The sequence below is a fragment of the Mesocricetus auratus genome, unplaced genomic scaffold (genome assembly GCF_017639785.1).
Source record: "Mesocricetus auratus isolate SY011 unplaced genomic scaffold, BCM_Maur_2.0 Super-Scaffold_100008, whole genome shotgun sequence".
NCBI lineage: Eukaryota > Metazoa > Chordata > Mammalia > Rodentia > Cricetidae > Mesocricetus > Mesocricetus auratus.
In genome coordinates, this window is record NW_024429192.1 from 21,693,688 (window position 1) to 21,765,776 (window position 72,089).

At 37.5% G+C, this 72,089-nt stretch overlaps 1 long non-coding RNA gene across 1 annotated transcript; it reads right to left on the bottom strand.

Moving 5' to 3' along the window:
- Positions 1-6,097: 6,097 nt before the first annotated feature.
- On the bottom strand, positions 6,098-23,521 carry LOC121141765. The gene is made up of 3 exons (XR_005878705.1): positions 22,602-23,521; positions 13,706-13,783; positions 6,098-6,247 (listed from the first exon to the last, which is right to left on the bottom strand). It is a non-coding gene; the product is annotated as an uncharacterized LOC121141765 (long non-coding RNA).
- Between the last annotated feature and the right edge of the window lie 48,568 nt (positions 23,522-72,089).

The window sequence follows — 72,089 nt, forward strand, 5'->3', positions numbered from 1 at the left end:
GTGCTACTGCCTGGCTTCTTTACAAGACGAGCGTGTGTTTTAAACCATGGTATACAAGATAAATATCGGGAAATTTCACTGTCCTAGCAAAGCCCTGAGCAAATGGCAAAAATGGGTTATTTCTATTGGGTGCTCTCTGCCCAGCCTCCTGCTAGGTCTGGAAGGAATGCGTTTAGAAATTGCAAACTCTTTATTCCCCTTTCTACGACTTTTGCCATTATTTTCTCTGAAGATCCAACATTTCTCTCTCAAAAACAAAAGTACTTATCAGCCCCCTTGTTTCTACAATTGATATCCTGCAAGAAGAAAATAATCTGAATTCATTCACATTGAAGAATGACTGACTGATAGACTCAAATACCCCTATAATTATTTTTATCTTAAAACAAGGAGCTTATTAACCTAAATTGCACCCATTAGCGATGCAGCTGGCATATACGATGAAGTTGTCTACGTTATATCTGTGTGTGAGAAACTGACCCTGCCACCCGTCCTAATCCAAACTCACTTTTAGGTTATTAAAAAAGGCCCGCTGAAATTAGAAAGGTTAAGTTACAACTTCTAAAAACCACTCCAATATATGATGACTGTCTCCATAGGAAATGAATGGCTGAGTTAGGATACCGCCCAATTACACCTTGTTGAGAACACACGCACAAATAATAAGGGAAGCTGATCCTGCTAATATCCTTTGAACAAAACGATGGCAAGACTAAACAAAAATTAATCAGAGTTTTAATAATACTTCCTCCAGCCTTCTTTTTAATGGCTCCCACCACCCTGGTAATTGACTTTCCCAAAGAATTTTTCCAATATGCTATGTTGAAAATGAGCAAAGAGATTTATGAGGAGGGTGACATTTGATCGCTATGCACATTTATTTTGTATGGACAAATTCTAGCACAGCCACAGCCTACAGGTATACAAGACCAGGGAGCAACAGAAACACATTCTTGTGCAAGGAGTAAGCCTCACATCTGCAAGTAAAAGGCATTGGTCCACACAGGAAGTTTGGGTCTGGCACCTAATCTGTGGTTTGCCTTTGAAATTGTACTTGCCACTGTGTCCTAAGTAAAATCAGACAGTAATTAAGTCAAACACCACCTACAAGAAAAGTAAGTTTCCGTTACTAAAAGCCAGAACAATTTCTCCATTTTAATTGGTGACATTAGCTATCCATCTACCATACGTGATGAAAGGCTACCAAACGAGGAAAAGCTGCTGCGGCAACTTCTGCTTATGGCTCAGGAAATTGTTGTTGCACTTACTCGAAATACAATTTCCAACAGAGAGTGATTAATAAAAGGATTGTGGCATGAAAGGTTATTTCAGAATGGTACAATGAAATTTGGGGTGGAACTGGAATTTCTGAGGGGGATGTTGGACTCTACAGATCTGGAAATGGCCCGCATTAGAGGAAACTTGACCCAAATTCAACTCAATGAGTGGCTATAACCAGGAAACTGGCCTTTTCCCCATGTATTATTTCTTCTTAAGGACTCAATGAGAAGAAGTGATAAGGCAGGAAAGGGACGATGATGAAGGGGTAGGAGTTTAAAATGACTAAATTTCATTGTATAGTGGTATGAAACGAACAGTAACTTTTTAAAAAGATGTTTACTACTAAATAAATGGGAGAAGAGTCTTAAGACACCGCTGATAGACAACTTAAAGTTACACCAGATAATCTGAAAAGTGCAACTGTTAGAATTTTTATATTAAACTGATTACATTGTTATAGAATAGTTCAAAAACTCTGGGACTATACTGTCTTTACCTGAAATAAAACAATGGACCACTAACTTTGCAAAGGTTTTCAGAATGGGTTTCAGGTTCTTCAATCTACCTTTGGACATACCCATGGTAACACTTCATGCAATTTCTTCCAATGGTACAAATTAAAAGCAATTTCCTAAGTTGCTGCTTACATGAAGGAAACATTCAGATAGCCAAAAACTCAGTCCAATATCCCAATTTAGTCCTCTGTGCAGTAAGATGAGATGATACGGACATAAATGAATGATATTTGATACACTGTCTGGAAAAAAAAGTAAAAAAATAAAATAAAAAACAGAAGCACTCTAACTTTACATAAAGGTTTCATGGGTTTGGACCTACTACTTTCTTTGAGACAGGCTGATTTTGTCATGCCATAGGATAGTGCACAGGAAATTAGGTGGACTAAGATGCAAAGAGTCTTCCAGTTTGATCTTAATAGAAAACAGCATGTACACTTCAAATCTGCAATGGATGTTTTGGTTGCTCTGGGTATGTAGGTAGACACTGCTTTCTTGGTGACAGGAAGACTCTTTTTCACTAGCTTCCTGGGAGACACCTTTAGATGTTGCCACATTATTGCTCTCCTGGGCTTCAGAATGTCTTCCAACATTCTGATGACTCAAGACTCTAAGCATACTCAGTGGATCTAGTCCAGGGAAGTCTTAGCTTTCTCTTCCTTGCTAGCCATGATCTGGATGTTTTAGCATTTCAACTGCAACTGGTTTGATAATAATAGAGCACTTGAAGGAAATAAAAATCATTTACTTTTGAGACTGCAAGCAACTACTGCTCTAAGTTCCAAATACAGACCACTCACTTGGGCTATTATTTTAAATCTATTGTTGGTAGAGTGAAGACTGTGCCCTCGATGTGCCTTCCTGCAGGTAGATGTGCTACTAGCTTGAACTTTCTTTGTTACCCAGCAAGTCACAGAGAGATTTTTGTTTAAAGAGCAAGATTCCATAGAAAGTTTCATCTCTACTAATTACCTTGGAGACATGTAAGCTTTACTGCCAAATGGGGGAGCAGTTTATAGTAAGTCATTCTTTCAAAGTTTTTCAAAGCATGTTCAATACTCCCAAGTCATTTGATCTTCAAAGCAACTCTGTTCTATCCCCACTTCATAGGTGAAGAGTGAATTCAGTGAAGAAATAAGACTTGCCTAGAGTTGCAAAGTTAGAAAGAGCCAGTCAGTAGGCTAGCACAGGGCTCCGACATAGTACAAAGCTTTGCTCATTCTTTCTTCCCCCTCTTTTTCTGAAACATGTGACTCTGCTCATCTTCAGAGGAAGTTAAATTTATCTGACCCTGCACATTAGCATTTAATTTTATGCACATCTTCCTCAGTTCCCTCTAGGGTTTCTTGCCAGCATGTAGTGGTTGGTTGCACACAGGCTTCTGAACACATGATCACTGCTTAGTAACTCAGGAGTTTCCAAGACCTAGAATTCCTTCCTTAAATGAGTTCCCCAGATGCCTTCTACACAGGGAATGAATGAAGTGGAAATAGATCTTCATTTTTTCTCTTCTGGTTTAGATTCAGACCGGACCTGTCAGTAACTCCTGGCTGCCTAACATGGTCTACAAATTAGGTTATATGTCCTATTGCACAGATGAAATGCTTAATCCACAATACCTTTGGCTGGACTCAATTCTTCTCTGACACAGCCTCAGAGTTTTGCTTACTTTTTCAGAAAGGGAAATTTCCCAAAAGCTCAAATTGACCGATGCCAGCATTTATAAATCCAATAAATACAGTTCAGATGCTTTGGTGTTCATCTTTTTATCCTGCTCTCATCTGCCAGTTTCAGGAATCACAAGCACCATGGCCTGTCAGGGCACCATGGTTGATGAAGCAGCCGTGGCCCAAAGAAAAAGCCTCTTCTATTCCCAACACAGACAAAAGAGTTTTATGTAGAAGAGTTCAGTGCTTTTACATTTGTCTTGCAAATACTTATCAAATAAATGAGTGAGTACATGTGTGAGTGTTAAAGGAAACATATTAAGTCTGAGTAGTCATTGAGGTATTATTATTATAGATTACTTTTGTTAATCTCTCAGATGTATATAAACTATGAACAGCAAAGGCCCACAGATACATTTCTTCTTGGATTCATCCATAGTATGTCCCTGGCAGCTAGTAGTCTTTGTGTGTTGACCCTGGATAAGAAGGTCTCAAGAGTAGCAAAGGCCCCCGTGGGCTCTAATTGTCAATCAACCCAGGTCCCCACCCAGTTTGTTGTCTAGACCATTGGCCAGAATGTAGCTGTACTTCCAAACATCTATATCCTCCTCTCTGTTCAACAACGAACCTGGCATCTTGTATTATAGTGACATATGTGCTTTTCCCCATTTCCAAAACAAAAAAAGAATTGATTTTTAAAAAAAATTATTTTCCTATTTAATTATATTTATCTCCATATCAAATTGGGATTACATCTTTATCATCCAAGAAGTACAAACTTTATAGGGACCTAAGATTTGCAGTTCTGTGAATTAAGCTTTCTAAGACTTCTCTCTACCCTCTAGTTGTTTGTAAGTTCATTGTGACAGAAATGGTAACTCTGAAATGAAAATCTTGTCAGTAAAAATAGTTCAGGCCCCTTGTGTTGTAGTCTTTACTTTCCTGATGCTATGTTTAAAATTCTAACAAAATGCAACTTAAGGGAGAAGTAAATATGGATTAGGCTTCCAAATGATAAGAATCCAGTATGAGGACTTGACCAGAGAGGGCAGGATGCTGCCCAAGGTCCCAGTGAGGGAGTGTCTAACCTGGGTCAGACTCCAGGCTACGGACCCTGCCTGCCCACCCTTCTATGCTGTTTCCTCACAGACAGCCTTCCTCAGAGCCTCCTTCATCTGCCTTATCCTGGACAATTTTCTCTGGGGGACAAGAGATTCAGAAGAGAAGGGGAGAACTCAAGCTTGACACCCATCTGTGTATCTGTTGGAGGGTTCTGTCCAATGTTTGATTAGCAATAAACCACAGCAGATGCCAAAAAAAAAAGTGTGCTGGGAGTCATGACAGCAGGAGCAGGAGGTGAGAGCTCACACCTTAAACACATGCAGGACGCAGAGAAAGAAAATGAGGCAGGTAAGGCAAAATTATAAACTATCAGAGCTCATCCTCAGTATGTACTTATTCTAGCAAGTCTTTGTCTCCGAGACATTCTACAACCTCCCCAAACAGAACAAACAAAATAGATACTCAAATATGGGAGCCTGTGGGGGCTATTTAAACCTCCATAGGTGTATGTGTTCTTTCTTCCTATGAATAATGGTTTAAGGCCTTTTTGTTTCTCACAAAATAGTGTATCACTTCTCTTCTGCAGGAGCTATTCTATTAACCAGTAGTGCCCCAAAGACATAGTATCTGTATGATAGCTCACTTTATAGACTAGACGAAGGTGCTCCCATAAGAAAGGAGATTCTAATAACACCATCTCAGCGTGCTTAAAAAATCCTGTTCCACATTATCTCAGTACTTAGATTTCTGATCATGTGTTCAGTCTTTTTAAAAGTAGCTCTAACTCTTGTTTTCAGCAATGTTCAAATTATTTTAGCTAATAGCTCATGATTTCTGCCTCTTTGTCTCCAGAGAACTATAGGAAGTGCTATTATTAACTCCACTAAGATAATGGCCGTAATCATTTAAAGAGATTTCTGTAGAGAAATTCTGGCAAAAAATTTCCCTAAATATAAAGTAACTACTAAGAATTGTCTTTGCTTACTTGCATTTAGACATATTAAAATCATTATGGTTAGTGAATTAAAGGTGATTAGTTTGTGACTGACAAAACTTATGGTAAATGGCAAAAACTAATGTCAGAGTCCACTAACATTTTTTCACCAACTACATAAAAATATTCATTTAGTTCCTTTTCTCTTCTAAATATTCCTTCCTTTAGCTCTTTATTTCTTCCGTGTCATTCCAACCAAGTACCCGCATGCATGCACATGCAGGCACCACATACTCACACACAGAGAACACTCTGGTCACAATTAGTACTGCCTGCTAATAGGTAATCAATGAGCTCATTGGGTTTGGAAACTTCCTTTTTCTCTCCAGCTAATTTCTAGGTGTTTAGAATACACAACTTTGTACCCCTGCAGCAAATATCTGAGATAATTAGCTAAAAAAATGTTTATTTGGATGCCTAAATTTGGAGGTTTCAATCCATGACTCATTATGCCTTTTCCTTTTGGGTCTGTGGAGGAGCAGAGCTTACCTTAAGGGTTGTGAACAAAAAGCAACAAATGGGAAGATACCTGGTTTCCAATATCTTCTCCAAGGGTTTACTCTCAGTGACTTACCTCATTAAAGGTTCACCATTCATAACATCATTTTTTTTTAAATAGGAATAGCACACGGATGTTCTCTCAACTCTCAGAAATCTTCATGGTCTCTGAAACCCCATTTAAATTTCAATCGAATCACAGCCTTATCTTCTCCTTGCTTACAAACAACCTATACAGTAAAGCAAGCATACCATGCTGTTAAAAGATCCTGGCCTACTTCTGTAACAAATTTAAGATGTGTGTATGTGTGTGTGCATGTTATATAATATATATTACATAAAATATATGACATATTATGCATATATTCTTTGCCATATTATGCTAACCTACCCTCTGATGCAAAGAATATATTAATTTATAAATGCCAGAAGAGCAGGTCACATGCAGAGAATGAGAAAAGATGGTTGGTAATAAGGGGAAGTTGTGTCTGTGTCTATGTGTGTACATATACACATATTCATGTGTGTATAGGCAAGAGGAGGCTAGAGGTCAACTTAAGGATGCTGTTCATCTCAACTGTCTTTTGTGACAAGAATTTCTCCCTTGTCTGGAATGTGTTAATTAGGGTAGGCTGGTTGGCCAGTGATCCCCAGGAATCCATCTGTCTTTACTTCTCCAGTGCTAGTCTTACAAGAGTATGTCACAATCTCTGGCCTTTTACAGGGGTCCTGTGAAATTGAATTTGAGTTTTCTATTTTTAAAGTAAGCACTGTACTGACTGTACTGACTGTATTGTCTCCGAAGCCCAATATCAGAAACCATTAAAATGGATATTTTTTTCATATTTATGGTGTATCATTTCAAACATCCAATATCCTTATGTTACGTTTAAGCATAAGGAAGTGTTGGGAGTAATACAAATGCTTATAGGTGTAAGTAGAAGAAGGGAGAACTCTTGCAGTCGCCTACAGGAAATTGAACTAGACCAGCCAGTCCTCAAATCTGGATGGAAAGTGATGTTCACTGCAATGACTTGTGAACAGAGAAGCACTTAAAAGAAAATGTTGCTTCTCAAATCCCCTGGCCTTTATCCTCCAATTTAGAGTGACTTGCATGCCAGCATTTATCATCCAGGATCTGTGCTATATCTGCCAGAGCTCTGCTTCTGGAGGTGGGCTGGATCCTGTGAGACTTGAAGATATGCTCACAGAGATCCAACAAAATATAATAAAACGTGTTGCTAAACAACTGCAAAAATATCGATTGTTTTCTTTCCTCTTATACTGATTAGCTTTATATAAATATAATATCCTAAAGCATATGATATTTTACTTTAGGAAACATGAACTGAATTAGTCCCTGCAAACCAATATTTTCCTCCTGTGCCTGATTCTCATGAAGTCCCCAGATGGAATATCTTTGGAATAAACAACATTCTGTTTATTTCCCTAGAAAGGAAACATTAAAAATTTTTCCAACATCCCATAAGATTTTAATGAATACTTGAAGAACAAGGAGTTTTCTCCCTAAGTGAATCAGTAGTCACTGAGTGCATTTCTCCATTTGCCTGTTGGAGTGAGCTACAATTTCACCATGCCCACAGGCTATGGTGGAAAGCAAATAAAAGAATGGGTGAAAAATGAAAAAGTCCTAACAATGAAGATGCTGTACTTTCAGAGATCTGTAAAGCAATTGGAAGGGAGGAGTACATGAACTTCAAGGGCTGAGCTGAGGTTCCCATTACTTGCATCAAAAGAGCAATGGCAGAAACAGCCACCTATCACTGTAACACTTCATGTGAGCTAAGCCTTGGGTTCTGTTTTTATATACTGGTTATTTTTATCTTTACCACAGTCCGTGATTTTCCTCCATTTTAATTTTGATGAAAAGAATACAGAAACATTGGTTATTAGCTGAGAATAAAGTCATCTAAAAATCTCAAACATGAAATTCAGTCAAATAACTCCACAATGTTAACACACACAGCTGTCATGTAAGGTAGGTTCAGGAATACCCTTGAAATTATTTCCTATGCCTTTATATTTGCTGCAAAAACTTTTTTATTATTTCCATGCTCTTTTTAAGAAACTTGCACGAGCTAAATATAGGGTAGGGCTTCATTTATTTATTTATTTTAATTTATATTTGAGACAAGATCTCACCATGTAGCTTTAGCTGGCCTGGAACTTTCCTTGTAGACCAGGCTGGGTCTAACTCATAGAGATCAGCTTGCCTCTGCCTCTATAACACTAGATTAGAAGTGTGAGTTATCATGCTTGGTAAAATTTCATGTAAAGGTCCATTCTATCGTGCTCATTGTAACTGCATGGAATTTCATTGAGTTGCATGAATTTTAGTTCTGGTTAATTTTAATGTGTGATGTTTTTATTTATTTGGAAGGTTTTTTTATTAAAAAGCTTATAAAAATTTAAATGTAGGAATTGTTCATCCTGTATAAAGGCTATATGCTGTTATTAATACTAAGGAGGTCTCTTCTACTAGTGAGTCATATGACTTTTACAAAAAGTGTATCCAGAAGGGCCCATGTGTTTCATACATGTGTGCAGATGTGGTGCTTAAGGGAATCACTTAAGTTTATGTTGCTTCTTATTTCGGTAACCCTGAGAATGCTCTGTCACAGAACCCTGAGAAGTCAAGGAAATTAAACCTGAAAGAGGTGAAGTCACAGTTGGGAGGACTGTGGAGAGTCTTAACTGTGACCCCTTCCTGACTTCACTGTTCTTTCACATTTGCTGGTCACTTGATTCAAGCCCTCAGATCCCAAGTGAGGATTGTTAGAAAAACAGTGTCAGTGGCCACTGCGGTTTACACCTCACAAAGAGGAGGACCATGACTGCATAAATAAAGACTGTAATGTTAGAACTGGGCAGTTTTCTCAGCTTGCAGAGGCCCCTGAGGAAAACTGGTGTGGACCACACAAGACTCCCAAAATTGTAAAACAGTAAACCACGACATGGCGCCCTTTGAAACCACTCACCACAGGGCAATTGACTGACTAACCAAAATACTTCATGTTCAGCCCACTCAGAAAAATCACTCAGAAAAAGCAGAGGCAAACACACAACTAAGCACTGAACTGAACCCAAGGAACCCAGTGACAGAGAGAGAGGAATGATGAGCAAATTGGCAAAGATTGGGCTGGCAAAACCAGCAGAGACAGCTGATCTGAACAGGGGAGTGCTCTTGGACCCCAGACCGACAGTGGGGAGGCCAGAATGGGACTGATCTGGACCCCCCAAATGTGAGTGTCAGTGAGAAGGCCTGGACAACCTATGGGGCTCTGAGCTGTGGATCAGTGTCTATCCCTGGTATACAATCTGTCTTCATGTGCCTATAGCACAAAGAGGGATGCTCTCTCAGCCTGGACTCTTAGGGGAGTGCCTTGACCCTACCCAGAGTAAAATGATAGACTCTAGACATCCCCTATGTGGAAGGATTTGGCAATAGGGTGGGAGGGAGGGTGGAAGGGGAGTGCGGGAGGAGGGGAGGGAGAGGGAACTGGGATTGACATGTAAAACAAGCTATTTAAAATTAAAATAAAATAAAAAAAAGAAAAAAAGAAAAATCATTCAAAAGAAACCTGACTTCCTGCTATGGGGTGGATTCAAGGGCCCCAAAAATACAGCCTATGGGTTGTGTCAACCAGTGTCAAAGTGTTTCCTAATTTAGCTGTGAAGTAGGAAAATACCCAAAGAAGTCCAATAACATGGCTTTTGTAATTAATAGAAATTGACAGAATTAACATACTGTGCTCTCTTTTGTCTTTTTCCTAGTTTTAAATTACAATATGCTTCTTTTTCTGAAATCTTAGTGATAGCTATTCTGTTTTATACCTTGATTGTATGTTTCTGTGTTATTTTACATTTTGCTTTACAAGCCTGCCAAGAGTTCAGAAAACTTTCGGAAACTTTTCTTAGTTATGAAATTGAATACTATGGAAACTATTTTTTTTTAAGAAATGAGAGAGGAAATAAATTTTCCCTATCCTTTGCAACACAAACAAGGAAGTCAATCTTAATCACTCATTGTTGGGCTTGAATAGTTGGACCTACTCTAGGTCTGAATTTTTGGATTTTACTTCTTCACATGTACTCTTCCAACTATGATTTTGTGGGCTTAGGGGAAAAGTCAATTTGTTAACACTAAAAAGAATTTTCAAATACCAAGATTTTGAAACAGTCAGATTCAACCAAGATTTTGAAACAGTCAGATTCAACCTCTAAGTATAAGATAGAGCACTATTATATTTAAACTTTTTCCTATATGAATAATGCCAAATATATGTATATATGTATATATATATAATATAAAACCCAGTTTTGCTGCATTCTAATCCTGTTATAGTTTCAATAGGAAGTCAAAGGATTTTTGTGGATTTCTCCTCAGTCTCACAACTATTTCAATTTGAACAGTAAGAGAATCAGTAATTTCACATAGCAACATAAAATCCTTTGGCATACAGTCAACCTGAATATGAATCCTAATTGTATGGTCTTAGAGATGTATTTGAATTCTTTTCTTTGTTTTAACAGGAAACCAACAGGAATAATTCATGGAATTATGAAAGTACACACTATAACACTTGTGAAGTATTCCATTTAATGCCTGGTATATAGGCAGTTTTCAATAGCTTACTAAACAACTTGATGAAGTTTATGATTCATATAAGTAGCAGAGCTGAGAGCTACAGCCTCTGGTTAACAGTCTGTGGTGCTTGCAATATAAGAAGGCTAAATGGTTCATTGAGCAGTCTCAATTCAGTGAGGCATAAACGTGACATTGGTGTGCTTTTCTATTCATTGCCTTTAAATATTATGTCAAGTCCTTTTTTTTTCACTGCCTTGAAGTTATTCAGGGAAGATATACAGCATTAGACCCACAGACATAAAAATATATGGGCAAATTTAGGGTGGCCTGTTTGAGTTACCAATATATCCCTTTCAACTCTGACCCTGCAGTCTCTCTATGACCATGTCAGCATTCATGAGCCCCACTACATTCAGAGTAGCATGTTGTCCAAGAGTAAAGACATTTACACTGAAGATGGAGAATAATTTAAACAGTTGTACTATATTCCTGTTGCAGCGACACAGATCCTACTTGAGTTCACTGTCATTCTCAGCAAATGCAAAGAAGAGGCCTATGCTAGTTAGCAAGTGCTATATAACCAATTATGACAAATGTGGTGATTGGTATAAAGCATACTTTTATCTGTCCCTGTGGCTCATGGGTGTCAACAGAATATAGACCCACATTCTCGTGAAGTCAAAGCCTCATTCAGAAGGCAGCTAGGTTACAGCACTGCCTAAGACAAAGCTGAAGTTTAGGGGTATCCCTTTATTCACAAAATCCGGAGTCTTGTAGCTGGATGATGGCAGCTTCTGGTCCTTTGTTGTCAGCCTTCACATGGGATTTTACAGCTCACATCTTATCTTTGGGAAGCCAACAAAAGAATGATTCTAGAACCCTGTGTTGAAGATCAAGTGCTGTGAAATTCCACTAACCACAGGGCTTCCACTAATTTTTCTGTAGTTCACTGTTTGCAACTGAATCAAGGAACAGAAAGGAGTCACACTCAATGAATAAACTCAGCAAAGAATAAGACATCAGGATCGGTGCTTATGGCTAATACCTTAGAATCTATTGGTCAAATGATACAGTTCTTTACTAATTATATTATTAATTTCTAATGAATGTTGTGAGCCAAAACAGCAAAGCAGTTTTTCAATATCCTCATTAAAAATTACATATATATATATGCATGCCTTGGGGTGCGGGGACACCAGACCTTGTTCAGAGACCCACTTCCCCATCAGCCTGGGAGTAGGCAGCTGTAAGACAATGTTTACTAAAAACAATACAATGCCCGGGGCAATAAGTTCCTGGAAAAGGCCTGCCCACGGAACCACCCTGACCTCGACCTTGTCCAAAGACTAACCGCCTCTTCTGACACACCCAGATCAGTTTTTGGTGTCAGAGCGGAACGAGCCAGGGGTAGAGACAGAGCAGAAGCTTTTCTGGAGGGAGGCCTTTCTTGGGAAGTTTTCTTGAGCCTTTTTGGGGCCTGCTTAAAGTTTTCTTTACATTGTTGAACAAGCCTCTGTGTTGTCCATCCCCGATATCCTCCGCATGTTCTCTGGCACAGGCTGCGCAGCGGGCGCGGCATTGGGGAATGGGGAACCAAGGAAGAGCAGAGAAACTAGTTTTTGAATAACTAAATTTACAACCTTATTAACACTTAGCCCCCTCCCATGCCTGTTAAAACTTGAACAGGGATGTTTTCCACAAGCTCGTATGTTAAGAGCTTGGTTCCCAGTTTCCATGACTATTTAGTAGCTGGGGCAACTAGACTACCAGAGGTGGATCCTCGGGGAAACGTGGCTCCCCACCCATCTGTCTCCTGCCAACAAAGTGGTGAAGAACTCTCTTCTTCCTCCACATGCTCTGGTTCTGCTAAAAAAATGTTGGGCCAATCAGCTGCGAACTGAATTCTGTTCTCTTGAAGAAGATAAAACCCATCCTGAAAGGCATTTGGAAAACCTGTAAGCCCCTTCACTAGGAGTGATGGCTGGTTCAGCAGGATAAACAATGCTACGTTTGTTTGAGAGGGCCGGTGTAGCACTTCCAATCAATACTGGATACCCACGACTAACTGTGAGCTGCGTTCATAGCATTTTCCAGGGCATACAGTAAGGAATAGAGTCAATTTCAGGTGGAGGTGTTGATTTTTTAACCATATGAATATCATGATGACAAATCAAGAAACAATGTTGGTTACCAGGCATATAAAATGAAATGTAGGAATACTCATTTCTGGAAAAAAATCATCCTCTATGTCAGCAACATCCCCCATTTGGTGTCTATATGTAAATATTTTTTTCATCAGACTTATTACCTACTTTACCTCTTCACACCTCTACATGCCTACTGTGACAAACTTTAGTGAGCTGGTGGCCCCTGCACCATTGCTGCTGCTAAGGCAGTACTCGTGTTCTGAGGACATTGGAATACCCACAGCTTATCTGGCCTTGGGGATAGATGTACACCACTGCCTCAGAGCATTCTGACATGTCCTTTAGACCACTGTTAGTTTGCCAATTATGATAGCTATTTAAATGAAAATGGGAAGATAAATTCTGCTTGCTTGAAACCCTGGTGGACTAGTGTGCCAACATTTGTTTCAGAAAACGAGTGCTCTATATTGTGTGAGGAGCTCCCTTGTCTAATTTCACATAAATTTTAATTCATTTTCTTGTCTTGGTTGAATTTCAGGCCATCAGTCTTTTTGTCATAGTTCAAAAAAAAATCAGGCCTTTAATACTAAGTGTAAAATTATTGATATAAATATTACACTAATATTATACCTTTTCAGAAGCATATTAAATTTTAAGAAAATGATGCTTAAAAGCCATAATGATGCAACATAGGAAAATGAAAAGATTGGAATTTCTGTTTTTTGTATTTTAGTTTCCTTAAAGCAAAACATCTTATATGCTGTGTTTTAATTTTCGTTACTTTAAATTCTACTTTTAGCATTTCAGCTCTGACTTCTATATTAATTCTAAATAACTTTTTTCAGAGAAAAGCATTAACCACAAAATAGACACTTGAAAGAAGGCAGAAGTGCCAAGGTCATCCAGTTCACTTGACATCCGCTGCTTCTTACCTTGCACCAAGATGCCAGACTGTGTGCAGTGAGGGCTTCTGTAGATGACCCATCATCAAGAATCTGGGGACCAGAACTCTGAAAGCAGACATTGAAATGTCTTTAACATAGTTGCAACTTTCTGCACAGCAATCTTTATATAATGTAGTAGAATTCTACAGTGCTAACTTAATGTATAACTCTTTTCAATCAGTAGCCCATTGTGGAACCTAATCCAGTGAAATAGAAGCAACCTGGAAAACATTATCATTCCTACCAGGCTTGATTTCCATCCAAATGCATCTTCCTCAGAATTACATGTCAACAACAAGAAGATTAAAGCAGGAAGTGAATCATAAGACACCATGCTCTGGTAATAGTTTAGGAGAACAGTGTGTGTAGGGGGGGAGGGGATGACACATATTTCAAATTCCTGGCTATCTCCAGATAGATGAGGGTAAAGTGCTGTAGTATGTGGGGGGGGGGCGCAAAACTGCCTCTTCCGCATATTCAGCGAGTCACATTCTGGGCCTTACCTGATGGGGCAAGTCCTTCTGTGTATATATTTCTGTTATTGGTTAATGAATAAAACACTGATTGGCCAGGCAAGAAGTGATATAGCTGGGGAGAATCAGAATATAAGCAGGGACAAACAGGGTCTTCTCTGCGAAGACCCTGATCAGGTGTAGGATGCCAGAGGAGTAACAGGTTCCTGGACTTAACTCCCGTAAGGCCACGAGGAAATAACTAGATTAGTAGTTATGGGTTAATAACTAAGTCAGAGCTAGCCTATAAGAAACCTTAGCCAATGGCCAATGGCTTTATAACTAATATAGCATCTACCTGTTTCTTTGGGCAGAGAAGGGCAGCAGGACCCTGCCAGGACTAGAGACACTTACTTACTTCATATAGAAAGATCCAACACCTGAGGATCCTAACACTCAACATCCACATAACTATAGAGTAAAACAGAAATTAGATTGATACATAGATACATTGTTACTTGATTGGTGGCAAAGAAAGAAAATTGTATGTGCATACTAATATACTGGCACACAAATAAAATATAAGTGTGTGCCTAGATATTAGTTTTCCTGTTACAGAATGGTAAACTGTAAAATATTCTGGCATTTGTCTTTTTAAAGACAAAGTAAATAAACTAAAGACCCTAAACTCCCTCGTAATCTTAGTGTGCATTTTGAATGCAACCTTCCCAAATAAGCTTAAATCCACATCCTTATATGTCTTAATATCTGTATTTATATGTAAATGCATGTATTAAAATAACTAGGTTGTTAGAACAAATTACATATATTTTAACTATGGAAAGCAAAATCCTATTCTGTTTAACTCTTCTTATTAGCACTTATAAAATTGCGTATGCAGTCACAGTTAGGAGATCTGCAATATTTTCAGGAAACTCTGTATAGTTTGGAATGCAAATCATAAGCATCTGTGATCTTGCCACCCCGAGACTGTTTCCCAAAGGAACCGCAGCTCCTCTCAACTAACCACTCATGATTACTACAAGAGTTTCCAAATCCTCACATGATCCCAACACTCTGGCCACAGTTTATTCATTTAGGGATGAGAGACAGCCACAGGTTGAATCTATTAGTCTATCCCAGGATTTTAGAACTTTAAACTCATAGCCAAAGTCAAGTGGGCTTTTTACTGCCATTTGAAATAAAAGTCAGGTTGCAATGAAGGAGAATAAATCCAACATGTGTCACAAGGAAAAGGTTAGAAGCTCATTCTTGGCTCCTGCTCTCCTATCCTCCACTGTGTCCCTCCCTACACCTTCTACAGCTTAGTTCATTTAACCCTTCCTTGATTCCATCAGCAAATAAGCTTTGCTTTTACACAATTATGAACAAGGCACTTTTCTGTCCTGGAGGGAAAGAATAACGCCAGTTTTCACTTGAAAACAATTGTCCCAGGGTTTTGTCACTTTTTCTTTTGAATTCAAGCCTCAGTGGCCATTCATCTAGGAATTCTCCCAAACTGCAGAACAGTGAGTTAAACTGATCTCTCCATGCACCAAATTTGTACTCTCACCAAATTCCTATTGCTACCAGGTATTGTAACTGCCTAGATTCATTAAGACATGGAGCATATAGGTACCCAACACTGTTTCTCTAACACATAGTTTGCACCCACACAGAAGACAACAAACTGCTGACTGTAAGAAACAACTTGGAAAGAATAATGGGCATTTGGACTCATGTTTATTTGTTTCAAAACATGATCAAAAATTGAGTATTTCTACATAACTTACTAGTGTATGTAAATATATATATACACATATGCGTATGTGTTCATGCATTTTTATAGAATTTTGCCACTATGCATGTGTGGATATCAGAGGACAACTTTGAAGAGTCAGAGCTCTTGTACCACATGATCCAAGGAGAGATTTGCCTGGAAATGCCTTTGTGAGCTAACTAAAGAGCCCTAATACATAATATATACATATGTAACCATTGTGTACACAAATATATTCAAATTTAGACTTCTACAAATACTATCATTTCAATAAAAATACTATTGAACATGACGGCAACAGAACTTAATAGTAAAAATGGTCTTGACTTCCACTCTTTAAATCCTCAAAGTCAATGAAGAATATCAGGATGGTAAGAACTCAATTTCTCCCACTGAAAAGCAAAACAGTGTCTATCTTTAATGTTTTAGTCTCCAAGATAAACAACAGTTTTTTAATAAATTCAACACAGTACATTCTCCCCACATGAGACTAAATATTATTATTAATACCCAGAAGGAATGGCTCCTCCCAGTGAATGGTTTGTCTTGATCAAGAGCCAAGGCTTCAAACACTCACCTCAAATGTTTCACATTCAGAAACTTTGGGGGAAATGAATGTGGTCTTTTGTTTGTTTGTTTGTTTTGGTATCCTGCTGGCATGTTTTGTGTGCACACATATGTGTGTGCATGCGTATATGTGTGTGTGTGTGTGTGAGAGAGAGAGAGACAGAGAGAGAGACAGAGAGACAGAGAGATGCTTCATAAGATATCATTAAAATAAGTATTGTAAGACAATGTTCCCCAGTTGCAGGATCTTATAAAATGCCTAAGATTGTGATGAAGAATATACACATATTTATAAACAAAGGAATTTGATTTTACCCCTCTTTGGTCTGTTATTAATTACTCACAAAATGTAGTTGGACACTGAAGTCTGGTGATGAATAATAGTCAGTGTTGATGCTTCAAATGCAACATATTGCATTAGAGAAACAACCATGTTGGTTAAGTACAGACTACCAATATTTATTCACACTAACCTAAACAGTAAGCCTCTCACTTCAGTGGCCCTGAAACAAGGTTTATATATACATTACTTGTCTCTTGCCAATTTCCATGGGGACACTATAAAAATGTTAATTCAGTCTGTAAATCACATGAATATATTTAGAAAATTGAATTGTGCATGTCACTGTAACGTGGGCCTGTGTGGCCAATTTGTACAGGATGGATTTAAAATCTAATGCTAAAGCAATGGTAAAGAGGGCATTTCTTTATATTTAACTTTCCTTTTTAAAAAGGTGTATTATACTGTTTTTTCAGGGCACTCTTAGACAAATGGCAGAGAGTACATAGAACAAGACTAGTTCTTGGCAAAAGTCCATGCTTCCATCAACATCAGATGAGTAGGAATTTCTGAACCCTTACTGCTTTTGAGACATGGCTGAAACCTTTGCTACCTTCTCTCCACTTGTACCTCATTCCAGGCCTGGAGCCATCTGACTCCATTTCACTGAGCATCTATCTCTGTCTAGGATAGCCAAGGGTATGAAGTCCAAGACTCCTAGGTCACTGTCACCTTTAATTTTGTGGGTTCTAATCCATGTATGCTTCTGATTCCTTGTCTGAGTCATCTCCCAGGTTGCCCTACCTACTGAGAAATTCTCATGATATGCTTTCAAGCACTCAAGACACATTGTCTGAAAAAAAATATCAACTTTAAATTCTCTAGAACATCCTTTCCTTTCTGAGGAAATAACGCTTCCCCACAGGATATTATTTATCTACCACTTTTAAAGATGTTTCTTGTTCCACTAATGCCATCTGTGTAGCTGGACAAGTGGATTCGAAGGATCATATGACCACCTCGGGTTTGTGAGCAGGAGCTGCCACAGCAAACACAGACACATCCGCACATTACTCTGAGACCTGGGTATTTTTTTTTCATTGTCTTGCATTTCCTTGCTCTTCTCTCATGTCAGATGCAAAGAATATGCCTATTAATGTCCTGAGCCCTGAGTTATTTGACCTCTTCCTCTTAGTTCTTCACCCTGTCTTAGCCAATAAGTGGAGGGCAGGGGAGGAGGGGAGGGAGAGGGAACTGGGATTGACATGTAAAACAAGCTTGATTCTAATTTAAATAAAGGAAAAAGAAGAAAGTAATAAAAATAGTTAAAGAGGGAAATAAAATTGAGAATGTGTGCAGGAGATGGTTATGATTGATCTAATTAATATGTGAAAAGCTTTCCTGTGTGGATGAAAGGAGTGGTAAAGGAATGTTAAAATTGAAGTATGGCAGGTAAACACTGAGAAGATTGTGTTACTTTGCTATTCAAGTACTTCCCATGTTTCTAAGACATTCAGGGTGGCTGGATTTATGTTGAGGTCTTTGATCCATTTGGACTTAACTTTTGGGCATGACGATAGACATGGATCTATCTGCAGTCTTCTACATGCCAGCATCCAGTTATGGCAGCACCATTTGTTGAAGATGTTTTCTGTTTTCTATTGTATAATTTTAGCTTATTTGTCAAAAATCAGATGTTCGTAGGTGTGTGGGTTAATATCAGAGTTTTCAATTCAATTCCAAACTTATGGGACACTTTGAAAGCAGTAGTAAGAGGAAAATTCATAACACTAAGTGTTCACATGAAGAAGCTGGAGAATAGTCACACTACAGAATTAACAGCACAACTGAAAGCTCTAAAACAGAAAGAAGCAAACTCACCCAGGAGGAGTAGACACCTGGAAGTAGTCAAACTGAGGGCTGAAATCAATAAAGCAGAAACAAAGAATACAAAGAATCAATGTAACAAAGAGCTGGTTCTTCCAGAAAAATCAACAAGATAGACAAACATTTTTCCAAACTAACCAAAAGGCAGAGAGAGAACATGAAAATTAACAAAATCAGAGATGAAAGGGGTTACTTAACAACAGACACTGAGGAAATCCAGAGAGTCTTCTGGCCACACTTTAAAAACATGTACTCCACAAAATTTGAAAATTTAAAGGAAATGAACAATTTTCTGTATAGCTATCACTTACCAAAATTAAACCAAGAATGGATAAGCAATTTAAACAGACCTATAACCCCTAATAAAATAGAAGCAGTCCGCAAAATTCTCCCAATCAAAAAAAAAAAAAAAAAAAAAAAAAAGCCCAGGGCCAAATGGTTTCAGTGTAGAATTCTACCAGAAATTCAAAGAAGAGCTTATATATTAATGTTCCTCAAAATGTTCCACACAATAGAAGCAGAAGGTTCATTGCCAAACTCTTTTTACAAGGCTACAATTACCTTGGTACTCAAGTCACACAAAGTCACAACTAAGAAAGAGAACTGCAGACCAATATCGCTCATGAACATTGATGCAAAAATACTCAATAAAATACTGGCAAATACAATCCAAGGACATATCAGAAAAATCATCCACTATGACCAAGTAGGCTTCTTCCCAGGGATGCAGGGATGGTTCAGCATATGAAAATCTACCAATGTAATCCACCATATAAACAAACTGCAAAAGAAAAACCTCATGATCATCTCATTAGATGTTGAAAAAGCCTTTGACAAAAATTCTACACCCCTTCATAATAAGGGTCCTGGAGAGATCAGGGATAACAGGAACATACCTGAACATAATAAAAGCAATATACAGTAAACCAACAGCCAACATTTAAATGGAGTGAAACTCAACATGATTCCTCTAAAACCAGGAACAAGGCAGGGCTGTCCACTCTCTCTATATCTCTTCAATATTTTTATTTTTTAACCCTGTTTAAATCCAACCTTTTACACTACATACTGAACCCATGCTGGTAGACAGTAAAGCAAAATCAAACGACTCCCCCTAACAAATAATTAAGTTAAATCAGAGTGCAGAAGCTGTGGAAAAGTGTGCTCTTTTAATATGGTTATTCACCTTTGGTACTTTCAGAAAATGGCAGGACAAGTGTTCCTAGCTCATTCTGTACCTTGCCTGTTATATAAATTTACAGTTTCTGCCTCCATGAAACCTACATTTATTTATTCTGACATTTACTGAATAATCTTGTGTACAAACTCGGGTTCTTTGGAGGAGTGTTCTGTGAAAGTGGGGGTGGCTCAAAGTTATAGTATATCAAAATATTGGTTCTGTTGTAATCTTATGGTACCAGAGTGACATACACAGCCTTCACTAATGAAATTGTCATAATGCAGTGCACTACAATAAATGTATTTGCTTAGTTGGTCTGCTTATTCTTTCTTAACTACAATAAAGGCTGTAGAAAATCATGTAGTTTGGGATCTAATTGGCTATATTACTCCTATTATCTCTAAACAGAGTGTAGACATTCAATAGATACTTGACAAATATCTATCGAGTGAATAACCAATATTAGGACAGCCCCTGGCCTTTGTTTGAAGCAGCAGCCACTAAAATGCAAAAGAACATTTTAGCGCATTCAATTTCCCACATATAAATGTATGCCTCAAATAGTTGAAGAAGCACATATATTCTCTCTACCTACAGGTTTAAGTTTTTCAAATATTTATGAATCAAAAATGCATTGGTTGTTATAAATCAGAATTTTCTTTTTCTTTCTCATAGGCACTGATTCAGTAAGTTTGTAAAAGCTGCAACTCAGTTTTCTCTTTTAACAGAGGCTTTAAGAAACTACCATGGATTTGGAGTGATTCAAACTTAGTGGCTTCTATAAATACATCATGGGGGAGGAGGGAGGGAATTCTCCACTATAGCTACCATGCTGAGCTAAAGTAAATGACTTTAGTCTTAATTGAAGGTATACATTCATTTCAACAAGGGTTTAAAGTACAGCAGCAATTTGCAATAAGTCACTTCAAAAATTTAGGTTGTATTTATCCTCCAATAATATGGAGACTTGGCCTTTCAAAGTGAGATCTATATTTATAGCCAAATATAGATCTAGTTGCATAGAAAACCAACTGTTTCTTTAAACTATTTATTTATGAGCACACAAGAATAGCTCATTCTAGTGAGAGGTATAGCATTTCATTTCTGCAGGATAATATTCTCCTCCAGGATCAGTCAAGAATTGAGCTTATGATCCTCTTCCGCATAATTGTGACACATGCCTCTTCAGAATACTACCTGATCTTCCATAGACGTTTGCCTCTAGCAAAGATATTTTGTTGTGTGATTCATTCTGAGTTAATTACCTAACTCCAATAGATGGCATTGTAATAGATGTTGTCTCATCAGTATGCAGAACTGTTCCCTTGCTTGAAGAGAAAGTAAAGACTTCTTAATTATACCCCACGTTCCCACTCATTAATTGACCTTCTTTCAAGTAACCATAAATCAACTAATGTGGTGTAGATTTCAGACATGTTAACAAATGTCTACGTAACGCAGTATGTCTTTCAGAAGAAATGTACCCATTTTTAATCAGTTCTGTTTATCATCATTATTAGATGATTAGTTCCGACTAATGTTACAAAAATAAAATTGACTATTCTATCTTTTCCTTTATGACTATATTACTTCCTATGACTGTATCTCATAGTCCAAGCTTCTCGGCTTCTCCCATTTGTTTCCTCTTCTTACTCAAGATCATTAAAATGAAATATAAAGAAGACATAAAATAGACTAGGAACTCTCGTGTAGATTGCTGATCCTCTGGCTAAAGTGACTTTGGCAATCCAGAATGATTAGCTTAGGATATATGAAGGCAGAAACAGGTGAAACAAAGAGCATTGGCATCATCTTTCATTCCAACGGTGTCTTTTGGAACTCAATGCCAAAAGGAACTGTTTTAAAGCTAAGTGTCTTACTTAGGGTTTCTATTACTGAGATGAAGCACCATACCCAAAAAGCAAGTTGGGAAAGAAAGGGTTTATTTGGCTTACACTTCCACAGTACTGTTCATTACTGAAGGAAGTCAGAACAAGGAAGTGGGGATAGGGTGGGAAGCTGGGGGAGATGATAGGAGGGGTGCGGGAGGAGGGGAGGGAAAGGGAACTGGGATACATGTGAAGCAAGCTATTTAAAGTTTAAATTAAAAAAAGATCCTCAATAAAAATAAATAAATAAAAACAGAACAGGAACCCTAACAGGGCAAAATCCTAGAGGCAGGAGCTGATGCATGGAGGGACACTGCTTACTGCTTTGCTTCCCATGGCTTGCTCAAGCTGTTTTTTATAGAACCAAGGACCACCAGCACTGGATGGCACAACCCACCATGGGCTGGGCTCGGGTGCATTGATTACTAATTGAGAAAATGCCTTCCAGCTGGATCTCAAGGAGGCATTTCCTCATCTGAGGCTCCTTACTCTGATGAGTGTAGGTTGGTGTTAAGTTGACACACAAGACTAACTAGTACAACTGTCCCCTTGTCAACTGGACACACAAGCATGTCACTATTAAGCCATTACCCTTTATTTTCCTTACTCATCGCCAAGATCTCACATTAAAAACATAAGTAACTTTAAAAGACCCACAGTCTTTACAAATGCAAACACATTAGTTTCAGTTCCTTCAAAACAGCCAATCTCTTTTAAACTCCAAAGTCTTTCAGAATTCAAACTCTCTCAACTATGGGCTCCAGTAAAATACTTCTTATTGCAAGAGAGAAAAATCAGGGCATAGTCAAAGCAAAACCAAATTCCAACCATACAATTGGATCTACTCACCATCTTCTGTACTCCTTCAAAGGCCTGGTTCACTTCCGGCTCTGCCCTCTGCATCACACACAGCTTATTTTCTGTCTCTGGGCTTCTCCACAGGACTTGGGTCACTTCTCCAGCTGTGTCCTTTGCCGCACACGATGTGGTTTGTATTTTAAGTTCAGGTGGACTCACTTTACTCCACTGAAGCTGTTCCTCTTAGTGGTCACCCCGTGGTACTGGCATACCCAAAGTGCTGGGCTCCAATTGGGCTGCATTTTCACCAATAGCCTCTCATAGGCTCCCTTCATGGTTTCAAGCCTCAACTTCCTTGCATGACCCCTTCAGTTCTGGGTCTTCAATTGCCACAGAGGCTGCGCCTTCACCAGTGCCAGGCTTCTCCTGGCCTCTCACAGTGCCAAGCCTCAGCTTCTCTCCATGACCCCTTCATGCATTCCAAACAAGTATCACCTGGGTCATGCTTACACATTGCCAAATCCAGCTGCCAGCATGGGGCAAAATCATGCCTACCTCTGGAACAGCTTCCCTGTGCTCTCAGGAACCACTTTCCAGAAGATTTCACCTAAGAGATTTTGGTTTCTTTTTAATCACTGCTAATTTCTCAGCTCCAGCTAACCAGCATCAATTGCCCCAGTAACATAAATGTCCCACTTTAGTAGTTCTGGTATCTTGTTAATCACAGCTGATTCTTCAGCCCTAGCTAACCAGAACCATAGGCTCTTCATTTAAGATAGCAAATGGTCCCGACAGAACCTTCAATCTTCCCTCTGAAACTTCACAAGGCAGGCCCTCCATCCTCTGCACTGCTCTCAACATTCTTATCTTCCAAGCCCCGACAGAACATCCCGTAGAGCTCAACGATGAATGGCTCTTCTAGCCTAGAGTTCCAAAGTCCTTCCACAACCCTCCCAAAAACATGGTCAGGTCTGTCACAGCAATACCCAACTAGGCTGATACTAACTTGTCTTAGTTAGGGTTTCTTTTTTTTTTTTTTTTTTTTTTTTGGTTTTTACGAGACAGGGTTTCTCTGTAGTGTTTTGGAGGCTATTAGTCCAGCCTGGCCTCAAACTCACAGAGATCCGCCTGCCTCTGCCTCCCGAGTGCTGGGATTAAAGGCGTGCGCCACCACCGCCCGGCTAGTTAGGGTTTCTATTGCTGAGATGAAACACCATGGCCAAAAAGCAAGTTGGGAAGAAAAGGTTTGTTTGACTTACACTTCCACATTGCTGTTCATCAGTGAAGGAAGTCAGAACAGGAACTCAAACATGGAAGGATTCTGCAGGCAGGAATTGATGCAGAGGCCATGGAGGGGTGCTGCTCACAAGCTTGCGTCCCATGGCTAGTTTAGTCTGCTTCCTTATAGAACCCAGAGCCACCAGCCCATGGATGGCACCACCCACCATGGGCTGGACCCTCCCCCGTTGATCATTGAGAAAATGCCTTACAGCAGGATCTCATGAAGGCATTTCCTCAGTTGGGGCTCCTTCCTATCTGATGACTCTAGTTTGTGTTAAGTTGACATACAAGGCTATCCTTGTATGTCCTAAGTGTTTAAGTCCAAAACAGCAATAACCAGAAGCCCATGGTCTATAAAGAATTGTTTTAGCCTCTTAGTTGGAATGAAATTGATCTTATGACAAAAGAAAAAGATTTTCTTTGCCTCTGACTTCTTAACACTCTCGTAACATGTAGAGTGAGGAAGAAAATCACTGAACTCCTGAGGATCTCCTGATGGGGCCCTTGCCCACTGCACCAGCCTAGCCTTGGAAAAAGGAGAAGTGAAGCACTCAGTGATGCTATGAGGAAATAGGAGACCAGTAGAGACCCATTCTACTTCAAACAGTCAACAAATCAAAGCATTACACTAATGCATATTTTTAAATATGTAATTATTCCTTTTAAAGGAGAAAATAATACTGACATCATATAGGAAATTTTTCCATAATTTCAGGTGCATATACTAGAACACCTGGGAATTAAAGCCTGCTAGTGATACATTTTCAAAGAGGTAAACTTAAAAATACTAGAATGAAGCATGAAGAAAATGTGTACCACTGTTAATCTAAGAATTAGGGTGCTCGTTATATTTACTTCCTTCCTTTATATAGGAAATTGTCTCTTAAAAGCATGGAAAAAGAACATGTGCTAAGCCAGCAATATTTGGATCACGATCAGTGCTTCTGTACAAAGGAGGTTACTTCTCATAAGCATTCCTGGATGTACCTTGGCACTCTGCACCACATATTTACTTTGAGAAAATGGTTTATCACTCTGAGTACAGTTTGTGAGGAGTCAAAGGTTTTGTTTCCAAGAAATGCTCTTATTTACTCCTCAATTCTTAGTCATACCAAGTTTTACCTCCTCTGAGATAGTGGAAGATCAATTGTCTACCAGAAATAGCTAAATACTGTACTTTGCATCTTCACACATTTTCATTTTGTGACATCTCTAGATCATTGAAAAAATATCTAATTTATTCAACTCACTTATCCAAGCTCTTGAACTCAAATGTGAATGAAAGTAAAAACATTATAGAAAATTTGCTTAAAATATACTGAATGTTTAGAGACTTACAATAAATGGCCATACTTCGTTTTGAATGGTTTTGTTTTATTTGTGTGTGTGTGTTTGTGCATGAGATGAAAAAGGCTCTCACATTATAAGGATTATTTTGTACTGTTTTTAAAATGCATATATTACATATTTATAATTGTAAACATAAGCATTGCTCCTGTTTATTACTTTTGACCCAAATGCTTCTGGCTTAGCTCGAGTTCTTTTTCTATGCTTTCAAGAGGTAGTGTTTTTATATAAAGGAAGCAATTGAATATAATGACCCCCTATTGTACTTATTAACAATGGTAGGCATTTTATCATGTTTTGCTCCAATATTTCCATAAAGTTCACTCTCATAAGGAAATATAGTCACAGTATCTCCTCAATATAATTTAGAGTGAAAACTATATCTTTCTTAACAGTAGTTTTACTATCACATTACACATTAAAAGACAACAGCAGATACCTTATAGAAAAGTCCTAATCAGGAAGAGGACCAAACATTGTAAAAGCCAGAGAATTATTATGTGCCTCCTACTAGAAAATATCCCCTAGGCGTGGCAGGAAAATGCACCCATAAACTCCCTTCAATATGGTTGTGTATAAGGTAGGCATAATAATGACAATAGGAGATATTCCAACGTTGAAAGGGGATATTCCACCAGATTCCATCTCTAGATGAATATCTAGCAGTCAGTGACTGCTGAGAGAAGGAGTCACTGTTCTCAATAGACAAGTTCCTGTATAGGCTGTCCAATCCCAAGTGGTCTGTCCTGAATACAAGCACATATATGTTAACAATGATAATTAAGAAGCCATGAATTAGGCAAAGAGATTATACAGAGAAGTTGGAGGTGGAAAGATGGAAAACAGTAGATGTAGAACTGTATGGTGTTTTCAAAAAAGATTAGATACCATATGCTACCAAATAAAACTTATAGTACCATGAATGTGTTACCCTCTTTTTAAGTCATTGGCCTATGGCATCCCATAAAGCCCTGAAGCATTACAGGGTGTTACAAAATAAATGCTGTTGGGTATCCTCCAGAACTTTATAGTGAGAGTATTGCTGAAGACATCATATTCTTGAAACATAGAACATAAAGAAATCTATCAAGTAGTCAACTAGAAGCTTTGTCCATACTGGTTAGCATCCACACCTCTGAATGGTGATATACATACTATCCAAGAAGAAAATTTATCATTAACCTCACTCAGTTTTGAACCCTAAGAGCTACCAGAATGATGAATGTCAAGATGTGTTCATTAGTGCAATAGTAACATCAATGTCATGGGTATAGCCAGTCATTTTTAATTGAAAGTAAGGTCTGCTACATGAGATAGAATTTTTACCTGACATTGTCAATGAGTCCACAAACCTGTGTCTAGTTAAGTCAGGAGCCTACTACTATTATTCTGTTAAATGGACATGACAATAAACAATTCTTAATAAATCTGTTATACCTATAGATCAGTACATCTGTCAACCATCATAAGATAAGCTGCTTCTTGTAGTACCTGCCAAGTAGCACTGAGATCCACAACCTGTCAACATGCGTATAATAATACACATCAGATGCATTCAGATTGGAACTCTCTTCAAAGATACATAGGGTAGAAAAAGTGGTTCAACCATGCATACATTTAGAGTTTTGGGTAGGACCAGCGACAGTGTGTATGATTAAGATGAGACACCATTAAAGTCTCTGAGATGTTTCACAAAGACATAAACCAGTTGCCTGCAGTAAATTGATTAGATTAGATATTTTCCTGCATTGGTTAAGCACATTAAAGATAGACCTAGAGGCACCAAAATGTGCCAGTGTCACATTAAGGAAAGAAAACAAAGCACTTCACTTTCGATTAATGTTTACCAAGAACAAACCCTACTTTGAATTTTCTATTGCTCTCCATGTGTCATCTTCGATCTATCTAAACTTTGTAGTTTCTGGCCTACCAATAATCTGCATCCAATAATCTGCATGTCTACCTGTGCCGGCCTGATGTCTGACTGTCCCTCTTGCTATATGCCTAGCAAAGGGCTTTGTTCTATATTTGTTAAACAGCATAGAAAGCAGCACATGAAGAAAATTGAGGGACTCTGTAAAGAAATCATTCAGTCTTACAAAGGATTAAGTTATTTACTCCAGCTAGCCCAAAGCACTTAGTAATGCAAACATACTTTTCACCAAGCAATGCCCTAATGCTGCTTCCAACATTTACGATGATGTTTTTGTGTAAGGCTGCCTTCAATCCGTTTGTTGTTTATAAAAAATGCTTATCATAGCAAACATCTATTGTGCTCTGAGTCAGATCCTACTACGGTAGAACCCATATTTTAAATTTTTAGCCATGAATCATGTTAGCTTATAAAAGATGAGTGCATAGGAAGTATAAGGCAAATAAGACTATTACATTGCTCTCTTTAAAGTACTTTAAACAAACAGGCTAAGTACAGAGTAGGATATCAGTCTCAGTCTTAAGTATTCTTAAACAGTATCACTAACTTGGCTGTGAGGTCCATCCAACCAAAGTCCCAGTCTCTTTTATGTGAGAGATATTTTCATAAAACTGTATCACAACATTTTTATTAAATATCAGCAGTGATATAAACTAAATATTTCATAGACTCCCCCCCAAAATGTCCTTACAATTGTAAACTAGAACCTTCCTTTAGAGAAAAGGAAAACTGCTGCTATCATGATTGGAAAAGCTTCCAATGCTCTAATCACCTTGTTTTCTGAGGAGAAAAAAAAAAGCACGGACTGTGGAATTGAATGCTGAAGATGTTAGCCTTGGAGAAATAGCTTTCGGGAAAATTGAAAAAAGAAACAGATTGGAATGTTTCTTTCTTAGAGGATTACAATTTTGTAAGATAATATGTTAGAATAAAGTATTTTGTCATTATAATAGGAAAGTATAGTGCAAAATTAGATTGTGGTAAGATTCAACTATAAAATGATACAAAAGAAAAACTTAATTCCTTTTTAAAATCCCTATACATTCTGCAACTTGAGAACAATGCACAAAAGCATATAAGTTTAAAAGTGTAGTGCATATAAAGCCTTTTAATACTTTCAGATAATTTATAGGTGAATTATCACAAATATCTTCTCATTGATTACATTCTGGGAACCTGTACACATATGTGTACATATGCGCTAACAAACAGTTAACATGTAGTATCTGGCATATTATCAACAGAGGTGACAAAAGTTACAGAAAATAAAATTCTTAAGAGTGGCAAACTGGTGCTGGGGGTTGGTGGCTCACGCCTTTAATCCCAGCACTCAGAAGGCAGAGGCAGTAAGATCTCTGTTAGCTCAAGGCCAGACTGGTCTACAGAGCGAGTTACAGGACAGCCTCCAAAGCCACAGAGAAACCCTGTCGCAAAAAACAAAACAAAACAAAAAGTAGCATACTGGCAGTATTTTCAATATACTCATTAATCCAGATGTATGTATATGTACCTCAGGCAATGCTTGCTAAATATATCTGATATATATATAAATGTATGTATATGTAATTTACTAGCACAACTTATTGGTATAATAGTAAGTTTAAAGTTATGATGGTTTGAAATTTTCTTTTAACATTTTAATGGCTTTAATTGCGAGTCTTAGAATAATATGTAAATTACCATTCTGTAACCAGACATATAAAAAACTCTGTGATCCAAAGTCACAATACATCTGAAGCTGAGGCCAGAGAAGAAAAGCTTTCTGATAAACCTGGACGTCATGCTTAAAATTTTCCCAGCTTGAAAATTTATGAAACTCTGTGTGGCAAACAAACACCTTTAAAGTGTGGTGTATTTGCACCAGCGGATAGCACAAATGTCTGAATAACTATAGGAAATAATGCTTTATGTTTTTTACATAGTTTACATTAAAATGGCATCTTCAGTTTTGTTCTGTAGTCTTCTTTTCATTACATGCTATCTGCAATTTATTTATAGAGAATTATATCTGTATACCAATTTGAACTGACAACTGAATTTTATATGTAAGTAACTGCTGAGGGAATTAAGAAGGTGATGGCAAATGTGACATAAAGTCATAACTTCATAAATACCAGTAATTTATTGAAGTGTCCTGGTTGATGGTTCAGAAATTCCATTTTGTTACTTCGCTAAATTCCATGGGATCCTAAAAAATTAACCAAACCAAAAAGGAAACTAGTGGGAAAAGGCAAGAACAGCTGCTATTATTGATCACATAACATGGAGCTACACTGTATAGTCTTTTCTTCCTAACAGAGCATCAGTCAATTCTTCAGTTATAGCAAAAAAAAAAAACAAAAAAAAAACAGCAAAAGGTTAACCATCTCAAACACCTATAAACATACAGCTCAGAAAATTAATGTTTATATAAATTTGTATCTTATAACATGCAAAGTTCTTTTCAAATTGCAAAATTGAAGCACTATACCCACTGCCAGTGTTTCTTCACCTTCATAAATTTAACCATGGTTGGTAGCCCATTTTAATGGAATCAAAGGCTATCTTTTCTATGTGATTAAAGTACTGTGTGAAGTTTTCATTTGCATTGTTTTATGCATCATTTTCCTCACATGTGTTTTAATGGTTTTCTATTGTCTAGGCATGTGCTACATTTTAACCCATTCATTCATCAAAGAACAGTCGCATTTCTTCAACTTTTTGACATTATTTTAAATGTTATTAAGCACACATTCACTGGGCATGGTGACAGACCCCTTTAGTCCCAGCACTAAGGAGACAGAGGCAGGGGGATCTCTGAGTTCCTGAGTCCAGCCTGGTCTACAGGGTGAGTTCTAAGACAGCCAAGGCTACATAGAGAAACCCTGTCTTGGGGACACACACACACACACACACACACACACACACACACACACACACACACACACACACACACGCAAATGCTTCTAAATGCTGTTTTCTAAAAATTTGTGGGCTATTCCTAGAGAAGTTCTATAGAATTGTGGGGTTTCATAGGTATTTCACCACTTTGCATTCCCACAAATTTAATTTTTCAACAACCCTAAAATTCTATTTCTTTCTATTACAATTGGGAACTATAGCTTCCAAATTTGGTGAGAGAGTTACATGACAATGAAAACTTGGAAGCTTGTGAACACCTGAGTTAAAATTCCAGCTTGCCCTCTAAGACTATAGACCCCTATGGCCACATGAGAGAGATTCCCCACCGTCTCAAAGGTCTCAACTATAAATAATTACCAATAATTACCTCACTCATTAGTTGTGACTAGAATGAATATTAAAACCTCTGAAAATTGTTTATGCTTCCCATGGTAGGCATTCAACATTTAATTCCTGATCAGACATGTTAGGCTCCGTTTAAAAATAATGTTTTATTATTATTATACGAGTGTGTGTTGGTGCACTTGTCATTGTGTGTGTGGAGAACAGAGATCAACTTTATGGAGTCAGTTCTCTCGGTCTTTAAGAAGGTTATCATGGTGAAATTCCGATTGCTTGATTCGCATGGCACTTTACACACTGAGCCATGTCTCCAGCCCCACACAGGGCTTCTTGAATGTTTAGGTAAATACAAGTGTTTATTCCTATGGCTTCTTTAATTGAGTAATATAAATTAGTTTGTCCTAATTGTTGTTATACTGTTTAAGTTAACAGCATCCTTTACACAGTTATTTTATATCTTCTAAGGGCTTCTTGCATATTGGCCTATGATTTCTCTATAACACCCATCAAGGAATTACCTACTATTCTTTTCTTACATATGTTTTCTATATGCAGAGTCCTGGTGGATGCTATGCCTCCTTGTTATATTCACAGGTGTGACAATTTTATCCCTAAGGTGTGAGGTGCTAATTCAGTAGGCTTTACATGAACTTACTCAGGATTTGTTGTACTTTGCACTTGGGAGCTATGCCAATGACACTCATCTCAGTTGCTTGAAGCAAGGAAGCAAGAGAAACAAAATCTTCCTCCATCTCTTTCTCTGGTCTAATACCTTTGTCACACAACTTGAGTCAGAAACAGTACTGCATTGTTGAGACAATGCGGAAAAACCCTTGGAAGTGCTGTAAGTTTATTCCTTCAAAGTAGGGATGATGTCTGGACACGTTGCCTCAATTTAAGAGAAAAACAATGATTAGGTTAAGGTGTAGGTTTTCAACAAACAGAACCATGTGCCTTATTAAATCCATTCACATATTGACTTTAATCTACTTTACATGTTGTTTAGTGATATCAGGTACCTGATATAAATACATAGAAAATAACTTTATAAACATTTATAATATATAAATCTGTATTTGCAGATTATAGGACCAAAATATAAAATATATAAATACCAAGAGTTTTAACAAAAAAGGTGTTTGAAATGAGCTTCAGACAACCACATCAGGACAAAAGTCTGTTGTTAATCTGGGGAAAGCAGTTCAGATTTGGTTCAAGTGAGAAGATGCCTCAACATGAGCAAAAGGCATCATGGGTTGTGATCTTTTCTGTGGCTCTCAAGTGCAACGCATTAAGGAAACACAAGAATCAGAAATACAATTAGTTTAGTAGAAGCAGACAAAGAGTCTGCAAGAAGGAAGGAAGCCCACTTCAGGTTGGCACAAAATACATACTTTAATGGTACTCCTGAAGGCAAGTAACATACAAAAGAACTATTTGTTGGCAAAGTGTACCCTGTCCTGGGTCTGCTCCAAATTACACACAAATTCAAGTCTGGCATCATCAGCTTTCTATAATTAGATAACTTCAACAAACAACAGATAACCCAAATAGACAAAAGATTTAAGTGAGTAATTTAAAAAAGGAAGATATCTCAGTGGCCAGTGAAAACATGGAAAATTTTTCATTTTCATTTGTTAGTGGGGGAAATTGACATTAAAATTTACTTGAGTTATTATTATGTATAAATCTGAATTCAATAACTTCTTAGGAAAGGAATGAAATATGGCAATGACAACATGTATTTTTGTAACACAATTAGAGCTCCCATGTGTTACATTTGGAGACAGAAATGACATAATCATAGTTTATTTTATAACTTGTATATAAATAATATTTTTAGGAACAAGAGAATTTAGAAAGAGCTGATAATCAGTGTCCAATATAAACATGTATCAAAATAATGTAAGTTAGCATAAAGAAACCTGACAAATTGCATGCCATTAATTTCACTTTATAAAGCCAGTTCAATATTAGAGATGAAATGCCTCCTAATTCTGAATGAAGGATTTTACTCACAACAGGCATGAATTCAATGTGAGCCTAATTCCTCTGATAAAGCAAAATTTATGCCATGTAGTATTACTTGACTCCATTCATCTCCCCAGAATGATTCATGGTTTGAAATATTCCCCTTTACTTATCTTGTGAGGAACAGTTGATTACTTATTCATTAGTCATTCAGAAGAAGGGCTTTCTGAATATTCTCCAAAATAGTTAGCACTATGAAAGTCTGAGAAACTCTCAAAAGACAGTAATATCTATTTCCCCCTCCATTAGCTTATCATCTAGGTGAAGCAGCAATTGCCCGAAATCACCACAATTGGGTTAATTTCTCGTGTTAAAGTTAATATTCTTCAAAAACCATCTGTTAAAGGAATCCATTAAAACTTTGTAGAAATCCTATTTCTTAAGATATAAAAAAATACTTGAAATAATATAATACTTCCTTTTGGGAAGAAGACACATCCCAAGATGATAAGCAGTTGCTGCCTGAAATCTAAGAGGTACCAAATCATTTACATATCTGATTTTTTCCTAAGCATTCATGATTGTGGTAATGTCTAATTTATATGTTAGACACAGCAGGAGTTAATGACAATGATAAAAGAACAGTTATAACAATGTACTCCATAAAACATGCAAATACCGTCTCTATTCAAAATAGTCATTAGCCATAATTTTTTAACTCTGGCTTACTTTCATTAGTGGAAATCATGGAAAATGAAACCTTGGATGGAAAAGTTAAAGACAAAAAAGAATATATTGAAACAAAGAGCTCATAAAATTAATGTTTTCATATCCTTAAGGAAATGTAGAATCTCCATTTCCCAACAAAACCTGCATTGGTCATTGGTCATCATGACACTTCAGAGGGAAACATTCTGAGACTGGACATTTGTAAAATTCATGTAGCTGCTAAGACAAGAAGTTATCTTTTGTTCTTCATGGAAAGTTTTGCCAATATTGGTCTCTTCTATATGCACAGAATTTAAATCTTAATGTTGGCAGCTAGAAAACAGTCCTGTTATTTCTGAAGGAACAGTAAATTTAGTCTAAGATACTTTGGATGCCTTAGTTTCTGTACCTCTTGCTAGGACAACAAATACCTTGAAAAACTCAGTAGAAAGGAGGAAGGTATTATTTGGCTTATAATTCCAGTTCACAGTCTAAAACTGAGAAGTCAGGGCAAAAGCAACTTGAAGCAAAACATCATGTCACATCCCCAGTCAACACCAAGAAACAATGAACTAACACATTCAGGCAAATACTTGTCTTACTTTCTTCATTCATATACAGAATACCCTGCCCAAGAAATAGTGACACCCACAGTGGGAGGGGTTTTTTTTTTTTTTTTGGACCTCTATTACTCTGATAAAGATATTCCTTAACAGATTTTGCAGAGACTCATCTTCTAAGTGTGTTTATATTTTGTAAGGTTGATAATTAACATCAACCTTCACATCAGATTTCTTGAAATATATGTATATATTATAAATAATATAATATAATGTGCATTATATAGCATATGCTTGCATACTCACAGGGATTAGGGAGACAGTCTAATTAGTAAACTATTCAGCATAGAAGCATGAGAGCTGAGTTAAAATTAAATCACTGATGTAAAAGCCAGCACACCTGTACTCCAAGTTTGGGGGAGGCACAGTCAGAAGGATCTATTTAACTTGGAAGACAGTCAGCCTTTCTCAAATAGTCAGCTTCAGGCACGAACACTACACACAAACACACACTATACAAACACACAGACAACACGTAAACATGTAACACACACAACATTCACAAACATACAACACACAAACACATATACAGACTCATACACATACATATGCAAGATAACAAAAATAAGTAAAAATCAGAAATTGGAATTCAGATATATTACTCAGCCATTATAGAATTATGATGCTATATTCTGTCTGTTTTAGTTAGGGCTTCTATGGCTGTGAAGAGACACCATGACCACGACAATGTTTTTGTTGTTGTTGTTGCTTGGTTTTGTTTTTTGTGGGTTGCTTTTTTTTGTTGTTGGTTTTTTTTTTTTTTTTTTTTTGACTGTGTAGTCCTGGCTGTCCTGGAACTCGCTTTGTAGACCAGATTGACCTCGAACTCACAAATTCCCCCTGCCTCCCAAGTGCTAGGACTAAAGGCATACACCACCACTGCCTGACCATGGCAACTTTTATAAAGGACAACTTTTAATTGGGCTGCTTTACAGTTTCAGAGATTTAGCCCTTTATCATCATGACAAAACATGGTGGTGTACGGGTAAACATGTTGCTGGATAAAGAACTGAGAGTTCTACATCTTCATCCATGGGCAACAGAAGGACTCTGTCCACATTGGGTGTGGCTTGAGCATAGGAAATGTCAACCTACACCCCCCCCAACACAGTGACACATTCCTCCAAAAGGCCACACCTACTCCCACAAAGCCACACCTCCTAATAGTACCACTCACTGTCTTTTATAAAATCTCTGATAAGGGGCCTGGAGAGATGCCTCGGTGGTTAAGAGCACTGACTACTCTTCTAGAGGATCTGAGTTCAATTCCTGGCATCCACATGGCAGCTCACAACTGTCTGTAATTCCAGTTCCAGGAGACCCAACACCAATACAAATAAAATTAAATCTCTAAAAAAATATATAAATGATTCATGAAATTACTATAATTCATTTGTCAATAGTTTGGAACATACTCCCTAAAAAATAAACAGAACCAAGTCAGGCATGGTGGGATACATCTGTAATACTAGCTCTCTAGAGACACAGACAGAGGGATAGTTATTCCAAGCACAATGTGGACTGTGTAGCAAGCCTTTGACAAAAAATGAAAAGTTGGAAAGAAAACAGAGTCTATAACATCATGTTTAGCTGAAAATAGAAATCCACAGTACTAGCTAGCAGCAAAATTGTAGAAATGTAGACTGTCTCCCTGAAGACCCAAAAGGAATTAATTCATAAGTATAGAAAAGATAAAACATACTATTCAAGAATAAATAATGTCACTGGAAGGGACCACAGAGTCTGTTAGTATCTTGTGGTCTAGTTCTATTTTGACTAGTTCGCCAGTGTATACAGGTAAAGCAGTATCATAATGAGGCTTAATAAAAGTGTTCATACATTTATTTTGCTTCATAAAGGAGTGAACAATGCTGCTTTCATAACTAAGCAGCCGTTTATTTTTAATTTTGTTTTATTATTTTACAACTTTACTTCTGGACACCTTGCATACTGATTATTCCCACCTCCCACCTTACCACCATCCCTGTCCACCCTCCCACAAATCTTTTCCATTTTATGTTCTCTTTTCAAATGATAACAAGTGTCATGTTTTTCCTACATAGCCGGAGAAACTCAGCAACAGCTACAAATTATTGATATCCAGAAAACAATGAAGCTGACACAACTAGAATAATGAACAATGACTAAAACACAATGTCAGGATGTGTTCCTTTCTGAAGAAGAAATAAAAGCACTCATCCGACAAATGACAGACTCAGCTTCTCTGTTCATGTTTCCTATAAGTCAGATGCAAAATTTTCCCCTATAATCTTTCCCAATGTTTCAATAAGAAAGAACAAGAGAGTTCATAGCAGAAGCTGTCAATAACCATAGCAAAGAGACCCATGGCTACAAGTCTTTTGGGTCATTGAAAATTTGTGTACTGTTTATATGTTGCAATAGTGTTTCAAATATATTGTCTTCAATAGTATTGCACTGAAATTAATTAAATTCTATTTTTATGGTTTACATGGTTTCTAAAAAAATGAATTTTTTCCTAAGTGGCTCATTGTATATACATCTACAAATATGCCCAATCAATATCATGTAGAGAGCTACGATATTATTCCAAAAAGTGGGATGGTGGAGCCTGGATAGAAGCAGGGAAATCAAGAGAGTATTGCTCTAAATGAAAAAGGTCAGGACAATGCTTATTTAGGAGAGTTGGCTGAAGTTTCATGAACCTGTTGACACTCGACATCACCAGGAATCAGAACTGAACAAAGTGAAACTGAGGTAAAAACATGTCTTTTCTCTTCGCCTCATCAGTGCAGTGCTGGGTTCACACACGTTCCCTAATCCATAAGAACTTCACTTAGTGACCATAGCTGTGCCCCGGTCATTGATGCTATTGGCAGGTATTCTCTGCCCTCTCCACTTCCTGGCAGAAGATAGTTTACTTCCTGGCAGTCTTGGGATTCAATGGCAATATGTGATTAATTGTATCCAGTGATTTGTGTTAGTAAAGTCCCTTCTGAGCTAGAGTGGTTTATTATCAATTCAAGACTGTCAATGCTACATGTACTTTCAAACCTTAAGCAGACTTGGTCTCATTGATTTCCCTCCTCTTAACACAATGAGTGGAAACTGACCAGATGAAGCTTCCCAAATAACTTATTATTATGGGGTCATTTGACATAATAAAAAGCTATTTAGTGTATAAGGCTGTCTAATTCAGTGAATGAAAAGTATTCACTACACACACACACACACACATCACTTAAAACTAAAGTAAAGGGAGCCCAGTACCGTAAACTCTTAGCTTTTGTCCCAGAATACACCAAGCATTAGCAGTAGCTTTCTGATTGGTATAGATGTTCTTTCTTCAGCAGCTGTCTGCAGTATAAATGAAGATCTATCTCACTATGAGAATTTTCATCAGAATGGCATCCAGAGTTTCAGAGTCTTTCAAGTGTTGCATGGCTGGGAAAGGAAGGAATGGTGATTCCTGCTTTATGGGTTAAAGGCATAAAGTTACAAGGCTTATGTGTTTACAATGGGAACTTCCATTTCTATGACTTAGTCCCCTAGACTTGGTTTTAGATTTATTTTTTGGCGGTGACTGCTATAAACAAACACACAGAGAAAGAATAACCCTAGTGCCACACAAAGTAGCACACAAAAAAGCAAAATTAATTCAGCAAGGCAATTTGTTTTTCCTAAAAGGATGCTGCAGACCATAAAGCATGCCAGCAAGCACACTTGGCTAACTATCTGACACAGGTAGTTACAGCATTTCATCACAATGGTGGGACATTGACCTCACAATTGAGCAGGACTGGCTAATTGCCACAAAGGAAAGAGTGGAGGGGTTCAGCAAATGTGGACCCATTTCATGCTGATTACCTTTGCTAGAAAAATGTATTAAAAATAGTGGATGGTATATTCTGATGCTAGATAGAATTCATATATTTTCTGCCTTTGCCTTTAATTGTGGCATACATTAACAATCAGTTCAACAGTTCCCATGGTTTGGTAAGATCTGAGACTAAACGTCACAAGGAACTATTTGTCAACAATTCTACTCTTTACAGAGATGTCTTATCCTCTAGAAGGATGATGTTCAAGGTTTATCGTTGTTTTGTTATTCCAACAGCTATGGTACATGATTTACTGAAACAAAATACTTCTGTTAAGAGTAAGATATAGATAAGGCCAAGAAAGATATTAAGGCAAATTCATCAGAATCGCACCTGACTTCTCCATGAAAACTCTGAAAGCCAGAAAGTCCTGGATAGATATTCTACAAACATTAAGAGATCACAAATGCCAACCCAGACTACTATACCCAGCAAATCTTTCAATAACTATAGATGAAGAAAACAAGATAGTCGATGACAAAACAAGATTTAAACAATACATATCCACTAATCCAGCCCTAAAGAAAGTACTGTAAGGAAAACTCCAACCTAAGGAGGTTAATTACACCCACAAAATGTAGGCAATAGATAATCTCACTTTACCAAAAGCCGAAAGAAAAAGCAATACCACCACTACCCACAAATCAAAAACAAAAAAAGAATTAACACTCAATGATCCTTAAATTCCCTCAATATTAATGGTCTTAATTTGCCTATAAAAAGACACAAGCTAACAGAATGCATATGAAGATAGAATCCATCCTTCTGCTGCATACAAAAAACACACCTCAACTTCAAAGACAGACATTACCTCAGAGTAAAGGGATGGGATAAGATTTTCCAATCAAATGGACCCAAGAAACAAGCTGATATAGCAATACTAATATCTAACAAATTAGACTTCAAACTAAAATAATCAAAAGAGATGAAGGAGGTCATTTCATATTCATCACAGGAAAAGTCCATCAAGATGAAGTCTCAATTCTGAGCATCTATGCCCAAAATACAAAGGCACCCACATTCATAAAAGAAACATTACTAAAACTTAAATCACACATAAAACCACACACATGTATAGTGGGAAGATTCAACGCCCCACTCTCACCAGTAGACAGGACCACAAGACAGAAACTTAACAAAGAAACAAAGGAACTAACAGAAGTTATGACCAAACAAGTATAACAAACATCTATAGAACATTCCATTCAAACACAAAAGAATATACTTTCTTGTCAGCACCACATGGTACCTTCTCTAAAATCAACCAAATACTTGGTAACATAGCAAGCCTCAACAGATAAAAAATGGGAATAACCCCCTGTATCTTATCAAACCACAATGCTATAAGTTAGAATTCAACAAAAAACAAATTGCAGAAACCCTAAAAACTCATGGAAATTGAACAACATGCAATTACACCATTCTTGGGTAAAGAAAGAAATAAAGAAATTTAAGCTGGACGTTGGTGGCACACGCCTTTAATCCCAGCACTCGGGAGGCAGAGGCAGGTGGATCTCTGTGAGTTTGAGGCCAGCGTGGTCTACAAAGTGAGTTCCAGGACAGCCTCCAGAGAAACCCTGTCTTGAGAAACCAAAAAGAAAAATTAATTAATTAATTAATTAAAGACTTCCTAGAATTGAATGAAAATGAAGACATACCCAAACTTATGGAACACTTTGAAAGTTATACTAAGAGGAAAGTTCATAACACTAAGTGATCACATAAAGAAACTGGAGAATAGTCACACTAGAGAATTAATAGCACAACTGAAAGCTGTAGAGCAAAAAGAAGGAGGTAGACATCAGGAAATAATCAAACTGAGGGCTGGAATCAGTAAAGCAGAAACAAAGATTCAATGTAACAAAGAGTTGGCTCTTCTAGAAAATCAACAAATAGACAAACCTTTATCCTAACTAGCCAAAAGGCAGAGAAAGAACCTGCAAATTAAGAAAATCAGGAATGAAAAGGGGGACATAACAAAGGACACTGAGGAAATCCTGAGAATCTTCAGGTCACATTTTGAAATCCTGCACTCCATAAAATTTGAAAATTTAAAGGAAATGGACAATTTTCTTGATAGATATGACTTACCAAAATTTATTCAAGAAGAGATAAGCAATTTAAACAGACCTATAACACCTAATGAAATAGAAGCAGTCATCATAAGATTCCCAACAAAAAAAGTCCAGACTCAGATAGCTTCAGTGCAGAAGTCTACCAGAAATTCAAGGAACAGTTAATACCAATACTCCTCAAAGTGTTCCACACAATAGAAGCAGAAGGTTCATTGCTACAATTACTTGGTACCCAAGCCACACAAAGACACAACTAAGAAAGAGAACTACAGACCAATATCCCTCATGAACACTGATGCAAAAATACTCAGTAGAATACTGGCAAATCGAATCCAAGAGCACATCAGAAAAATCATCCACCATGATCAAGTAGGCTTAATCCTAGGGAAGCAGGGATGGTTCAACACACAAAAATCTATCAATGTAATCCACTATATAAACAAGCTAAGAAAAAAAACACATGATCATCACACTAGATGCTGAAAAAAACCTTTGACAAGATCCAACATCCCTTCGTGATAAATCAGGAATAACAGGAACATACTTGAACATAATAAAATCAATATACAGCAAACGAACAGCCAACATTAAACTAAATGGAAAGAAACTAACTAAACATGATTCCTCTAAAATCAGGAACAAGACAAGGCTCTCCACTCTCTCCATATCTCTCCAATATTGTACTTGAAGTTCTAGCTAGAGCAATAAGACAACAAAAGGAGATCAAGGGGATATGAATTGGAAAGGAAGAAATCAAATTTTCACTATTTGCAGATTATACAGTAGTTTACATAAGTGACCCAAAACACTCTACATGGGAACTCCTACAACTTCAGCAAAGTGACAGGATACAAGATTAATCCAAAAGATCAGTAACCCTACTATATACAGACGATAAATGGGCTGAGAAAGAAATAAGAGAAACATCACCCTTTACAATAGCAACAAAGAGCATAAAACATCTTTGGGTAACACTAACCAAACAAGTGAAAGTCCTGTATAGCAAGAACTTTGAGTCTTTAAAGAAAGAAATTAAAGAAGATACCAGAAAATGGAAAGATCTCCCATGCTCCAGGATAGGTAGGATCAACATAGTAAAAATGGCAATCTCTCCAAAAGCAATCTACATATTCAAAGCAATCACCATCAAAATACCGGCACAATTCTTCACAGACATTGAAAGAACAATAATCAACTTTATATGGAAAAACAAAAGACCCAGGATAGCCAAAACAACCCTGTACAATAAAAGAACTTCCAGAGGCGCCACCATCCCTGATTTCAAGCTCTATTACAGAGCTATAGTACTCCTCCTGCCAGCCTGAATCCCACCACTGTCTCAGCCCCCAAATAACACACAAGACACTATATTAATTATGAAGCTATAGGCCGTTTGTGTGGTTTCTTATTGGCTAGCTCTGATTTAATTATTGGCCCATAATTACTAATATATACTTTTATAAGGACTTATTTTTCCAAGGAAGGCCTCCTGATCCATCCTTTCCTCCCGGAAGATCACATGGTGACGACTATCTTCACTGTATTTCCCAGAATCCTCCTAGACTCCTAATCACACTATCTTGCTTTCCTGTTGGCCAACAGTGCTTTATTTACATATACACAGAAGGACTTCCCCCATCATCTCCTTTTTTCTGTCTAAATAAAAGAAAGTTTTTAACTTTAACATAGTCAAATTATATATAACAGAACAGTTATGAAACAAGAACCATAGTTACAATATTTTGTTCATTAATATTTTGTAAGATTTAAAGAAAGTATTTTATTATCTATCCTATCCATGTGAGTCTAAAGTCTTATAAGTAGCTTATCTTTATCATAACTAAGGAAAACTATATCTATAACTGTCTGTCTTCAACTCCATCAAAGACCACAGAAGGATTACATATAAACACTAGAATTGACAGAGACATCTTGCTACCTGGACAGTCACCTGAAGTTCCTCTGTAATGTTGGCACATCCATCATCAGCCCAAAGGCTGAATTATACAAACCAAAAACCTAAACAAGAGGAGAAATATATCTATCACAAAATTGACCTTACATTTGTATTAATAAATGAATATCCATACCAATACTATTTCTATACCATAATCTCCCTTTTACCTTTAAAAAGAGATTGGTTGTGATCATTAACCTTTTATAAGCAACCCCATTTAAATGAAAACAAAATTCTATAAACAATATTTGGGAATTTGGGTGTTGTTCATTCCAAATTGCTTTCTGCTGGTTGGGGGCACTGTACATACCATGGGGATCACGGCAAAGCACAGAAACCTGGCTAAGTTCTTTTTTCTTTTGTGGTCTGTACAGCTATATTGTCCCAGCTGTTTCAGATGCTGAACTTCTTGGGACACTGCTTTGGGAGGTCTTGCTTAATCAAACCATAGAAGATTGGAGGAATGCACAGCTTTTCATTTCCTGTGGAAACAGAAACAAAAAAAAAGTTCCCAAGTACCCTGTCCTTATGTTTAAATTTAGAAGTCAAAGCATTTTCAAAATATATAAGTTGGATTAATTTAGCAGCATTTATAATCAAGTATATTTTACCTGTTTCTGTTATTTCCTTAGCAGTCAAACAATCCAAAGATGACAAAATAGCATACAGCATCCAGACTCTCCTTTGTACTTCTCATCTTTATGTGATTTTTTTATTACTCTATTCCTTTTACTTGTATTTTTATATATATATATTTTTTTTTCTCTGAGACAGGGTTTCTCTGTGGAAATCTGCCTGTCTCTGCCTCTGCAGTGCTGGGATTAAAGGCATGTGCACCATCACTGCCCAGCCACTCTTTTTTTTTTAACCACTTATTTTGTTTCTTTTTCTCTCCCAAGACTACGTATATTTTTAAACACACTGTAAACCTTTTAGATGTTTTAGTTTATTTGAATCTGACTACTGTAAATCTTTATGTTTTTCTGGCCACGTGTCTTAATCTGCTAAGCAGTGCTTTATTTACATATATACAGAAGGACTTCCCCCATTACTGTAGTACTGAAAACAGCTTGGCATTGGCACAAAAATAGACAAGTAGGCCAATGGAATTGAATTGAAAACCCACACACCTACAAACACTTTACTTTTGACAAAGAAGCTAAAATTCTTCAATGGAAAAGAGATAGCATCTTCAACAAATGGTGCTCGCATAACTGGATGCTGGCATGTAGAACACTGCAGATAGATCCATGTGTATTGCCATGCATAAAACTTAAGTACAAGTGGATCAAAGACCTCAACATAAATCCATGCACACTGAACCTCCTAGAAGAGAAAGTGGGAAGTACCCTTAAGTGAATTGGTACAGAAGACCACTTCCTGAAAAGAATACCAGTAGCACAAACACTGAGATCAACAATTAATAAATGGGACCTCCGAAACTAAGAAGCTTCTGTAAGGCAAAGGACACAGTCAACAAGACAAAAAGGCAGCCCACAGAATGGGAAAAGATATTCACTAACCCCACATCCGAGAGAGGGCTGATCTCCAAAATTTACAAAGAACTCAAGAATCAAGTCTCCAAAATACCAGAGGATCTAATTTAAAAAGTGGGATACAGAACTAAATAGAGAATTCTCAATAGAGGAGTCTAAAATAACTGATAAACACTTAAGAAAGTGCTCAACTTCCTTAGCCCACCAGGGAAATACAAATCAAAATAACTCTGAGATACCATCTCACTCCTGTCAAAATGGCTAAAATCAAAAACACCAAAACAGTTTATACAGGAGATGATGGGGAGAAAGGGGAACACTCCTCCACTGCTGGTGGGAGTGGCAACTCATACACCCAGTTTAGAAATCAGTATGGAGATTCCTCAGGAAAATGGGAATCAGTCTACCTAAGATCCAGTAATTCCACTCTTAGGCATACACCCAAAACATGCACATTCATACAACAAACACATCTGCTCCAGTATGTCATAGCAGCATTATTTCTAATAGCTAGATCCTGGAAGCAACCTAGATGCCCCTAGGTGCTGAAGAGTGGATAGAGAAAATGTGGTACATTTTCACATTGGAGTACTACTCAGCAGAGAAAAAGCAATGGAATCTTGACATTTGCAGGCAAATGGATGACACTAGAAGAAACCATCCTGAGTGAGGTAATCCAGTCACAAAAAGACAAACATGGTATGTACTCACTCATATATGGATTTTGGGCATGGATCAGGGGAGTGTCAACCTACAATCCCATTGCCAGTGAGTCTGGGCAACAGGGAGGTTTCCAAGAGAGATATGCATTATACCCCAGAGAAGTGGAATGAAGCAAGGTCTCCTGAGCATATTGGGAACAGGGAGGGAGGGGCGAGGGAACCGAGAAAAAGAGAAGGGGAGAAGAGGAGGGCAGAGGAAGTCATGGGGGAGCAGGAAGGTTGAGTCGGGGTAAGAATAGAGTAGAGCAGGATGAGAGGTACCTTAATAGATGGAGTCATTATAGGTTTGACGAGAGAGCTGACACTAGTGAGATTTCCAGAGATCTACAAGGATAACACCAACTGGCAGTGATGAGCAAAGGGGTCCAGACCGTGCTGGTGAAACCCACAAAGACAGCCGACTGGACAAGGGGGAGCTCTTGAACCCCAGACTGATGCCTGAGAAGCCAGCAAGGGACTGATCCAGACTCCCTGAATATAGTTTCAGTGAGGAGACCTTAGCAATCTCTGGGGCCTTGGGTAGTAGATCAGTGTTTACCATGGCATACGACTGAACTTTGGGAGCCCATTCCACATAGAGGGATGCTCTCTCAGCCTGGACACATGGGGAAGGGTCTAGGTCCTGCCCTAGATGAAATGACAGACTCTGGAAATCTCCCCATGGAGGGCCTCACCCTCCCTGGAGAATGGTGTGGGGATTGGCTGGTGGGGGGGGGAGCTGGTGGAGGACAAGGGAGGAGGGGTGGGAAAGGCAGCTGCGATTGACATGTGAAGTAAGCATGTTTCAAATTTAAATAAAAACATATACAAAACATGTAAAATTATTACTCATATACTGTTTGTGTTATATATTACTTGAGGTTAAAAGAAAATAGTCTTGAAATACCATTTCAAAAGTTAATGTAAACAACATATAAGTAATCAAATGACTGTGTTGCGTATTTATATTCCAGCTTCCAAATTTTGGGTTTTAATTCTCTGCTCCCTACCTCACCAAAGACAAAGCTTTTGAATATACTTAGAGAGCTCTGATTACTGTCCCAACTATCAAGGGACTGAAGATGTTTTTGTATGTTATATCTCCTGTAGGTCCTGGTATTCTATACACACACCATAGACTTCTTGACACAGTGGGCTCTATGACAGAGAAGTATTCAAGGTTGACCGAGTTTCCTTTTTTATTCATGACATCACGATGCTATGCAATTAATTTGGCCTAAAGGCTATATATAGGTTTTTTTTCAATAAAGGTTTTATTTATTTCAATTTTATTTAGACTATAATTTCAAGAGATTTCCCTTATTATAATGCAAGGACTTAAAATATGGGTAAAGTGACTTAAATAGAACTAATGTAAATTTCAGGTAGATCTGAACTTGTTACTTCTTCCAATTCAATTTCTTTAATAGATCAGACAGAGGAGAAATTCAGACTGTGCATTTATTTTAAATACTAATGTCAGTGAATTTGAAATAGTTAAACTATTTTTCAGTCATGATTTCTCAGAAATTCTCTTGCAAATCACAATTATAGTCACAGTTCTCTCTTGAGGTGGAATCCTAGACCAAATAGTTTGAATAGGAAAACTTTGATTTTTAATTTTGTAAATGTACCCTTTCCAATCATAACTTACCCTACTATCATGGAAAAAAATGAGGAAAATGCTAGAATTCTGATTTAACCCAGTCCTTCTGCTACTCACATAGCTGTGTACCCTGACTAAATAGCAGATAAGGGAGTATGGAGTGCTATAATATTCCTGATGAGACAATAGTGAGTTATTAGCTACTTTGTTTTCAACATTAGATTTGGTACTACAGACAAGTTAGTGGGATTTTTATTTGGTGTGTGTGTGTGTGTGTGTGTGTGTGTGTGTGTTTAAACAGACAGATAAAAAAAGAAACATGACAGTTACCAGCAGTCATGAGACTATACTTGAAAAATGACTTCTTGGAAAAACTCAGAAACAAAGAAAGTAAAGAAAACAATTGCAACAAACTCCACTGAGCTCTGGAGCTTTAAATCTGTTCATAAGCATTCAAATTCACTCTGAGTAGAAAGCGTGAATGAACTCTAATAACAGCATTATGTTTTAAAACTATAGCATAAGGCAACCATGACAGATAACATCACTTGAACTACTGGGTTCTGAAGCAAATATTCCCAAAATAAGAATTATCATTCTGTGATGCTAAAACAAGACAGAGGGCCTTGAATTTCCTGAAAAGTTCTAAGTGGGTTCAGACCTTCTGGTCTCTGATTACTTCTAGTAAGCAAAGTGAAGTGAAGAAGGAAAGCAATTATCCTAACTGATCAAGCAAAAAATAATCCCTTGCAAGGCAGAGACAGACAACTGTTGAGGCGTGACTTGTCCAGATTGAATAGGTTGCCAATATCAGGTAAGTGCATCAGATAGTGCCATTAAAACTTATCATGTTTGTATAAAAAAGTAAAAAGATTGTAACATCAAGGAAGTCATTTAACTTCAAGTCCTCACTATTCCTGTGTTTCCTTGTAGAAGATTATGCTGGAAGGAAGATTTATTCCTAGATGAGAAAGCACATAATAGAGGAAGATAGATAGAGACAAAGAAACACACAAAGGTTTTGTACTGGAAATGAACACATAATCCACATAAGTATTCCAGGCTAGAAAGAAAGAAAGAATAGAGACTACAGATGAACCAGGGCTGCATATCTCACTTCAGTACTGGAAAACTCACCTGGGCATTAGTCATCCTGTTTGGAGTGGAAATGCAACTATCTCTTTATATGCTTCATATGTTGCATGGATGTCAGCTTAGGGCTGAGGCATAAGGAATTGTCAGTGAATTTCGCCTGGAAGATACTTCCAAATACCTAGTTTCCCATAACAAGTTGCAACAAGCAAAAGGGCTTGGTGTCTCACAGCTTCTCTGGGGCAGTAATCTGGAATCAGTTTGATTCTTAGACTTTTGAGTTCAAGTCCCTCTCAAGACTCTAAGGAAATATCAGCCAGAACAAGTGCCTCATTATAGACTCAACTAGGAACACATTCTCTTCCAAGCTGATGTTTGAAGGGGTTGGCATGATTCTTGCCTTTGTGTTTATTGGGCTGAAGAGGTCAGTGTATGGCATGAGCTAGAAGGATGGAAGCTGCAATTTTTGGTGTATAAGCATGTAAATAAGATTCACCTTGTTAAAAGAAAACTAACAAGATATAAGAACACAAAGCCTGTGAATACCAGAAGGTGGAGACTATCTGGGGCCATATTGGGTAGTAACTATTATGGGGGATGCCACCTAGCCCTAACCATTAGCAAAGTAAGGGAATGATTAGCACAGGAGTCAGAAAGTGCTAAGATAAAAATATGTTAAAAGTCTAAAGTAAAAAAGAAATGTTCTGGAAATTAAAACAATGTAGAATATCCAGAAAATTATAGAGGATAGGAAGGGTGCTAAAAGAAGAATTTTGAGCAAGAGGTACAGTCAGACCATGCCAACTACAAGCTAAGGTGGACAATTTGTTTCTTGATATTTCAACAGAGTGGTGACTTGGATTTTCCTCATCCATTTGAAGCTGTTCCACAGGGGACTCTAATGATGATAAAGATGTAACAGCATTGATGTTTGAGAGGTGAAAATGAAGACTAGGTAGTCAGGTTGAGATGATTCTGGCAAGGCAGGATAGAATACATTCTAAACCTCAGAAGAGAGTCTAGGATTAGTTGATAAAGTGCTTGTTATGCAAGCATGAGAGCCTAAGTTCATATCCAAAGTATCTACTGAAAAAGCCAACACGTTGTATGTATGCCTGTAATCCCAGAACTGGAGAGGCAGAGATAGGAAAGTCCTGGCCTTGTTGGATGGGTACTCTGGCAAGAACAATAAGCTACAGGTTCAGTGAAAGAAAGTGTCTGAGAAATTGATGTGGAAAGTTATAAGAAAGGCACCTGAAGTAAGTTGCATCTTCCTTCCATTAATGTGCTCATACATGTGTACTCACACCTCCATGTACATACATGTATATACACATACATGACATACCTTAGAGAATCTTGAATATGGAAGATTATGAAAAGAAATTACTTACTGACTGATAAATTTCTAGATTAAACAGCATAACTTCTTCCTTAACTGAAAAAAGAAAGAACTACAGAGATAAGGAACACCCTTTCCATTTGCAAAGCTTTGAGTCAGTGTTTGAAATATACTGTTTATATTATTGGAAAAGAGCATTTCCAACTGGCAAAAGAGTAAAACTAATTTCAAAGGTTAAAAACTAATATATAACTTAATAAATAATTAATGCCCTGTAGATGAAAGGCATGTATTTTCAAATAATGTTGTATTTTATAGAAATAAATTGGAACTGAAAATATAATCTATAATTGCTTTATCATATCATTGCCAAAATATAATCCCATAGTAGCTAGACAGAAACAATATGTTTTCAAGATGTCCTTGCTATCTTCATTGCTATAATAATCCACAATCAGAATATATTTTAATGATTTTCCAAAATAAGGTAAATGAGAAGAAATCATCCCTTCTTTATGTGACATTAGACCAAAAGAATTAAAACGTTTATTTAAAAACAAAGATTATTGCACTGGCCTAAATTACTCAAATTAGCTATCTTTTTCCTTTAATATTCACCTTTGTTGCTTACTTTATCAAACTCAGTCTTGATTGGGCCCTATTATGATCATAGAGTTAATGTATTTTTAACCAAAATTAACCTTATTGTAAAATAGACAATCATCTTAACAATATTTGCATATCTGTTTAGTGCAAGGCATTGTGAGTTGGAATGTTCATGACTTTTTAAAAAGCAACAAATTCATTATACAAGCATTATAATTCATATTATAATATGTAAACACCAGCAATGGCTTTAGCTATTAAGCAAACACTCTGATTTGAATTTAATTTTTCTTTCTTTCATCACAATGGTTCATTTCCCATGGTGGTTCATATATTTGTAGATTTTTTTCATTGGCAATTAAGGTATAGTTATTTTTAGGACTTGATTATTAAATCTCCACACTGGAATTCCACATTCCTTCTTTCTACTAACTACTAAAAGTGATTTTTTTTTGCTTTAGGTAGTGCTTTCAGGAAAATAGATATGATCTACTTAAAAAAGAGTCGGTTGGCTTTGCTGTCTGCTCCCCATCAAGCTTGTCATGTATATTTGTTGAAATGCTAAACATAAAACAATAACAAAGGTAAGGCAAAACTAAAGCATACCTATCAGTCAAGGTGGCACAAGTAGATGCAGAGAATTAGGAGTTCAAGGACATCCTCCACTGCATAGCCAGTCTGGGCTTCATGAGACCCTGCCATAAGCAAGAAAGCAAAACAAACCAATGAAAAAACACAGGCACTAGCAATTCACATTGAGTCACAATGGTCACCATTTACGTGCTCTCAGGCTTGCTATATCAGTCTTCATTAGTTTACATAAATACAACCACGACAAGAAAAGCAATATTCATCTCGCATTTTTCCCAATTTTCATCAATCCGTTAAAAATAGCAAGATGGTTTTAGAAGGAACTAAACCTACAGTGTATTACTTAGTATGATTCAACTCTCTCCTTGAATGTTTGCATTTGGTGGTGTCTCAACCTTAAATAGTAAGATATTAGCAAAAAAAAAAAAAAAAACCACATGACACCCAGCATAGAGAGGCATCTAGAACTTCTTAACTGTATTTCAGTTTTGTAAAAACTGCCAAAAACTTCCTTTTTGCACGTGCCCTTCCCTTTTGAAGCTCTCCAGTGTACAGTCTGGGGTAGACTCACAAGGAAACAGTCTGTGTGGTAAATTTATTACTGCAGTGAACCTCTTACCCCGGGTGTTTTTGCAATTTGGTGCAGATTTTCAGCTTGCCACATCTTGGTCATTCAATTCAGCCACAGGATTCGCTTTCCCCCTCCAATATTAGTGCTATCAATCAGCAAAGCGAATTCTTCTTTGTCAGTCTTTTCATTAGCGACCAAAAGATGAGCAGCACACATTGTTGATTGGCCCCAGACGGCTACCACAGTTTCCCAACCACTCCCGGAAAGCTTAAACTGCATTTCTGCGCAGCCCAACGGCCATCATTTCACTCTGCCATCGAGTTTTTTTCTCTATTGGAGCACAGGCATCGACTCATGTTTCCAATGCCTTCCTGAGCTGATGCTTCTTGACACAAAACAGTTAATAGTTTTGTCAAGAAATATGGTGAAGGTGTGAATAGGTCAAATCGTCTACATGGCCATTATGAATTAAGTCTTTTCAGTTTTATGTTCACTATAGTTAATAACATACTTAAAATATTTACCTCCAATTCTCTATGAATTTTGATTGTATCTTTACTTTTTACTTTTTATCTGTTATGTATTATCTACTGCATTGCTCTCCATTATGGCTTTTATACCATTTCAATCAAGGCATAAACTATCTCCAAAAACCAGAATGTTAAATTCCATTAGGTTTTTATAGAGTTTATCTCATACAAGAATATTTATAGCTCATCCATGCAATATATTGTAGTTTATCTTTCCCAACCACCATTTTCTCTTCACTAAGATTAATTGTATTGTTTACATAATTTGCATTGTCTCCAATTCAAACTCAAACATTAGCCTAGTTGATGGATTTCCTCTCACTATATTTATGCATTTGGTGAACTATTAAGGTTAATTCTGAGTGAATTTCTCCAGAGAGTTAGCCATTCTCCCAGCTTAAATGATTGTTTAGAATGTTGCATTTTCCTTGGGACTTCTCTCTGGTATCAGTGTGGCTGGCATTCCCTAGGCTTCTCCTTTACAATTTCCTCTTTTCCTCCCATGTGCCTCAAGACACATGTGGATGTATGAAGACAATTTGGGGGGGTTCAGCTTTCCCGTTCCATCATTTTACAAAATAATGACTATATGTACAACTGGGAGTCTCAGAATGAAGCTGTGGGGACTTCTCAAATTGCTTATTTTGAAATCTTTTCCTGTCCTTTCCTGGGTCTGTCCCTCTTAGACTTCATATTACTCAAATCTAAGGCGCCATATCCCAACTCTTTAGCTTAGTTTTTAGTTGCTGTCTTAGCTAAGGTTATTAATACTGTGATGAAACACCAAGGCCAATGACATTTGGGGAGGAAAGACTTTATTTGGCTTGTACCTACAAATCACTCTTAATCTTTTGAGAAAGTCAGGACAGGAACTTAGGCAGAGCAGGATCCTGGAGGCAGGAGCTGATGCAGAGGCCATTGAGGAGTGCTTACTGGCTTGGCACTCACAGGTTGGTCACCCCGCTTTTTTCTTGCATCCAGGAACAACATCCAAGGTGACCCTATCTACAATGGGCTGAGCCCTCCCCCACTGATGACACATAAAGAAAATTCCCTATTCTGGTTTTATGAAGGCAGTTCTCTCAATTGAGGCTTCCTCCTCTCTGACAGCACTAGCTTGACACAAAACCAGCCAACACAGTTACTTCTCTTTTCATTTTATTTTCTGGAACTTTCCATGTCTTCTATGGAGTCATTTATTCTTCTCTAAAAGTTATTATGTTTTCTAATCACTCATTTGCACAGTTTTGCCTTTTGAGATTAATATTTCTTATCTCTCCAAATGTATAGATGAATATCTCTATTGCTCCAGAATATTACCACATATTTCACCTTTTCTGAAAGTTTCTTTTAGTCCATTTGAATTCTTCATGACATACTTTCATGTCAGATTTGCTTCTGAGTTGTTTCGTGTTCTTTGATCACTCACAGTTATGAAGTGGCTGTACCGCTCTCAACAAAGTGCTGGCTATGGTCTTGCTGTAGAGTGGCTTTCTGGGACCACTGATTGTTCTGCAGAAGCTTTCATTTTATTTGCAGATGATTTTTCCCTAAGGAAACATTAAAAGTATTTTCCTTCAATTCCAGTCTGGTTTTCTTTGGAGGGAGTGGTGAGTCTCCATACAGAAAAACTCAGTGAAAGCCAAAATAAAGAAACAGCTCCAGCCTGTCATGCCCCCTCTGGCTGACCTGTTCCCGAGTATAAACTAGTGGAATTCTGCTGATGTGAGCAGAAACAGACCTTACACGGGGAGATGTTAAGGGAAGCTGTTGGTAGTACATGCTTGTTCCTGCAGGACTAATAAGAGGCTCCAGAGAAGCCAGCAGTGTGATTTGATTGTTTAAATGGCTCTTTACTAATCAATTAATACTCTACTTTCTTGATATTTCTATTTCAACTCTATATCACCCAGATCTCCGGTGTCACTGGCTTCTGCCCTTTTTGTTGCCTTGATATATTGTAGATTGGTTCTTTGTTATAATTAGTCCTTTACCATTACTTCAACAGAGCTTTGAGAATGAGCAAAACTAAATGAAAAATATTTAATTCTTTACCTTTATCAGAAATTCAAACTCACTCGTGTAAATGATAAAATGTATCTTTTGAGCTTATTTGAAGATCCTAGTCATGGATGTTTTGGCTGGTGTTCCCAAACTAATGACCATGTAATTTCTGAGAGACTCATCCAGTCTTTTAAGTATCCCACAGCACTAATTTTCTACCACTAGTGTGCTGGCAGTTTCTTAAAATAGACTGCTTCGTGGCCATTCTCTTGGGGCTTCCATAGTTTGCTACTTTCACTCATGAAAGCCTATAGATGATTTTCCCAAAATGACCATTGCAACCGGTTGTTTGTTTTTTTGTTGTTTGTTTGTTTGTTTGGTTGGTTTTTTTTTTTTTTTTTTTTTGGTTTTATGAGATAGGGTTTCTCTGTATTGTTTTGGAGGCTGATGGTCCAGCCTAGCCTCGAACTCACAGAGATCCGCCTGCCTCTGCCTCCCGAGTGCTGAGATTAAAGGCATGCACCACCACCGACGGCTGAGTTTCTCCATGTTTTATGAGTTCTCATTTTTGCATTTACCGTATGTGTATGGAGGTAGCAGCTAAATGCTTCTCCGAATCGTCTAGCACTTCAAAAAAGTGCTGGGACCACATTTGAATCTAAATGGGGAAGAATTGACACAGCCCCACCCATAGCTGTGGAGTTGTTGGTAGCTGACTGCTTCTAAAACAAAGAAATTTGGTTTTATATGGGGGTGCGGCCCTGCCAGGTTAAGAAAACCCTAACACTGATTTTTTTTTTTAACTTGCTTTTTTATTTAGTCTGTGTCTTTCCCATCGTGCATCACTATCCGAATCATTTCCGGTCCCTTTGTACCTGCCCTCTGCTTTTGCAACCTCCCAGCCCCCCACAAATGAAATAAAATAAAATTTAAGAGAGGAAAAAGAAAGAAAGATTAATCTCATTATGGAAGCTGCAGTGTGACACAGGGAGTCACACAGTGAGTCCTTTTATCCACGAGTTTTTCCTTGCAAGTGTTCATTGCAGAGAGTCACTGGTCTTGTTTGAGGCCTCTGCTACACTATCGATGCTGGGTCCTCACTGGAGCTCCTCTTGGTTATCTTGTTGTTGTCCTGTGCTATGGATACAGGGATACAGCTTTGGGCCTGCGGGATGGGTCCCTTCAAGTGCTACAGCAGAACACAGATGGGGTGGGCTAACTCATAAGCCTGGTTCTGACCTGGGTAGTTGCAGGATTGGTCAGCCTTCCAGCTCTCCTCACCCCCCCACCTCCCCCCCCCCCCGGTGAGCTCTCCTGCATTGCTCTGCCTAGTCTACCCCTTGCAGTGATGAGGAAGGGGCAGGCCCTGTTCTTCTGCTTTCATGTCCTCAGGGTTAATTCCCCCATACCTATACCTCAAAAACACAATATGTAATCAAACTGAGGAATAAACCAAAGAAAATACCCAATCTCCACATTTTTAAAGTTAAATAATGTACTCTAATTATATTTTAATCAATACCAGTTAAACATTCTGGAAATGAGAACATTGGAAAACATTTACTGAAAGAAATATTTATAACATGTATAATAAAAAAATAAAAAGGAAAAATGTCAACTGGCACTGTGAAAAACACTTGATATGTAATTATAGAGATTAAAGTTTTATTATATAATTTAATGGTCTTACTATTTAATAAAATTTTTATTCTATCCACATTCAGTTTTTATCATAATCTGTAAAATTCTAACAGTTTAGCTTTAAATATTCATGTATTTTATTTTCACTGAAAACTAAAATGACATGATAGTTTGAGAAATATTTTATCAATACTTTCATTTTTATTAAAAAATAAGGATGGACTGATGATAGGGGTTAAACTTGAGGAGATATTCTTGAACTTTATAAACCACATGAAATTCAAATTATGAGTATGCATTTATTTATGAAAAAATGTAATTTCCCATATTCACTCATAAATATTGATAATGTTAGCTTCATATACAAAATTGTATCTTATTATTTGCTATATAATATAGACTAAGCATGTTACAGCAATTGTTAATTGATGTGGTTTTCAAATATAAGATAATTTAATTTTAAATATGATAATAGCATCCCTTGAAATATACATATCAAACTAAAATTTTAGTTACGTTAGACACTTGTTTATGTATTTTGCCTTAAAATAAACCTGAATTGTCTTGGTGGCTTAAAAGAAGAAACTGGAATAAAGTAGTAAGTTACATGTATATGATCCAAAAGTTGAATGAGCCAAATCAGAAGTTCCAGGGATTCAATCAATAGTTTTAAGGCCCATGATTAAATGAGTTTACCTGTGTTATTAGTGATAGAAACGGTACCTTCTCAAAAAGTTTATCACTTCTACTTGGTCACCTTTCAAAAAATGTGTCTGTTTTATATGTAATATAAACTTTCTGTGATTCATCTATAAAACTACATTTTCAGATAAATTACCCAGACATTTTCCTCACCAAGCATTTTGTGTCCATTTCTTTTCAAGTTGTCAGATACTGAGAACACAAAGAACAAGACAGTAGCAAATGATAGCCCAACTCACATCATTCATTACAACAAGTGTAGTTTCTATAAATTTGGGATGGGATCAACCCATTGTTTCACATTTTCAGAGATGTGCTTGTATGTGTATGTACCAGTCAGGAATCACATATGGAGCAAAGAGGACAATTGGCAGGAGTGGTGTTAAGTCTTAATGGCTAAAAATGTTATAAATACTTTAAAACCATGCTGACACATAATATGTTATAAAACAGGTGTTAGCATATGTCAGAAGTCAGATCCTGATTCAAATAGGTCAAATGCAATTGAAACAAAATTTACCGTATGAAGTGCCTTCAGCACACTGTGTGTACAAAGGGATTAGGCTGCAGTTCGGGACATGTTTAAGTGAATTCACATGGTATACTCTTTGTCTAATTGGCAACTAAAAACACTGTTACTGATATGGGTCCTTGGAGATTATTGTTTGGAAGCTCTTCGTATAGCATAACTCTTAATTACTTTCATTGCTAAAAGGGCAATTCTATGGTAGCTAACATGCTTTTTTTCCATTAAGGAAAGCCTTGAAAATGCAATTTTATTTACTTAAAACTAATGTCTGTCCACGAGGCCAAAAATAATTATTTTTTTCAAATATGTACTCAAGGAACAGAAAACGATTGAATTTAAAACACTTCTTAAATGGTTCATGGAACAGCATTAACATCATGTCCAAAGGGACTCTCACTAATCTCTTTTTTTTTTTTTTGTCTAAAACTAAGGATTTAATGAAAATGGTTTCTCTGATAGATGGATAACTAAGTTTATTTCTGCAATGCTGTTTTGTAGGAAGGAACACTAAATATGATGTTATATAGTATTATACTCATCTTACTTCAACTATATCTTTACAATAGGATGTTATCTTCATAATAGTTGTTAATAAATTATATTTGTTTACAGATTTTAAAGAATTTGGTTCTGTGTATGAGGGAAGCTTGGCCAGTAAATGACATTATCTTTTTCTTGAGGGATGTAGGAATTCCAAGTCTCAGGTTATATATAGTCACGTTCTTTTCTCTAGGTCAAATATAGGGCAAAAAATAGCTGCACGAAGCCACCTGTACATTTCTAGTTCAAATTTGTAACCAGTTGAACACCCCTTTTGCTTTCCTGAGCTTGGCTTAATGAAAATATGTTTTCAGAAAAATTCTCAACCACCAATATTGAAGCAAAATTATTTCTAATTAGCTTAATCTACAGAAAGATCCATTTCCTCTTTTCACTTGAAATTATTGTAAATAAAAGTTTGCTACAGTTTTCAGTAATGCTTTAGATTACACTGTCAACAAAGTTCATTTAAAGCTGAAATGTAATTTCACCAAAAGGAGGTCCCTTTATGTTTTAAGAGATAAATGTGTGTCGAGTCCAGTTTAACTGAGTGTGGCAGCCAGTGTCAGCAGGATTGAATAACCCTGTGAGTGGGCTACTTAAAGCTTCTGAAGGAAGAATTTTTGAGATTTAGATTACCCATACATGGTATATCTGAGTCTCTGAAAAGGGGTCAAATCTCAAGAGGTTCCCAGAACATTACAGGCTGTGGCTATTGTCCTTGTTTCCTGACAGAGATAGAAGGTATATCCCTCCTGATAAACCATGCACTTCAGACACAGAACCTATGGGCCTCTGAGCTGGAACTGACATGAATGTCTTCTCCCTGAAGACTAACTTTCATGGTTCCAGAAGCTGCTGTGTAAGCATCCAAAGGAGAGAAACACCCAACTGTCTTACGCAACGAGGACGCCTATGAACTTCAACAGTAATCAACACAGCATGGAAACTATTGGTTCTGTAGTGGCACACATTTAACAGCTATTTAACTGGACTTCAAACCTACTCCACAAGAACTAGAAATCTAGCCAGCTATCAAGGAATGGTGAAGTCATGGATCTTAGAGGAGAGCCCACAGCCACCAACTTACTAAACCAGCACAATCTCTAACTACATTGGAAATATTTGTCTTCATAATTACAGAAAAGTGTCCTCATTCCTCATACATGTTTCTTTGTAACAGATGAAAATTATTGCAGAAAAATACAACCTATCATAATGCAGAGTTGTGGAACCCAATCCCAATGGATACAGCTATAACACAACTCCCACTCCTAAGGCTCAGAGATCATTGCAGAAGACAGGACTGAAGAACTGTAAATTCCAGAGCACCAGGGAGTTTGCTGGGAATGTCAGAAGTTATGACCATAAGTCTCACTAACATAACTGCTGAAACAATGAATTGAAAAAGGCAACAACAATATACGTGTTAACATGGATGGGAAAACTCAAAAGGCCTCAACTCCACACAAGCAACTATGGGCAACTAAGGAATAGTGGCAGCAAGAGAATATAGTCTTCCTAAAAGAAGAGCATATGTACTGGTTATGCAATAGAAAATTATCATACAACACCACTAAAAAAACTGAGTAAGTTGTATTTATATGGTTAGGAATACATATGTACACACACATACACAAATGTATATGACATTTGTGTACACAATACTATCAATTTGCAGGATAGGACTTCCATGATTTCAATATATATTTTCTGTCTTCTAAAATATCTTTGTCATGCACTAGCTTGAATCTAATTCCCTGTTCTCGTTTTCATCTTTGAGTGAGTATGTGCATGTGTGTTTGTGTGTTCACACTGCACATGTGTGTGCACACATTGGGAGCCCAAGTGTCAAAAATTTTTATCAGGTCCTCTCCCAACCTTACTCCTTGAGTCAGGGTCTCTCAATAAAACCTAGAGTAAGCCAATGCAGCTAACATTAAAGCTAGCAGTCAGTTTTAGTCTGCTACCATGCTACTGTGATTCTCTGGCTCCTTTGTTGGACACCGGATTTAATGATATGATAGGTTACCACACCCACGTGGCACTTATGTGGATTTTCTGAGATCTAAAATTAAGCTCTCTTGCTTGAATATGTAAGACTTTCACACATCAAATCACCTTCCCAACCTGTATTTCCACTCTTTAATGCAATATTTAAGTAGCAATGGTAATCTATATGTTGTTCTCTGTGGAACCATGCAATTTAATAAAGCTAAACTTTTATATGTAATCATAGAAGACCCACTAACATCTGATGGGAAATGATGTATAATAATACTACAAACCAATATCAAACTGAGATAAATGAATCAAATTACACTTTTAGATCTATTACAACAAAGTTAAAATCAAAAGTAAGACATTTTAAAACAAACCCAAAAAACTGAATGAAAAAACTCTCATTAATTTTTCATAATTTTATTTGGATTTGACCTTAAAAAAGAAACTGAACTGCAGAGTGTTATCCACCACTGACTGATATACTTTTATTTTTAAAAAAAAACTCTGTCAGAAAGTACTAGAGAGACAACCATGACTTCTCTACAGCACAGGTATGAATTCATGAGGTTGGAATTTCATACAACTGTATGAGATCACCACACATGCGCGCACACACACACACACACACACACACACACACACCAGAAAAAAGTGAGAAAAGGGAATATAAAACATATTGTCTTTAAATGATAGCTAAAGCTAAATGTTGGACTCTTATTAACCATAAGAACAAAGTAAAATAAACTATGTTCTGAAAAGACATCCTGTGTTAAATCCCATCAACTACAACAAGAAGCTTCTCTGGTGTGGGGTGAGCAAGACCATCCATAGGTATGGCAATATGTCATTAAAAGTCATTGTATTGCTATGTTCTTTTAGCAGAATAATAGTATTAGCTTTTTCACTAGGCTTCTGACCAATCTAGTCGTAGGTCTTGGTCACATTAGCATTGTCAGGTAAGGCTTAATCTCATGGAGTGGACCTAAAATCCAATCAAAAAGTGGCTGCTTACTCTAGAAACCCACAACTGGATAATGTGCAGAGAGCGAGTGACTTTGGAGACCTCAAACCCTTTCTTCCAATCTGTGTAGAAGCAGCAGAAAGACTGTAAGAGTCAGAGATGATGGTTACTCCTAGGAGAAAATCGTCTTCCAGACAAAGCAAGACTGAGGCACATATGAACACACAGAGACTGTGACAGTATGCTCAAGACATGCACAGAAGCCAGACAAGGGCCCAACCCTAAGGGAGATACATGCAACTGATAGCCAATGAGAAAGGGAGAAATCGGTTTTCTCCAATGGAGAGCTGCTGGACATAACGACCACACTCTAGGGCCAACCCCATGCCCAGCAGTAGTTGACCAACATAAGGCAAACTGAACAGTGATTTTGTGAACTTTTGTTTTGCTTTGCTTTGTTTTGACACCATTTATCCTGTTGATCTTTTGCTTGTTTGTTTTGATTTTCACTTTCACTTTTTGTGGGCTTTGTCGTTGTTGCTTGCTGTTTTTAGGGTTATGTTTTTAATCTGAGCGAGAAAGAAAGAAAGAAAGAAAGAAAGAAAGAAAGGAAGGAAGGAAGGAAGGAAGGAAGGAAGGAAGAAAGAAAGAAAGAAAGAAAGAAAGAAAGAAAGAAAGAAAGAAAGAAAGAAAGAACAAAGCTCCGTGGGAGGATCTGGGAGGAATGGGGGCAGAACCAATCAAGATATATTGTGTGAAAAGGTACTTTAATTCAAGAAATAGTTCATTAAAAATACCCAGTTGAGTGTGTGTTTTGCCTTGTGTCTACTTAGCACACTTTGCACGCTTTGTGTGTGTTATTTTACAAAACAGTGCCGAGCATCCTTGCCACGTTTGATTTTCTGCCATAGTAAGTAACAAACTCCTTTTCCTTTTTCATTTACCCAGCTTTTATTTCTTCTGCCATGAAAGTGCCAAATTTGATGTCTAGGAGTTGTACTCATCTCTGCAGGAAAAACACAGTCAGGTATTTCTTTCATAAACTTAAATCCAATGGCAACTACCCGGTGGTGGGGGAGTGAGAAAAACTGAGCATATTAACTCTACCCTGAGCCTACCATCCGAGTGTTGTTTGACCCTCACTGGGTGAAATAGCCTGCTTTTACCATGTTTATTTTCATGCTTTTCCTCCAAGCTGGGCATATGGAATTTGAAACCTTCGGGCTTTTTCCTATTTCTGAACAACAGTCCGAGTTCTGTAGGTTGTTGGGCTCTTCTGCCGAGGCTATTAGCTCTGGCTACACGAGGACACCTGCCCACCAAAACAAACTTTAGGATCACTAATTCATTTCACACGGGTCACCAAACTAATATCAAATAGCAGTAGCTCTCCTTTATTACGAGCTTAGATCAGATTCAAACCTGAGACTCATGGCTAAAAGGCTTAACCTCCAGCCCCTTAACCCTGGGTCACTCCCAATCTGTCTCTCAGGTCCTTTTCACTAATGACAGACCTAGAAGGATTATAAATTCCCAAAGTCCTGCATGCAATCCCTTGGATGCTCAACTTACCAACCGCTATAATCAGAAATCTCCCAATGCCTGTGTGTTTGTTCATATGATTGTATCCACACAAAGCAAATTAAGTAGAGACATGAGGAGGCAATAACCCAGAAAATCCTGAGGGGGAAAAAATAGAATATTTCAACCCTGGTTCAGGAATTTACCTTTGGAAACTAGAACAAATGGTATCTGTGTATTAGTGTCAGCCAGCATTAAAGGTTCAGATGATTATCAGACCTTAATACCCCAACCAGCTAACACTGAGAAAATATTCAGAACAGGGAAAGACATAAACAGTCCCAGAGATCTAGTACAGCCCATAGTGAAAATTCACCACATCTTACGCTATGAATATAGTCTGGGCTGTTAGAGGATTAGAAAACAAAACTGAGAGACATAGAGTTTCAACTGTCTGTGCAAGAAGTGTCCAGAAGAATGAATGTCCTAGGTTAAAGAATGTTCTGGAACAATCAACTATCCCTTTAGAGTCAAATATTTCTTATGCTATTTTTATGATCTTTTTTACTTTATTTCAGTCGGGTGAAATCTGGAGTATAGAATAAGAATGTAATAATCTTTCACAGAAACTTCTGGAGACAGCCTCCCCCAAATTGGGTGTACTAATATTTATTGTACATCAACCATATATTTAACTTGGCCCCATGCCAAGGATTCTCACAAGATGATAAGTTTCATCATTACATCTTATGAGAAGGATACTATTATGTATGTTGTAAGGCTTTTAAAAAACTTTGGATTTAATCAACTCTTTGGGCTAAATTGTCCATCTCCACTTTAAAAAGATATTTCCAAAGTCTTTACCCTTAGAAACAGAATTGGCACATCCAATATGGTGCTGAGGAGAAGAGGGAGATGTGAACACAGGCACAGAAACTGAGAAACCACACCATGTTGTAAGGGAAGCAGGGACCAGAATGATGCATCCATCCACAAACTGAAATGTGCCCAGGATTGGTGACCTTCACCAGAGGCTGAGACATAGACTTAGCCTGCTGTAGACCCCTTTCTGCTGACACTGTAACACTGTGACTGATATTTTAGTTGTCATTCAATTTGTACTACATTTTATTTAGTGTGTGTATGTGTGTGTTTGTAGGGGCACAAATGCCATGAGACATAAATATAGGTCAGATGATAACTTATAGGAGTCTAGTCTCTTCCTCTATCATGGAGTTCTTAGGGATCAAATTCAGGTCATCACACTCAAGGCCACAAGCACATTACTTACTAAGCCTTTTTGCTGTTCTGTGATTTTGGATTTCTAACCACCACCCCCATGAGAGTATTATCTATTATTATTATTATTATTATTATTATTATTATTATTATTACAGCCTAGGAAACTAAAATAAAACTATCATTACAGCACAAGAAAACTATGAGATGGGGCGATTAATTTTCCATATTTAAGAAGTTCATGTGAAACTTGTCTAAATCTTCTTTATGCAAAGTATTTCCAAAATAAAACAATAGACATGGTCTCGAAAGGGATTCTAATAAAGTTACACTTAAGTTCTACTCTTAAAAAATCTGGCCATCCTACTCCCTTATGAAAGAAAGAAAAGAAGAATAGAGGGGAGGGAAGAGAAAGTGGAAGAGGAAAAGTAGGGGGAGAGGGAAATAGGAGGGGAAGAAGAAACGGTAGAGGAGGTGACCTTCATCTCAGTATGGAGAATTCATTACATATGGGATGACTTTTTCAACTGGCATTGTTTTTATAAGATGGACTGTTAGAAGATGTTGAATAAAACAAGTATGATGAAATGCAGCAAACCCAACACTAGGAAGGTTGAGTGAGGAGGATCACCCTGGTTTTGAGATCAGTCTGAACTAGTGTCTTCCGAAAGAGTAGGAATCTAGCCCAATGGTAGACTAGTTGCTGAGATCTGAAATTATACTACCACTACTACTACTACTAGTACTACTACTACTACTACTACTACTAATAATAATAATAATAATAATAATAATAATGTGTTTCAGGAGAGTTTGTGTTCTACAGTGAGGCCCTATCTCAAAAAATAAAGGTGTGTGATAATTAGGAATATGAATTCTCCCTCTTTCTCATACTCCTTTCCAGATTATGTAAGAAGGGGACTCCACTCATGCGAACTGAATTTGTAACTACATGTTCAAACAGGCAACCTGACCACCTGCTTTCTTCACCAGTACTGAACAGTCATGTTGAAAACTGTTTTCCTTCCTTCCCACTCATCTCAAAGTACTTAAACCCAGCTCATATTAAGACTCTCTGAAACCCACCTTCCTTACTAACACTTCTCCAGTTATCACAACTCAGGTTGAGCTAGTGTTCTGCCCCGTAACTGTCTGTGGTTCTCAGATGGCTTCCCCCGCCTCTTTGCTTTGCCACGAAGTGGTAGGAACATTGATCGGATTCCCTATTGCTGCAGGTGAGAGCTCTTGGAGCAGGAGGTATTCCCATACATCCTCCATGCCTTGCCACTGCTTCCACCTCGGCTAAAGCCGTCCATACAGCTGCTTTCCGATAAATATTTGCTGAATTGATTTTGAGCTTGAATTAAACAGCACAGGATCTCCTCCTCTGAAACAAATCACCTCGCAGATGGCACGTGTGTGCAGTTCGATGTTGCTGCACCAATGGAGCAAGGCGTTCGCTGCAAATTCTTCATCTAAATGGTAGATGTTGGAAAGGATTTTCACAAAGGATTATCCACTGGCAAAAGCAACAGAAAAACAGACCTATGCTATCAATGTTTTTCACGTTATTCTACCCAGTCAGTGGCAATTCATTTGTTTGGTTAGTGCGCGGGGTAGATTCCAGGGTTAGATTCAGAATAAAGCTAATTTGCATGGGCACACCGGCTTAACTCACTAGTGCATTATTACTGTGTAAGCAGGTGTACGTGCGACTACAAATAAATGCTTGCTGATGGAATCCCAGCAGGGCTTCTGATGAGTTTTCATTTTGTTGAACCTTACCCAGGAAATTACTGTGTAAAAGGCTTTGCTATTAGTTCTTTTCCTGAAATATCGCTTAGCTACACCTGGCCAAATTCATGGTGATTATGTTAACTGTGCAGACAGGTTACTAGAGAAATCTCCCCAGCCCTTTTACTCATTTTCACAAACTGATTAGTGAAAACAGCGATATCCAAACGCCTTACCCATATTCAAATCTTAAAGGATCCAATAAGAGAGTTGGTATTAAAAAAATAAAATAAAGCATAAAAGAAGTAAATCCCTGCTAAAAGTAGAATCTGTAATAGATAGTATCAACTCTAATATTTGGGATACTGTGGAGTAATAACAAAACAAGTGTGTGTGTGTGTGTGTGTGTGTGTGTGTGTGTTAACTTTACCTATACCGAGTATAGACCTAAACATACTCACTAAAATTACATGAATTCCCTTAATTTGTGAGATATTGTATTAAACAGTGACAGTGACAGTAAGGACTCCCTTTGTTACAACCCTTGACAATTTCTTTTTGTTTTTATCATAATAGCTGTATGGCATGGTCATAGTCACTCAAAGATATGCAATAACGTGATTTGATAGACTTATTAAGATACACAGTTGATTCTGGATTTGAGGTTATGAGAAAAGAAGCACATATTGAAAACATTTTTTTTAGGATATTCTCTAGGATTTCAATACCAACAATGTAAGACGGTCTCGATCTCATTTTTTCCATATGAAGTGAACAAAGAGAACATTTATATGAAAGAATATAATCATGAGAATTTTCTCATATGCCAAAAAGTTAATAATAATAATAATAATTACAATAATATTGTCATTTACTCTCAATGATGGTAACAATCAATGATATAGTAAAACTGCCAGGTTGGAAGAGTTCAGAGAAACATCATAGGTAAGGGGCCTGTGTTACCCTCATTTTAATGGAAGAGTTGTCATGTGTTCCTCTGTAAATGGTGTACTAAGTGACTAGATCCAGTTTCACCCTCAAAGATCTTTTTACTCACGTGATAAATGCTCATTCTACCACTGAGCAAATGGGATTGTTGGGCTTGAAAGAAGAGTGGAACTCAGATAGCTGGAGTGTGTGCTTCTGGAAATCTAACACAGATAGCTCATGTGTGCAAAGGAGCAGAGATAGGGACAGCATGGAAACTCCTTGGCTGGATGGAAGCCAACCTTGACCTTGTGAGCTGCCAGGCGTGGAGTGGATTTGGCTCTCTCTCTCCTTCCTCCTAAGAAAACAACAGAACTCCCCCTGTTTGTTTTTAATTTATGTGGATGTGTGCTTTGCCTGTATGCATGTCTGTGCACCATGTGTGTGGCTGGTATCCTCTGAGGCCAGAAGCCTCTTGGTATTTGTGTTATGGATAATTATGAACTGTGAGTGCTTAGAAATTCTTGTTCACTTTTACCCAGTGATATTAGAGTGCCTCTGAGTAACTTTCTTCTGGAATTAGGAATTCTGTAAACCATTTAGGCTCTGAAAATAGTATCACTTTTCAGTTTTTCAATACATGGACAGAACTTTTGACAAGTAGTATAGATGTTAAACTCTCTCATCTCAGTATGTGTCCATTATCAATTTAACGGACAGTGTGCTACATCAAGGAACAGACTTTTAAGTCTGAAAAATAACAATTGTCAACAATGAAATCAAAAAGGCTTTTATTCTCTATGAATATTATTTTCAAAAATTCCAATGCTGAACTACACAGAATCTCTTTTGGTATTTAGAGATATCTATAAACAACATCTTTTAATGTTGAAGTTGATAGATTTACTTGATTTCCAGAAATTGCTTTTCAAAACCCTGTTCAGTCTTGTTTTCAAAGTTTTGAAACCTCTGATATAATATCAGACACCCTCTGTCCCCCTAAATTTGGCTAAAATTTCACATATACCTTTTAAACTTTCTTCCCTCTCTCTAGTTGACCATTATGTCTATCGGAGAGGTAACATTTTTTGTTTGCCTTTTTACTCACTTTTTTTGAAATTACTTTTTATTTTTCCCATTTCTTTTGTGATCATAATCAACATTCCCTCACAAATAAGACAGGGGAAAAATACATTTCAAAGAGACTCTGATCTGCATGAAAAGGCCTCATAGGTTATATACATAGTATAAAAACCAATAACTCATCTAACTCATCAGGCTATATATACATATACAGAAATACAAAGGAGTAGCCTGCGTGCTTTAAGACAAACAGTATAATGATGCTTTAGTCACACAATTGTGACACTATTTAACCCAATCATGTGCATATAGTTATAGGAACATACTATCCCACATTCACTATGAAATGAAAATAAAGAAAATTATAATGAAATAACTTTATAATGATACAATCTGATGAGGACCTAGGAGTACTATAAAAATTAAAGACATTGTTGACCTCTTTGTGGACCACTTAAAAGGATGAACCAAATAGAGTAAGCACCATGTAAAGAATAAATAAAGATAGATGATAGATAAATAGATTTGTACTTACATATGTTTACTGAGCTATTTTTATTAGAATTTCTAACTTAGTAGTTTACAAAGGAAAGCAGTATTGCACATCATAGAAAGTGAGTCAGTAAACAGTGTATTTATTAGCTGGAATACATCCCCCTCCCATTGCAGTGAATTCTCTGGGACATATTAAAAGCCCACATGAAGCAGATCATGAAGATATTCACTAGAATGGAAAGAACATAGTCCCCATCCCATCCAGTTTCTTCTTATACCAGTGGCACTGACTTCCTTTCTGGGATTGTCATAGTTGTATAGTTTCTGAGTTGTAGTACACATATTTAAATTGCTTTAAAAGTTTAACGACTTACAATTTTATTATAATTCAACCTCTACATTATGCATATTTTGTCAAAGCTTATTAGAGCTTTGACCATACAATGAACACTAATTGGTAAACTATTTTATTCATGTGTTTGTGTTAGTTTCTTTTCTGCTGTTACGATAAAGTAATCATGGCCATGGCTACTTATAAAAGAAAGTCTATTTGAGCACCTACAATCTCCAAGGAATAGAGTCCATGCCGGGAGCATGGCAACAAGCAGGCAGGCATGGCTAAGCAGTAGCTGAGACCTGACATCTCGATTCACAAGCTGGAGGGAGTACATTAAATTGGAACAACATGGACTTTCTGAAACCTCATACCCCACTCCCAATGCCAAGCCTTCTCCAACGAGGCCACACCTCCTGGTAAATTCCAGACAGTTCCACCAACTGAAAACCAAGTATTCACATATATGAGCTTATGAGGGCCATTTTCATTGAAACCACCACAATGAGTAATTGTTAAAGAGAATTTTGGGGGGCTATTCAAAGCTTGTTGGTGCTGTACAGCAAGAATGAGAGAAATAGGCATGCCCAGAACATTTGTTAACAGACATTTTTTTGCATATTTCTCTGATAAATGTAACTAGAAAATGTTAATCTTTATGGACTTAAACTCTGTGTTTTGATTTTTGAAGCAGACTATGAGTATCCAATGTTAAAAAACTATGTGTATCAGTAGTAAAAATTGGGAGGAGTATCTGTAATCCCAGCTTGTAGGAAGCAGAGACATCAAGACAGCCACAAATTCAAGGTAAGTCTGGTGTTCACAATGATTTCCAGACCAGCCAGACCTACAAACCCTGTCTCTAAATAAATAACAATAATGATGATGGCACTGCTAGTGGCAACCATATATTCAGGATCCCCTCCAGAATAAATTGATTTCTTGGAATTGCTCTAGTAGATTTTTCAAAACTAATCATATAATTTAAAAAATGCATTTTATAAATATTAAGGAATTTCAAGTAAAGCCAAACAGACTATTGTCTGTATAGAAAAGCCAGTGTATAGTGTCATGGCTTAGCATTTTCCTGATGGACTTGATGGTGGTTCTGGACTATATATGTGGTTCAATAGCATTGGCTTTTGTTTTTTGTTTTTTTTTTTTCCTTTCTTTGATTTAGGTATCTTATGTGTCAATAAATTAGATATATATTGTAATTCTTAATACATTATGAGGAAGCATAAAAAGGAGACTCCAGCTGTATCTGAGGAGCTACTTCTAAATCTTTTCATGTTTGGAAGTTAAATCATTCAATTTTTTCATTCATTCTAAATAATTCAGGTCATGGGTATGTAAATTAAGCAGCCAGCTACTACATACACATTCAATGTACTTCCTATGGAGACAGGTATCTCAAGCAGAATGTGTGTGATTCTTACATTTCAATTCCATAATCCATTTTAATATCATAAAATATTGTGGCCCACAGGCAGCTGTATAAAATAAATCCCTGTGGAGAGACTGCTACTGCTGTGCACTGGAACTGTGGAACACTCCCATTGTCTACCTAGTAGTGTCTGAGTGATGCGCTTGGACTGACTGTGTTTTTCGTGGGTATTTTTGTTTTGTTTTGTTTTGTTTTTTCCTTAAAGACACACTGGAAACACATTCCTTGAGAGAGGATGAGAATAGAAACCGCTGGCCTCAAGAATATCGGAGAAGACTGAAAGCTTGATGGATTCCGAACGGTTTCACAGAGGGGAGAGGCTAGACACACACATCTAGCAAAGAGAAGACTCGGAATCCACTACTACTGTAATAAATTACGCGACTCCAAGGCTAGAGAGGAGAGCCAGAATCATTCTCTTCACTTTCCCTTCTGAAAGGTGAGAAGTGAGATCAAGATGAATTAGGCAATAGATTCAAAGTCTATCAGTAACCCTGATAGCATCAGGACCACATCTCTTATTAAGTAGATCTGAAGGTTTTGTTTGAAGTATAGGAAGGGGCCTTCAAGCATACTCAGGGCCTGAGAAGCACCTTGTACCTAATAGCTATGTATGCCCATTAAATTACACATAGGATAATTAATTCCAGGGAATTGCTTGTAAATTAGAGAGGGGAGTGTCATTGTTTATTGAAAATGGTAAATCTTAGACAGTTTCAGGCTGGCACACCTCAGGTGAAATTGTCTTTCAATCCCACTCCTCCCCATTATTCACAGACTTACAACTTTGGTTTTTTTTTCTTTAAAGTGAATTGCCTGCTTTTTTTTAATCCTGCCCCCCCAATCAGAAAAACAGGAGGTAATTCAGTTTCTTAAGGTGAACATTGTTTCATTTCCCTTTGTTCCAAACCACTTATACTGACACCTTTCAGAGTCGGATCCTCTTATTTAAGACTCCCCTGTGCTCTCTTTGTCTTTTACGAGGAGCGAATTTCCTGAGATTTACTCTGCAGAGGAACAAAGACTAGGCAAGCTTGGTCTGCACCCCAGCACAACAAACAACCCAGGGGGCTCTTCCCCTTCCGTGCATGCCTGCCTGTGGGCACTGGAATTTGCTAGTTTGCTTGCTTGTGTCGGGATGGCCAGAAGGGATTTGACAGGAATCCCGGAGCCCTGCACCCCATTGCAACCTGAGTGTAAAAACCCCGAGTTTTCCTCCCGCGTTCCGTGAGCAGTCCGCATGCCTTCCCCGCACCACTGCTCTGGACAATTGTAAATACTCCAGTCCTGTGGAATTTTACACAACACTACCACAATACGCGGAATACACGGTATAAGGAAGACAGACTACATCTCTGAGGTGAAGGAAATGCTTCAGATGATGGGATTAGAAACAACTGGCACACTACCTACCTGGAAGACCTACCCTTAGTGGACGACAAGAATTCTCCCTAAAAGCATGCTGTCAACACTAAAAGCTGGATTCATAATTCAGTCAGTCAGTCAGTCAGTCCTTCATGGGGACCTTTCTGAAGAAATGAGGCTATTTTGTCAAAATAATACGCATATTTTCTGATGGCTGTCCTGCTAAAAATACAGCTTGCTGCACAGAAGCAGCGACACGTTCTGGAAATAACGCCATTTGGCTTGCATCGCTGCGCATCCTTATCTTAACTGGATGCTAACTGTCTAATGTCCTTCTAAATGAAAGTAATCTTTGGACTCAGTGAAGTTGCACGTCTGACAATCCTTTCCAGATGCGATTATGTAGAAATATTTCATACGGCTACAAAATGGGCAGAGGCGGGGTGGGGTGTGCAAATGTCCTATATGCAATCACTTTTGGGGCCTCTTTTGGATTGCAGAGGAAGGTGGTCCATAAAACACTGAGCACGGAAGAGTCACATGATTTCCAGAGAAAGAAAGCCTTCTCTGGGCCTGTGAATAGCGGCGAGGTTTGCTTTGCCCTTTCAAGCTAACTGATAGCCTGTAAGGAAAACCATTTTATAAATGCAGCACGCCTTTGTTCGCAGCCACAGCAGATGTTGTTAAAGCCTTATGTCCTGGCTCTGACAATGTTCCAGAAACCTGACCTGCCACAATAGAAATTGTTGAACAGAATAGTAACGGTACCAGATTGTAAGATTCCACAGTGATACTTCACCGGCAGAGACAATAGGATTCTGTGACTTTATTTTACATTGTTTATCAGAACAGATAGATGATTGAATGTGTTAGGATACATATGTGTGTGTATTCATGCATGCATATATAATCTGCATAACAATAACAGACTCTTAATTTCAAATTGTAGAAGTTCTTTAGTTGGTGACCTGGGACTGAGGCAAATATTGATAAGAATGTTATGAATCAGGAGCCAGAAAGATGGCTCAGTGGATAACAGTTTTGCAGATAACCTGAGTTTGGTTCCTAGCACCCTGTTAGTTGTTGACAAACACCAGCTCCAGGGAATTTGCGACCCTGTTCTGGCCTCCTCTAGCACCTACATTAATGTCTACATACCTACACACATAAATATGCATAATTGAAGTAAAAACTGAATCTAAAAGATAGCGCTACACATCAGATGATATAGATCCAACTTAACCCAAAAACCTAATACACCTGATTTGAATTGTTTTTCAATTCTCAGAATTATCCCTTGGCTATCTAAGAAACTCCCAAAGAATACAGCCTATTGCTACTGCCCCTGGTTATCTCCGAGAAGTACAAGGTAGGTTCTTATTGTTAAAGGCACCATACGCTTCAGAAAGAGGGTACAAAAGATCCTGAACTAGCAGCATGCAAACTTCCAAAGAAGCGAGGCCACCAATGGTCCTACCTAGCTTTGACACCTAGGAACTAAACCAATGACCAGCATGGCACAGTAACCTTACTACTGTAGTAGTAGCACACCTAGGTGGTAACTAATGGCTATAATCGGACTTCAAACCCATTTATCCAGAGGGGTACCATGCCTGGTACTAGAAAACTTGCTGACTAATCAGTGCTAGCTGAAGTATGGTTATTGAAGGAGAAACAAAACTATTAATTTACGAAACCAACCCTAACAACAATCTATAAATATTTGCGCTTATAGGCAGAGATAAGTGTAGACATTCATCCCTCATCAAGGAAACTTGCCTTTGCAACAGAGTTCACTATAGAAAACCACAACCAATCAATATGCAGACCCAGTGGATACATTTACAAACAATCCCACACCAAGGACTCAGGGAACATTGTAAGTGTGTGTGTGGGGGGGAGAACTACAGTTTGTAAGAACCAGAGAATCATAGAATTTGATGTGAGATCGTGTCTCCTAATAATATCAGAAGTTACAGCCACAAGCTGATGCTACTAAACAAGGACTAATAAAAGCCAATTCTTGAGTCAGCAAGGTTTACAACATCCTGGATGAGGGCGTTCATGTAGCTTCTTAAAATAGTTTTATACCTAAACCAACTGCCACCATTCAGAGAGTATCTCACAATCTTTAAAAATAAAATTTCTCTAAACTGACCAACTTGGAGGTTATCAAAATATTGGTCACAGGCCCATGTTCACAGCATCACCTAGAAATTTGTGTGCATAGTAATATTTAAGCATATCTCAGACATACTAGATTCATGCTTTTCAATTAAAAATAATATTTTTGCAAGCTTTGTAGGTAACAGTAACTTACATTTAACTTTGAAAGCATAAGACTGGCCAATATTGCTTAGGCAATCTCCTAAGTGATGAATTTCGGGAGACCTTGACAGAGCACACTCTTTCTATTGCTGCCTGGCTGTCACTGCCTTCTACCTGGCCAACCAACAAAACGACCTCCAAGTTTCTGTGCACTTTCTGGCTTTCTGGGACAACTCTTGTGACTTTCATTAACCAGGAAGAATGTGACTCACGTGCATAGTATGTCAAAGGAACTCCATCAATCTGAGTTTGTGCTTCATTTTTCATAAAAGACACAAAGGGACTTCTTGGGGAAATGCTATATAAGAAAGTAACCTAAGTATTCCAATAACAAATGGACAGTGAGGTTTATTTTTAAATGAGAGAAAAGCACATGGTGTAACAACTTCTTTTTACATTTATTCAGTGTGTGTGTGTGTATACGTGTGTATGTGTATGGATAATGTGCATATATGCATACTACAGCAATATGTGGTTAGAGGTCAGAGGACAGTTTCTGGGAGTTGGTTCTCTCCTTCTACCATGTGGGTTATGAGAGAAAAACTCAGGTCATCAAGTTTGGCATTAGGTGCCTTTATCAACTGAACCATCTCACCAGCCTATAATCTCTTTTCAAAATAATAATTAAAAAGTTACAGTTCATCATATGCATTGTTTTTCCAAGGTCATACTGGAAAAAGTTAAGGCAAGAATTATTCATTCTTGTGCAAAGTCTAGTATTTCCTTCACTTAAAAAAAATCCATCTTCCCTGATGAATTGAAAATCAAGTGGAGGATTCCATTGTTTAAAATAATTAGGCAAGAAATCAGGTCTAAAAAACAAACCTTTATGTACACAGAACAATGTTCAAGTATGAAATTAGTACATACAATATGGAAGAAATAAGAATTTAGATTCTCCAAAGACCTTCATTCTTCTTCGTCTTTCTTTTTTAAGACAGAGATATAGCTTTTTATTATTTTTTTTAATTTTAAAACTTAAATAAGACGTGACATGCTGGAATGCGGAGGTTTTCGCTAAAAGCTTTTTTATTATTATTTCTTTAAAATCCTTTAAGCATAAAGAAATCAAACTCCTTTCTGAGGAAAACTCTTTTTATAACATCAAAAAGAGATAAATCTACAAAAGAGAGGAAAAAAAAAACTGTCAGAGGA